Below are 62075 nucleotides of genomic sequence, written 5' to 3' on the forward strand. Positions count from 1 at the left end.
GATAGCCTTACGGGGATTGCCTTGTATGTGACTCTTTGTATTTCTCTTGCTGACTTTAGAATCTGCTTGATCTTTACCTTTTGCCATTTTAATTTTGATATGTATTGGATCTGTTTGGGTTCATCTTGTTTTGGACCCTCTGTGCTTCCTGTGCCTGGATGTCTGCTTCCTTCTTTAGATTGGGAAATTTTCAGCCATAATTTTGTCAAATATGTTTTCAATCTCTTCTCTCTCTCTTCTCCTTCTAGAACTCCTGTTATGGGTAGGTTGGCATTTTTTATATTATCCCATAGATCTCATATGTTGCTATGGGTGTCTTCATTTGTTTTCTGCTCTTCTGATTGAGCAATTCCCCTTATTCTACCTTTCAGGTCACTTATGCATTCTTCTGTGTCATTTAGTCTGCTATTCACAGCTTCTAGAGTGCTTTTTTATTTCAGAAATTGAATGACCTATTTTTTATTTTCTTTATAGTTTCTAGTTCCTTGTTAAAAGGATCTGTGCTTAGATCAGTTCTCTTAATTCACTTTTATTACCAACTTTTCAAATTCATTTTCCAGTAGACTGATTATTTCTGTTTCATTATTATTATTATTATTATTATTATTATTATTATTATTATTATTATTATTTTGGCCCATGGGCTTAGTTGCTCCGCGGCATGTGGGATCTTCCTGGAGCAGGGATCGAACCCATGTCCTCTGTATTGGCAGTCGGATTCTTAACCACTGCACTACCTAGGAAGCCCCTGTTTCATTATTTTATCAGGGGTTTTATCTTGTTCTTCCAATTGAGGGTAGTTCCTCTGCCTTTTTTTTTTAATTGGGGTATAGTCGTTTTACAATGTTGTGTTAGTTTCTACTGTACAGTGGAGTTCCCTGTGCTATACAGCAGGTTCTCATTAGTTATTTTATACATATTAGTGTATATATGTCATTTATTTTACTTAACTATTTCATGTAAATTCATAGAGAAAGTTATTTACTGTTGTGTTAAAGTGGTGTTTTTATTTGGGAGTGTCCTATGTAAACTGTGTGCCTAATGTCTTTGTAAGGGCTGAATTTGATGTGGGTGCTGGCCACACCTTTCCTCACGGTGAGCTAGTCACTATCACCTTGATAGGGGTGTGAGTTGTATTGGAGGAGCTAGAGCTTGCACAAGGTGTGAGGCAGAAATTCCTCTCTGTTCCATGGCTATGGCTGACCTCTCAGAGGTGGGTCTGCTTCCAAGTTGCTGGAGTGGAAGCCCTGAGAGTCACGTTCAAGCTGGCTCTGTTTCCTTTAAGCATGTGTTGTTTTTCCTTCCCCCCCACACTGGGGCCTTTTCCCCAAAGAAGAGCAGTGCTGAAGTAAGTGGGGATTGTGCTCTTAGAGGTCCAGTGTGCTGCCTGTGTAGGCATCTGCTGTTCTGCTCATGTGCAGCCCAAGTTCTCATCCTTCCCCCTGTCGTGGTCATCCCAGCTCTAGTGCAAAGTTCTGGTGTGGAGTGGGTAGAGCCCAAGCATTGGCCCAGCTGGGAGTGGGACGGTGGAATGGTGGTCTCTGGGGTTCCAGCACCTGTGCCGCTGTCAGAGTTCTGCGCTGCATATGTGGCACTGTTTGAGTAAGTGCCAACAGTGGCCACTGCTGCCTCACCTGGACCACTACCCAGGCCCCCAGGTTGCCTCTGCATCCCTAGCTCAAGTCTTTTCCCATGATCTGGTTACCCTAGATCCAGTGCCAAGCTGTGGCTTGAAGTTAGTGGGGCCAGGATGTTCACTCAGTTTGGATTTGGGAATGTGGCAAGGTGGCAGCCACTAGGGCAGACCTCTCTCTGCCCTGTCTGGTGACAAGACAGCACCTGTGCTCTCCTCATGAGTGGATTTTAGGCTTCTCCAGGTCTGTCCCAGGAATTCTCCAAGCAGCCAAAGGGGCTTGTCTTCTCCACGTAGAACCCCAGGACTGGGATGCCCAGTCTCTCTCTTGACCCACTCACTCCCCAGGGTGAGTGTTTGCCTGTGTGACCTTGGTTTTCCTCTTAATCCCATCCCAGGAGTACAGGTCCCAACCTGATGCTTTTCTTCCCATCCTACCTGATTATGTGGGAATCTTTCTTGCAGGCTTGGTTGTATAGGAGTTCTTTTGTCAGTTTCCAGTTAGTTTTTCATGAGAATTGTTCCACATATAGACGTATTTTTGATGTGCTTATGGGGGGGGGGGTGGGAGTTGAGCTCCACATTCTCTTACTCCACCACCTTGATTCCCATCTACAAAGAACAGTTAACAATAAGAAAACAAACAACCAAATTAAAAATGCCCAAAATATCTGGACACCTCACCAAAGATAAACAGATGGCAAATAAGCATATGAAAATGCCCGATATCATATATCATTAGGGAATTGCAAGTTAAAACGCTAATGAGATAACCTATTAGAGTGACTTAAACTGGCAGTGCCAAATGCTAGCAAGGATGTAGAACATAAGGAGCATTTATTCATTATGAGTGGGGATGCAAAATGGTATAGCCACTTTGGAAGACAGTTTGGCAATTTCTGACAAAGCTAAACATAGTATATGATCCAGCAATCAAACTCCTAGGTATTTATGCCAGTGGAAAATGTATGTCCCTGAAAAACTGCACATGAATGTTTATAGAGGCTTTATTCATAATTGTCAAAAACTGGAAACAACCAAGATGTCCTCTAGTAGATAAATGAATAAACTGTAGTATATCCATACAATGAAATATTATTCAGCAATTCAGGAATGGATAATTACCATGAATTATCAGGCCATGAAAAGACACGGGGTAACCTTAAATGCCTTGCTTGTGAAAGAAGTCTGTCTGTGAAGGGTACTTATTGAATCATGCCAACCATATGACATTCTGGAAAAAGGCAAAACTATAGAGATGGTAAAAAAATGATCAGTAGTTGCCAGGGGTTGGGGAGAGGGAGGGGGAGAGATAAGTGGCCCACAAGGAATGTTTAGTGCAGTGAAACTGTCTTGTGTGATATTGTAATGGGTACGTGATATTACGCATTTGTCAAAACTCAGACAATACAACACAGAGTGAATCCTAAGGCAACTTAGTAGTTAATAACAATGTACCAATATTGCTTCATCAGTTATAACAAGTGTACCACACTAATGCGATATAAAATAATAGGAGAAACTTTTAGGGGGTGGGTGAAGGACACATGGGAACTCTGTGCTATCTGCTCAATTATCTGTAAACCTAAAACTGCTCTGAGAAATCTACTAAAAAAAAGTGTCCAGTTTGGTTACAATGGAATGAATGTTTCCTGAAGAGAGCTTAGTGAACACAGTGGCCTTGGATCCTGCTGGCCAATCCCCGAAATTGGCTGTAAAAATGACGTCTCACTTCATTGTTCTTTGCAAAATTCAGCTTTGTCAGGGACCTCCTGTCTAGTTTCTGGAAGAAGGTACAATAACTCTTAAATAATAATAGTATATAAGTGAGTGATAGGAAGAAATGCTTAGACACTAAAGCTGGATGAAAAAAGAGAAGGTGAAAAATTGTCTGAACATCTAAGCCTATGCGACTATAAACAGGAAAGCCGTAAAGCTGCAGATGCTGACCTAAGGAGGCCCCAAGGCATAGCCATCAACCAGGATAGGAGCAGCTGCAGAATGCGTGGACAGGGTGGTCTTGTCTATGTAACCTGCCTTCTACCTCAGCCTCTAAGTGAGTACAGGTTTGCAGACACAGGAACACACAACCCTGTTCTCAGTGGCTGGAGTGTAAGCCCACAGGTAGGAGGTGTGTTTTATACAGCTGTAATATAAAACACTTTTTCAGGAGTAAGCGTAGATTACTTCTGAAATTGAACAACAAAAGTATTTCTAGAGAGCAGACTGGTGGTTGCCAGAGGTGGTGAGTGGGGTAGGAGGCGAAATGAGTGAAGGTGGTCAAAAGGTACAAACTTCTAGGTATAAAATAAGCCCTGGGGGATATAATGTAAAGCATGGAGACTATAGTTGATAAGAATATATTGTATATTTGACAGTTGCTATGAGAACATCTTTAAAGTTCTCACCACAAGAAAAAAATGTATACCTGGGTATGGTGATGGATATTAACTAGACTTATTACAGAGGTCATTTTGTAATATATGCAATTTCCAAAGTATTATGTTGTACACCTAAACCAATTAACATGTCAGTTATCTCAAATAAAATTTTAAAAAAGGGAAAACAAAACACAAATGTATTGTTTAAACTGCATGGTGGATACACAGGTGTTCACCTTATTATTCTGTTGAATGAACAATGAAGAAAAATGAAACATTAAATGGTAGAAAGGTGGGCGTGACCCCCCAAGACCCCCCAAGCCCCACAGTCAACTGTGCCAAGACTGGCCATACCCACTGGCATACTGGCACCAGCCCTGGAACCCTGCTGGACCATGCAGCTAGCTGTGCTAGGACCTGGTCCTGCCCACTAGTGGGCTGCCAGCCACCACTCAAGTCAGAGCCTAGAAGCCAAATAGGTCAGCACACCTACAGTAGTCAGCCCCACCATGACAGAGGGCACACACAGCCCATGTAGGAAGCAGCCCTAGAGCATTTAGCTCTGGTGACCAGCAGGGAGTGTGCATAGGATGTTTTTTCCAAGACTGGGAAATGTAATCAACCTACCTAATCTAATACATAGAAATAAGCACAAAGAACTAGGCAAAATGAGACAGAGGAGTATGTTCCAAGTGAAGGATCAGGAGAAAACCCCAGAAGAACGAAGTGAAGTGTAAATAAGCAATCCACCTGAAAAAGAGATCAAGGTAGTGATCATAGAGATACTCAATAAAATCAGGAGGAGAATGGATGAACACTGAGAAGTTTAATGGTGTTAGAAAATATAAAGAAGAATCAAAACAAGCTAAAGAATATAATCAGTGAAATAAAAAAACACACTAGAAGGAATCATCAGTAGATTAGGACTTCCTAGGTGGCGCAGTGGTTAAGAATCCGCCTGCCAATGCAGGGGACATGGGTTCGATCCCTGCTCCATGAAGATCCCACATGCCACGGAGCAACTAAGCCCATGTGCCACAGCTTTTGAGCCTGTGCTCTAGAGCCCATGAGCCACAACTACTGAGCCTGTGTGCTGCAACTACTGAAGCCCAAGCGCTACAGCCCGTGCTCTGCAACAAGAGACGCCACCACAATGAGAAGCCTGTGCACCACAGTGAAGAGTAGCCCCCACTTGCCACAACTAGAGAAAGCCTGTGTGCAGCAGTGAAGACCCAACGCAGCCAATAAAGAAAGAAATTTTTTTTAAAAAATAGCATTATAAAAAAACAAACAGAAAACAGTAGATTCGATGATCCCCTAATCTGACAGAGTAGTGGATATTACCCCAGCTGAAGAAAAAATAGTGAAAAAAAAATTTTTGAGTATAGTTTAAGAGACCTCTGGGACAACATCAAGCCTAACATGTGCATCATAGGGGTTCCAGAAGGAGAAAAAAGAGAAAGTGGCATAGAATGTATGTGAAGAAAAAATAACTGAAATCTTAACTAACCTGGGAAAGGAAACAGACAGACATCCAGGTCCAGGAAGCAGAAATCACATTCTTCTCAAGTGTACGTGAAACATTCTCCAGGATAGATCATATGCTAGCCTCTATCAATGTCCCAGTAAATTTAAGAAAATTGAAATCCTATCAAGCATCTTTTCTGCCCACAACAGTATGATACTGGAAATCAACTACAAGGGAAAAAACTGCAAAAAACACATAAACATCTGTGGGACACAGTGAAAGCGATTCTGAAAGAAAAGTTTGGTTTTTCTAATTGAAGTACAGTTGATTTATAATGCTGTGTTAGTTTCTGGCGTACAGCAAAGTGATTCAGTTATACATGTGCATATATTCTTTTTCATATTCTTTTCCATTATGGTTATTATAGGGTATTGAATATAGTTCCCTGTGCCATACAGTAGAACCAGTAGAATTGTTTATTTTATATATAGTAGATTGTATCTGCTAATCCCCAACTCCTAATTTATCCCTCCCCCACTTTGGCAGCCAGAAGTTTGTTTTCTATGTCTGTGAGTTTATTTCTGTTTCATAAACAAGTTCTTTTGTGTCATATTTTAGATTCCACTTCTAAGTGATATCATATGGCGTTTGTCTTTTTCTTTCTGACTTACTGCCCTTAGTATGATAATCTCTAGGTCCATCCATGTTGCTGCAAATGGCATTATTTCATTCTTTTTTATGGCTGAGAAGTGTTCCATTGTGTTTATATACCACATCTTCCTTATCCATTCATCTGTCAATGGACATGTATGTTGCTTCCATATCTTGGCAATTATAAATAGTGCCGCTATTAACACTGGGGTGCATGTATCTTTTTGCATTATAGTTTTCTCTGGATATATGCCCAGGAGTGGGATTACTGGATCATATGGCAACTCTATTTTTAGTTTTTTAGGGAACATCCATACTGTTTTCCATAGTGGCCGCACCAATTTACATTCCCACCAACAGTGTAGAAGGGCTACCTTTTCTAAGAGGAAAGTTTATAGCAATACAAGCCTACCTCAGAAAACAAAACTCAAATAATCTAACCTTACACTTAAATGAACTAGAAAAATAACAAATGTACAAGCTTTTGCACAGCAAAGGAAACCGTAAACAAAACGAAAAGACATTCTATGGACTGGGAGAAAATATTTATAAATGATGTATCCAATAAAGGATATATACAAACAACTTGCACAGCTTAATTTAAAAAAAATTTAAAAATAGGCAGAAGGCCTAAATAGGCATTTGTCCAAAGAAGACACACAGATGGCCAACAGGCACATAAAAAAGATGTCCAACATCACTAATTAGTATGGGAATGCATATCAAAACCACAATGAGATATCACCTCACATCTGTCAGAATGGCTGTTATCAAAAATACAATAAATAACAAGTTTTGGCAAAGAGGTGGAGAAAAGGGAACCCTTTCATATACTGTTGGAATATAAATTCCAAATATAAACTGGAAAACAGTATAGGGTTTTCTCAAAAAATTAAAAATAGAACTACCATAGGATCTGCCAATTCCACTCCTGGCTGTTTTTCCAAAGAAAGCAAAAACACTAACTCGGAAAGATATATGTATTCCTATGTTAATTGCTGCATTATTTACAATGGCCGAGATATGAAAGCACCCTAAGCGTCTTCCAATAGGTGAATGGATAAAGATGTCTTATACATACATACAATGGAATATTAGCCATAAAGAATGATATCTTGACATTTGCAACAACAAGGATTGACCCAAAGGGTATTATGCTGGGTGAAATAAGTCAGACACAGAAAGACAAACACCGTATGATTTTATTTACGTGTGGAATCTGAAAAACAGAGCCAACAAACAAACATAACAAAACAGAAACAGACTCATAGAAACAGAACAAACAGGTGTTGCCAGAGGGAAAGGTGGGTGGGGGATGAGTGAAATTGGTGGGACAGATTAAGAGGTAGAAACTTCCAGTTATGAAATAAATAAGTCATGGGAATGCAAGGTACAGCATAGGGAACATAGTCAATAATGTTGTAATAACTTTGTATTACAAAAGTCCAAATGATAACTAGACTTATCCTGATTATCATTTTATACTGTATAAAAATACTGCATCACTGTGTTACACTTTAAAAAAAAAAAGTGGGAGTGGGGCTTGGGAGAGACCACTACTTAACCAATTCCCTATATATAACAGAGGGTCCGTCTTCCAGAGACTTGGTGAGCTGCCTGTCATCCTGTAGCTAAACAGGCGTGGGGATGTTGGAACCGTGAATGGGTACTGTAACCCTGGAGGGTACCTGTAGAGACCTCGGAGCCAAGAAATGTTCTGAGAGTTTGGGACAGTGAATGATCACTATGTCGCCTAACTCCAGGGTCACTACCAACATTGAGCTCCAGGTGGCGCCATTTGAACAGAACATGAAAGATCCTGCTTTGTTCCAACTCCTGCTGGTGGGTAGCACTCCTCCACCCTCTGCACAGGGACCGCTGCTTCTCAGGTTCACAAACTGGTCAGTAAATAGGAGTGGACACCGGCTGAGACCCAACCACTTGCTTTCCACAGAGGTGTTCTATCCAAATTTCCTGCTGTGTTTCCAGCATTGTTGCTCAGGGCTTAAGACTCACCCCTTACCCTTGATGTCCAATCAGGATGAGGGCTGGATCCCTAGAGGCATTAGCTGGGCAAAGGATATTTTATACCAAAAACAAATAAATTTAAACAAAAATGGAATTTCTTCATGGAAGTATTAATTACAATAATTGATATGTGAAAAAGTAGAAAATCTCAATAGACCAATAACCAAAGAATAAGTTATAAAGGAAGTAAAAAGATCTACACTCTAAGAAATACATTAGATGCTCTATTAGCCAATTCATTATACATTCAAAGAAAGAATACCTAGGTAATAGAAAGTGATTCAGAGAACAGAAAAAGAAAGGACACTGCTCAAATCATTTTAATCATTGGCATAATTTTCTTTAAAAATCTAGAAAAATAAAATAGAATTAAAATCTAGGCCAATGGCACTCATAAATGGAAGGAACATTTCCAATAAAATATTAACACATTGAACTCAGCATTGTTTTAAGACAGTAATTCATAGTGAACCACAGAGGACATTGACTTGGAGTAACAATCCTGAGAGCGCATGACTGGCTACATGGCTGCAGGCAGTTCTGAAAGCAGAACTAGTCTCAAGGAAAACCGATTGAGATAAAGCAGTCATATAGCCCGATGGCTCCAGGCTCCAGCTCCGAGTTAAAGATTAACTATCTCCCCTAGTAGTCATAAAAAACAAGGTGTTGTGCTTTTTTCTCTATTTGAAGCATATACCTTGTGATGTCCATTATCGTGATTTATAATCTAGAATGCTAGAATGCTTTTTCTCAATAAATATGCTATGGGAATCAGAGCTCGGGACTCTTGACTGGCTTGGTCTTGAGTCCCCTGACCCCATGCTTTCCTATACTCTTGTGTGAATTTTCTTAATTCCGCCATGCCACTCACATTCAGGTTCGGTCGTGTGGATGAGATCTCCACAGTAATTCACAATAAATGATAGGGTTGCTTTCAGAAATACAGAAAAATTACTCAACATTAGAAAAATTGCCAGTACATTCCAGAACATTTACAAGTTAAAGATGGAATACCATTTGACCATCTCAAAAGATGTAGAAATGTTGCAAACTAAAGGGAGAGGCCTGAAATTCAGTCATCTCCTCCCTTTGCTATTCCTCCAGCTGTAGGGATAGGAAGCTGGAGCACAAATTCATCATTCCTTAATGATGTATAATATATCCTTGTAGCTTATTTATTTTATCTTTAACATTTTATTTATTTATCTTTGGCTGCATTGGGTCTTCACTGCTGTGCACAGGCTTTCTCTAGTTGCGGCAAGCAGGGGCTACTCTCCCCTAGTGCATGGGTTTCTCATTACAGTGGCTTCTCTTGTTGTGGAGAATGGGCTTTAGGTGTGCAGGCTTCAGTAGTTGCAGCACATGGGCTCAGTAGTTGTGGCTCACGGGCTTAGTTGCTCTGTGGCATGTAGGATCTTCCCAGACTAGGGATCGAACCCGTGTCCCCTGCATTGGCAGGCGGATTCTTAACCACTGTGCCACCAGGGAAGTCCTGCTTATTTATTTTATACATAGTAGTTTCTACATCTTAATTTCCTACCCCTAGTTTGTTTTATTTTTTAGATTCCATATATAAGTGGTATCACACTAAATCTAAGAATATTCTGCTACAGTCTATGTCCAAGAATGTTTTGCCTATGTTCTAGGAATTTTATGATGTCACGTCTTATGTTTAGGTCCTTAAACCATTTTGAGAGTTTATTTTTGTATATGGTATGAAAGAGTGTTCTAGTTTAATTGATATTACATGTAGCTGTTCAGCTTTCCCAACACAACTAGTTGAAGAGACTGGCTTTTCTCCATTGTGTATTCTAGCCTCCTTTGTTGAAGATTAATTGACCGTAGGTGTGTAGGTTTATTTCTGAGCTCTCTGTTCTGTTCCATTGATCTATGTGCCAATATCACAGTGTTTTGATTACTATAGCTTTGTAGTATAGTCTGAAGTCTGGAAGAGTTATATCTCCAGCTCTGTTCTTTTTCCTCAGGATTGCTTTGGCAATTCTGGGTCTTTTGTGTTTCCATATAAATCTTAGGATAATTTGTTCTAGTTCTGTAAAAAATGTCATGGCTATTTTTATAGGGATCTCTTTAAATCTGTGGATTGCTTTGGGTAGTATGGCCATTTTAACAATAGTAATTCTTCCAATCCAAGAGTATAGGATATCTTTCCATTTCTTTTAATCATCTTCAGTTCCCTTTATCAATGCTTTATAGTTTTCAGCATATAGGTCTTTCAACTCCTTGGTTAAGTTTATTCCTAGGTATATGTTTTATGTGATTTTAAATGGAATTTTTTTTAACTTTCTCTTTCTGATATTTCATTGTCAGTTGAAGAAATGCAACAGATTTCTGTATGTTAATTTTATATCCTGCAATCTTGCTGAATTAATTTATTAGTTCTAATAGTTTTTTTGTGGCATCTTTAGGGTTCTCTATAAAGAGTATCAAGTCATCTACAAATAATGACAATTTTACCCCTTCCCTTTCAATTTGGATAGCTTTTGTTTCTTTTTCTTGTCTAATTGCTATGGCTAGGACTTCCAATACCATGTTAAATAGAAGCAGTGAGAGTGGGCATCCTTGTCTTGTTCCTGAATTTAGTGGGAAGACTTTCTGCTTTTCACCATTGAGTATGATGTTAGCTGTAGGTTTGTCGTAAATGGCTTTTACTATGTTGAGATGTTCCCTCTTTACCCACTTTGGTGAGAGTTTTTATCATGCATGGTTGTTGAATTTTATCAAGTGCTTTTTCTGCATCTATTGAGATGATCACGTGGTTTTTGTCTTTTCTTTTGTTAATGTGGTGTATCACATTGATTTGCATATGTTGAACCATCTTTGCAACCCTGGAATGAATCCAACTTGATTGTAGTGTATGATCCTTTTTATGTATTGTTGGATTTGGTTTGTTAGTATTTTGTTAAGAATATTTGCATCTATATTCATCAAAGATATTGCCTTGTGGTATCCTCTTTTTTTTTTTTTTTTTTTGTAGTATCTTTGTCCAGTTTTGGTATCAGGATGATGGTGGCTTCATATAATGAATATGGGAATGTTCCTTCCTCTTCAATTTTTTGGAATAATTTGAGGAGAATAAGTATAAGTTCTTCTTTGTATGTTTGGTAGATTTCCCCAGTGAAGACATTTGGTCTTGGACTTTTGTTTGCAAGGAGTTGTTGTTTGGTTGGTTGGTTGTTTTTACAGATTCTGTTTCACTTCTAGTCTGTTCAAATTATCTGTTTCTTCTTGACTCAGTTTTGGCAGGCTGTGTGTTTCTAGAAACTTGCCCATTTCCAATTTTTTGGCAGATAACTGTTCTTAGTATTCTTTCATGGTTTTGTGTGTGTGTGTGTGTGTGTGTGTGTGTGTGTGTGTGTATTTCTGTGGTATTGGTTGTTATTTCTTCTTATTTTGTTTATTTGAGTTGTTTCTCTTTTCTTCTTAGTGTGCTTGGCTAGAGACTTGTTGATTTTTGTTTATCTTTTCAAAAAATCAGCTCTTGGTTTTATTGATCTTTTTTTCTTAAAAGAATTTTTTTTTCACTCTGTTGGGTCTTCGTTGCTGCACAGAGCCTTTCTCTAGTTGCAGCAAGTGGGGACTACTCTTCATTGTGGTGTGTGGGCTTCTCATTGCAGTGGCTTCTCTTATTGTGGAGCACAGGCTCTAGGCATGTGGGCTTCAGTAGTTGTGGCACATGGGCTCAGTGGTTGCAGTGCGCAGGCTATAGAGTACGGGCTCAGTAGTTGTGGCCCACAGGCTAAGTTGCTCTGCAGCATGTGGGAACTTCCTGGACCAGGGTTGGAACCCGTGTGCCCTGCATTGGCAGGCAGATTCTTAACCACTGCGCCACCAGGGAGGTCCAAACTTTTCTATTGTTTTTGATCTTTATTTTATTTATTTCCTCTCTGATCTTTATTTCCTTCCTTCTGCTAACTTTGGATTTTGTTTGTTCTTCTTTTTCTAATTCTTTTATGGCAGGTTAGTTTGTTTATTTGGGATTTTTCCTGTTTCTTGAGGAAGGCCTGTTATCGCTATGAGCTTCTTTCTTAGAACTCCTTTTGCTGCATCCCATAGATTTTTGTAAGGTTGTGTTTTCATTGTTGTTTGTCTTGAGGTATTTTCTGATTTCTTCTTTGATTGCATTGTTGATCCATTGGTTTTTTTAAATAGCATATTGTTTAGTCTCCATGTGTGTTTTTTTTTTTTCCATTTTTCTTCTGTGGCTAATTTCTGGTTTTATATTATTGTGATCAGAAAAGATGCTTGAAATAATTTCAAAACTCTTAAATTTGTCGAGATTTGCTTTGTGACCTAGAAACGTGTCCATTTCCAACTTTTTGGCAGATAACTGTTCATATGTATGTGGTCTATCCTAGAGAACGTTCCATGACATTTTTGTGGTGGTGGTTGTTTTTTGACTGAGCCATTTGGCTTGTGGAATCTTAGTTTCCCGACCAGGGATTGAACCCAGGCCCAAGTAGTGAAAGCACTGAGTCCTAACCACTGGACTGCTAGGGAATTCCCCACCCCCACCCCCCACCACCTTTTTTTCTTCATTCATGCTTGAAAAGAATGTGTATTCTGTTTTTTGTTTTTTGATGTAGTGTCCTATAGATATCAACTAAGTCTAACTGGTCTATTGTGTCATTTAGGACCTCTGTTGCCTTATTTTTCTGTCTGGGTGATTTGTCCATTGATGTCAATGGGGTGTTAAAATCTCCTACTATTAATGTATTCCCATCAATTTCTCCCTTTATGTCTGTGTTTGCTTTATGTATTTAGGTGCTTCTGTATTGAATGTATATATGTTAATGAGTGTAATATCCTCTTGTATTGATCCCTATATCGTTATATAATGCCCCTCTTTGCCTTTTGTTATAGCCTTAGTTTTAAAGCCAATTTGGCTAACATGAGTATTGCTACCCTGCTTTATCATTTTTGCTTGCATAGAATACCTGTTTCCATCCCCTCACCTGTTTTCCTCCTGTATGTATCTTTCATCCTGAAGTGAGTCTCTTGTAGGCAGCATATTGAAGGGTCTTTTTAAAAAATCCAATCTGCCACTCTGTGTCTTTTGATCACAGTATTTAGTCCACTGACCTTTAAATTATTTACTGGTAGGTATGAACTTATTGCCACTTTAAACCTTGTTTTCCAGTGTTTTTGTAATTCTTCTTTGTTCATTTCTTCTTTTTGTTTTTCCTTTTGTAGTTTGAGGGTTTTCTTTTGTAGTATGCTTGAGATCCCTTCTTTTCATTTTTTGTTAATCTTTTATATGTTTCTGATTTGTTGTTACCCTGGATTTCAAGTATGTTGACTCATAACTATATCTACTTGCTTTAAACTGATGTCATAGAAGTTCAAACACATTCTAAAAGATCTACATTTTTATAGTCCCCTCCTCCACATTTTGTGACTTTTTCTTATTTTACATCTTCATGCTTATCCTTTTGCTGTCAGTTCTAGGTATAATCACTTTTACAATTTTTAAAAAAATTTTTAAATCCATGTACTGGCTTATTTAAGTGATCTTCAATCCTTTTATACATTTGCCTTTCCTATTGTGATTTTTCCTTTCCTATAGATCCTTGCTTCTTTTCTATTTAGAGAAGAACTTTCAATATTTCTTTCAAGGTAGGTTTAGTATTGCCAAATTCTTTCAGTTTTTGCTTGTCTGAGAAATTCTTTCTCTCCTGTTCTAAATAATAATCTTGCTGGGAGGAATATCTGAGATTGCAGGTTTTCCCCTTTCAGGACTTTGAATATATCATACCACTCCCTTCTGGTCTGCAAAGTTTCTGCAGAGGAATAAGCTGATAGCCTTATGGGGGTTCCCTTATAACTGGCTTTGTTTCTTCTCTTGCTGCCTTTAGAATTCTCTCTTTATCTTTAACTTTTCCATTTTAATTATAATACATCTTGATGTAGATCTGTTTGGATTCATCTTGTTTGGAACCCTTTGTGCTTCCTGTATGATATCTGTTTCTTTTTTTTTAGGTTTGGGAAGTTTTCAGGCACAAGTTCTTCAAATACATTTTCTATCCCCCTTTCTCTCTCTCCTCCTTCTAGAACCCCTATTATGTGTAGATTTGCACACTTTACATTATCCCATAGATTTTGTGTTTTTTTTTTAATTTGTCTTTGTGTCTACTGTTCTGATTTGGTGATTTCCATTATTCTATCTTCCAGATCACTTATTTGTTCTTTTGTTTCATTTAGTCTGCTATTCATTGCTTCTAGATTGATTTTTACCTTGGCAGTTGAATTGTCTAATTTTGATTGGTTCATCTTTATAGTTTTTACTTCCTTGTTACAGTGATCTGCATTTCTCTTGATAATCTTTATTAATTCCTTTAGCATTTTTATTACCTTCCTTTTGAACTTGGGGTCTAGTGGACTGGTGAGGTCTCTTTCATGATTCTTTCAGGGGATTTCTTGTTTTCTAATTATTAGTTCCTCCTCTTTTTCATTTTACTTAACTTTTTCTGTCTCTATGAATTTAGATGAAACAGTTATCTGCTGTGGTGTTGAAGGGGTGTTTTTATGTGGGAGCATCCCTGTTTAGACTGTGTGAATCCAATATTTTTGGTGTGAGGGCTGGTTTTGATTTGACTGCCAGCCACATCTTTTCTCAGACTGTGCTGGCTGTTATCCCCTTGATTGGAGTGTGATTTGGTGTTCCGGTGTCCAGAGCCTGTGCCGGATGTTGGGCAGGACCATCTCTTTCCTCCATAGTTGTCACCACCACTGGGGCCAGAATCTACTCCCCAGTTGTTGGAGTAGTAGACCTGAGAGTTGGTTCTGTCTGGCTCCATTGCTCTTGAGTGCCTGCCATGCCCCAAAGGAGGTGGCCACTGTAGCAAGTGAGTCCCATGTGGTCACAGTGAACCTGTGTACCACCTGTACAAGTGTCCTGCAGTTCTCCTCAGAAGCAGCCCAAGTTCATATACCTTTATCCACTGTGTTCATCCCAGACCTAGTGCTAGGCGATGGTAGGGAATAGGCTGGGGCTCAGAGCTGGGGCACTGTGGCTGCAGGAATCAAGGTGGCTGTGCTGCCACCTGAGACCTGGGCTGCTTCTGTGGTAGACCTCTTCCAGGACCTGTCTTCCCCAGATCTGGCTTCAAGCTGTGGTGTGGAGTGGGTGGAGTCAGAGAGTTCCTGCCTGGAAACCACTGCATACTCCCGCCCAGAGCCTATCTGCCAGAGGCTCAGCATCCAGCTGTTGTGCATTTCTATGGCATTACCCAGTGTGTGTGCCGAAAATGACTGCCAGGGCCAGACCCACTTCCACTCTGTGTGTGCTGACAATAGGCTCCACAGTTCCGCACCATCACCACATCCCATGCTCTCCAGGCTGTCTCCATGCAGCTAAGATATAGTCGTCTCCCAGGGCCTGTCTGCCTGAGATTCAGCTTTTAGCCACTGTGCCTGTTTGTGGCTCTGCCTGGTGCTTACCTTGACAACGTCTGCCTGGTTTGATCCACCGCCCCGTGCGTGTGCTGACAATGGTTTCCATGGTTCAGTCTGGGTCACACTCCAGGTATCCCAGTCTGTCTCTGCACAGCTAGACTGAATCTCAGGTCTGATATCGTGCCAGACTGTGGTGTGGAGTGAGCAGGGCCAGGGCATTTGCCCCTTTGGGTTGGGAAGTGCGGTAAGGTGCAGGTCTTTCTCTGCCCTGACTGGTGTGCAAGCCAGTACACGTGCACTGCTCGTAAGTAAAATATAGACTTCTCCAGCCCCTCTATCTGTCCCAGCAGATCTTCCAGCATGCAAGGGAGCTCCCCAGGGTGAGGGTCTGCCCATGTGGACCTTCTTTCCCTTACAGATTCCTCCTAGGTTCAGCAGTCCTGTTCTGATGGCTTTCCCCCCACCATCCTACCTGGTTACATGGAGATCTTCCTTGCAGCTTTGGTTGTATAGGTGATCTGTTAGTTTTCAGTTGGTTTTCTGTGAGAATGGTTCTACATGTAGACATATTTTTTATGTGTTTGTCGGGGGAGGTGAGCTCCACATCCTTCTACTACTCCATCTTGATCTCCCTCCCGCCACATCTTCTTTATCCATTCATCTGTTGATGGACACTTAGGTTGCTTCCATATCTTGGGTGCTCTGAACATGGGGGTGCATGTATCTTTTTAAGTTGTTTTCATTTTCCTCAGATGTATACCCAGGAGTGGAACTGCTGGATCATGTTATTTCTATTTTCAGTTTTTGAGGAACCTCCATACTGTTTTCCAGAGTGGCTGCACGAATTTACATTCCCACTGACAGTGTACAGGGTTCTGTTTTCTACACATCCTCCCCCAGATTTGTTATTTGTGGTCTTTTTTGTGATAGCCATTCTGACAGGTGTTCAGTAATATCACATTTTGTTTCACTTTTGAAAACAGATTCATTGAGATAGAATTCATAGGCCATAAAATTCATGCATTTAAAGTGTGCAATTCAGTAGTTTTTAGTATATTCATAGATATGTGAAACATTCATGGTAGTCAATTTTAGAACATTTTCATCACCTCAAGAAGAAACCCCATACCTTTAGTTATCACCCGCTAGCCCATCCTTCCCAGTCCTAATGAACCACAAACTCCCTTTCTGTCTCTGTCTCTGTCTGTCTGTCTGTCTCTCTCTATACACACACACACACACACACACACACACACACACACAATTTGGCTGTTATGTACATTTCATATAAATGGAATCATACAGTATTACAATATGTGGCCTTTTACATTTGGCTTTTTTTTTTAACCTTAGTCTAATGTCTTCAAGGGGCATTCGTGTAGCAGCATGTGCCAGCCCTTCATTCCTTTTCATTAATAGTCCATTGTATGGATATACCACATTTAGTTTATCCATTCATCAGTTAGTGGACATTTGGGTTGTTTCCAGCTTTTGCTACTATGAATAATGCCCCTATAAACATTTGGGGTTTGTGTAGACATTGTTTTCTTTTCTCTTGGGTATATCCCTAGGAGTGGAATCATTGGGTCATATGATAACTCTATGTTTAATCATTTGAGAAACTCTCAAACTATTTTCCAAAGTGGCTGCACCATTCTACATTGCCTCTGGCAGTGTACGAGTGTTCTGATTTCTTCACATTCTCACGAACACTCCTCTGACTTTTTAATTATAGTTACTCTAGTGGGTGTGAAGTGGTACTTTATTGCAGTTTTCATTTGTATTTCCCTGATGACTAATGATGCTGAGCATCTTTTCATGTACCTATTGGTCTTCTGTATGTCTTCCTTGAAAAGATGTCTATTCAGATCCTTTGCCCATTTTTAATTGGGTTTGTCTTTTTTTTATTATTGAGTTGTATAAGTTCTTTATATAATATATTCAAGATACAAGTCCCTTTTTAGATATATAATTTGCAAATATTTTCTCCAATTTTGTGGGTTGTCCTCACTTTCTTGATAATGTCCATTGAAGCATAAAAAATTTAATTTTGATGATGCAATTTTTTGTTGCTTGCGTTTTTGGTGTCATATCTGAGTTTCATGGTTTTTGCTCTTACATTTAGGTCTTTGATCCATTTGGAGTTAATTTTTTAATATGGGGTATGAGGTAAGGGGCCAATTTTAATATTTTGTATGTGACCATGCAGTTGTCCCAGCTCCATTTGTTGATGAGACAGTTCTTCCCCCATTGAATGTTCTTGGTAACCCCTGGAAGATTAGTCAACCATAGACACAGCCTTGTCTCTAGGTGTGTCCAGACACTACACTATGAACCCACAATATCTCCAAAGTATGCCTGTACAAGATCATGTCATCTGCAAAGAGTTTACTTCTTTCTTTTAACCTTGATTCCTTTTTTTTTTCTTCCCTAATTGCTCCAACTAGAACTTCCAGTACCATGTCAAATAGAAGTGGTGAAAGCAGACACCCTTGCCTTGTTCTTGATCTTCAGAGGAAACCATCCAGTCTTTCCCCGTTAAGCATAATGTTAGCTTAAGTGTTTCATAGATGACTTTATCATGTTAAGGAAGTCCCCTTCTATCCCTAACTTGCTGAGAGTTTTTATCGTGAATGAGATTTGGCAAATATTTTCTTTATATCTATTGAGATAATCATGTGGTTTTTGCTTCATATTCTATTGATGTGGTATATTACATTAATTGATTTGGGGACGTGAAACCAATCTTGCCTTCCTCAAATAAATCACTTGTTCTTTGTGTGTGTGTGTGTGTGTGTGTGTCCAAATGCAAATTTTATTCAGAAAAATTAGGGTTTGCCTATAAGCTGATGGATGTAATACATAGTAGCAAACAGCAGAGAGTTCATGGTCTGCTTCCTACAAATGCTGAAATGAAAAGTGGTTTGAGTGTTCGTTGATTCTAATTTTATGTCAGAAAATTTGTAATCAGCTATAGGCCAGATATTGACACAATTCCCAGGTCTACCCAGGAACACTCCTAACCCTCAATCCTGGGTGTAGATCACACCTCTGCTCTTGGCCCAGATAATGGTCCTAAAGCAGCAAAGTTTTGGGCATTATCAACTTCTCTTTGTGCAGAGAAGGGAAGCCCACATGAGGCCACTTTTTCCAGCCAGAGCTAGAAGGCAGAGGAAAATCTCACTTATTCTTTTTTTTTAATTAATTAATTTATCTTATTTATTTTATTTTTGGCTACATTGGGTCTTTGTTGCTGTGCGCGGGTTTTCTCTGGTTGTGGTGAGTGGGGGCTACTCTTCGTTGTGGTGCGTGGGCTTCTCATTGCGGTGGCTTCTCTTGTGGAGCACGGGATCTAGGCGTGCGGGCTTCAATAGTTGTGGCATGTGGGCTCAGTAGTTGTGGCTCGCGGGCTCTAGAGTGCAGGCTCAGTAGTTGTGGAGCACAGGCTAAGTGGCTCTGCAGCATGTGGGATCTTCCTGGACCAGGGCTCGAACCCAAACCCATGTGCCTTGCATTGGCAGGCAGATTCTTAACCACTGCACCACCAGGGAAGCCCTCACTTGTTCTTGATGTATAGTTATTTTTATATGTTGCTAGATTTGGGTTGTTAGTATTTGAAGATTTTTTGCATCTGTATCAGTATTCGTAAGAGATACTGGCCTGTAGTTTTCTTGTGATCTCTTTGTCTAATTTAGGTAGCAGGGTAATACTGGCCTCATAGAATGAGTTGGGAAGTAGTCCCTCCTATTCATTGGAAACATCTGTGAAGAATTGGTATTATTTAAATGTTTGGTAGAATTCAGTGAAGCCATTTGAGTCTATGCTTTTCTTTGTGGATAGTTTTTAGATTATGACAAATATTTTACTTGCTTTGGGTCTCTTCAGATGGCCCATTTCTTCTTGATTCAATTTCAGTAGTTTGTGTCTTTCTAGGAATTTGCTTTTCATCTAAATTATCTAATATATTGGCATACAGTTGTTCATAAATTCCTTTTTATTTCTGTAATGTTTGTATAATGTCCCCTCTTTTGTTTCTAATTCTAATCATTTCAGTCTACTTGCTTTTTTTTCTTCATATATCTAGCTAATGTTATGTTACTATTTTGGTCTTTAAAAGAACCAACTTTTGGTTTTTCTGGTTTTCAGTATTTTTCTATTATCTATTTCACATATTTCTGCTCTAACCTTTATTATTTTCTTCCTTCTACTGCTATAAATGTAGTTTATTCTTTTTCAGTGTCTGGAGGTAGAAGTTTATTTGCAATAATTATTTTTTAGTATAGATATTCACAAGTATAAATTTCCCTTTAAGCACTGCTTTTGCTACATCCCATGAATTTTGGTATGTGATGTCTTCATTTTCATTTATTTCAAAGTATTTTCTAATTTCCCTTTAATTCCTTTTGGTTATTGAAGAGAATATTGTTTAATTTCCACATACTTGTGAGTTTCCCAAATTTCTTTCTGTTATTGATACCTAATTTCATCCCATTGTCATCAGAAAATTCTCTCTTTAAATTTGTCAAGGTTTGTTTTATGGCCTAGCATATGGTTTATACTGGAGAATGTTCCATGTGCACCTGAGAAGAATGTATATTCTGCTTTTCTATAAATATCTGTTAGGTCTAGTTGGTTTACAGTGTTGTTCAAATCTTCTATTTCCTTGTTGATCTTTTACCCAATTGTTCTATTTATTATTGAAAGTGGTGTCCTTAAGTCTCCAAATATTATCATTGATTTGTATATTTCTCCTTTCATTTCTGTATTCACAGCTCTGTTATGTGCCTATGTGTTCATAACTGTTATATCTTCATGATAGATTTACCTGATTATCACTATAAAATGTCCCTCTTTATGTTTATTTAGGAATATTTTAAAAGGTCAGTTTCATCTGATATTAGTATAGCTACTCCAGCTTTCTTATGGTTGCTGTTTACATGATATACCTTTTTCATTCTATCACTTTTAGTCTCTTTATATCTTTGAATCTAAAGTGTGTTTCCTACAGATCACATATCATTGGATCTTGGTGGGTTTTTTTTTTTTTTCTGACAATCTCTGCCTTTTGATTGGATAGTTTTAATCTATTAACTTTTAATGTTATTATTGTTATAGTTAGATTTATATCTGCCATTTCACTTTTTATTTTCTCTGTCTCTCATGCCTATTTTGCTTCTTTATTCTTCCCTTACTGTTTCTTTTACACTAAGTGAATATTCTCTAATGTAGCATCTAAATTTCTTTACTGATTTTTTTTCATTAATTTCTTGAGTGATTTTCTTAGTGGTTGCTTAGGGCTTATCATATACATCTTAACTAATCAAAATGAGCTTTAGATGTATACTAACTTAATTCCAGTGAGCTATAGCAGCATTGCTCCTATATATTTACAGCTTTTGTTGTGTTCACCTTCTTACTTACCATTTCTGGTTCTCTTCATTTGTTCTTTTTCATTTCAAATTACCATCTGGAGTCCTCTCCTTAGCCCAATACAACTTTGCTTTAATGTACTTCCTTTGTGCTGTTGTTGGCAGTTATATTACCACTGTATATGTTATAGGCCCAACAATACTTCGAGGGTGAGTCAAAAATTATCTGCACTCTGGCTGTAGAATTTATTTTAATTAACTTTTAGAAAAGACAGATACATCATTTTTCAACATAATCTCCTTGCTTTTCAACACACTTTGTCCATCTGTCAACAAGTTTTTGTATTCCCTCAAAATGAAGTAATCCACAACAAACTTAGGTTCCAAAAAGTTTGTGTGAGATGCGTACTGAAACAACTCACGGAAGAACATAAACAGAAGCATTTGGATATCTACAAACAAAATTTGGACTGATACTCTAAGGAAGGTGAAAGTTTCTTAAAGAGAATCATTACTGGTGACAAGACATGGATTCATCACTATGAGCCTGAGAGTAAACAGCAGAGTATAGAATGCAAACATCCTCAATTGCCAAGAAAAATTCCAAAGTCAACCATCAGCTGGAAAATTGATGCTTACAGTTTCCTGGGATTCTCAAGGGCCAGGATTGGAACATTATCAGGAAAAAGGTTCAACGATCAGTAGTGTTCATTACAGTGAGATGTTTATTGAAGACCTGAAGCCTAAACTTCAGATTAAATGCAGAGGACTGCTGTCCAAGGGCGTTGTGCAGACGTGCATTGTCATGCAAGATCACACTTCTGCCCACACTGCTGACACTCTACAAAAACTTCATTTTGAGGTGTTAAAGCATAGTCCTGATCTTGCTCCATCAGACTTTCACCTGTTTGGTTCCCTGAAAGCAGCCCTATGAGGACAAAGATTCACTTCTGATGAATAAGTGAAGACAGTGGTGCATTCATGGCTCACAGCTCAGCCTAAAACATTTTTTTAATGAGAGACTACGAAAGCTTGATGGACAAAGTGTATTGAAAATCAAGGAGAGTATGTTGAAAAATGATGTATTTGCCTTTTCTAAAGGTTAATTAAAATAAATTCTACAGCCAGAGTGCAGATAATTTTTGACTCGTCCTCGTATATGTACATGTATGTATGCATGCGTGTATGTGTATATACACCATTATTTCTTAGAATAATTTTTCTTCTCTCTCTCTTTCTCCTCTCCTTTTGGCACTCTGTTAAGTGTATGCTGTTTTGCTAAATGGTGTCCCACATTTCTATGGACTCTGTTTAATTTTTTTCTTTCTCTCTTTTTTTTAAAATTTTGGTTGTGTTGGCATGTGTTCATTGCAGCACATGAGATCTTTCATTGCAACGGGTGAGCTCTTTGCTACAGTGCATGGGCTTCTCTCTAGTTGTGGTGTGCGGGTTTTGTCTTCTCTAGTTGTGGCACACAGACCCCAGGGTGCATGTGCTCTGTAGTTTGTGGTACGCGGGCTCTCTAGTTGAAGCGTGTGGGGCTCATGGGCTTAGTTGCCCCACAGCATGTGGGATCTTAGTTCCATGACCAGGGATGGAGCCCATGTCCCCTGCATTGCAGGATGGATTCTTTACCACTGGACCACCAGGGAAGTCCTTCTCTTTGTTCTTGAGAATACATAATATCTCTCTTCAAGTTCGTTATTTTTCCTGTCAGTTCAGATCTACTGTTGAGCCCCTCTAGTGACTTTTTTCATTTCAGTTATTGCACTTCTCAGCTCCAAACTTCCCTTAGGTTCTATTTTATAATGTCAGACTCTTTATTGATCTTTCAAATTTGGTAAGTCATTATCATCATACCTACCTTTTACTTTTTAAGTCATGATTCCTTTTAGTTATTGGAACACATTATATAATGGCTACTTTGAAGATATGTCTGTTAAATCTAACGTCTGGTTATTCTCACAGGCAGTTTCTGCTGCCTGGCTTTTTTCCAGTGGTGGGGTGGGGGTGGGGTGTCATACTTTTCCTGTCTTATAGAACCCAAACCACTCCTCCTTCCCAACCAGCACTGTCCAATAGGTCATTCTGCAATTATAGATATTCTATTTCTGCACTGTCCAGTACAATAGATACTACTAGCCAAGTGTGGCTACTGAGCACTTAAAATGTGGCTAGTGTAACTAAGGAACTCAATTTTAAATTTTATTTCATTTTTATTAATTTACATTTAAGTAGACATATATGACTAGTGGCTACCTTCTTGGATAATGCAGTTCCAGGCCATGCTCAGAGGACCCAGTTCTAGGGAATCCTCTACCCAAGTGTTCCTGAACCTGCTTCCAGCACCTGTGTGGGCTTTGTCCCAGTGCATCTTGCCCCCTACACCCAGGGCAGGTCATGTTGGTGTGCACACCTCTAGATCCAAGGGGTGGGCATGAGGTGATTTGGGGAGATGGACCAAGCTCCACCATGCAGATGAGGGTGTCCTCACACATGCCTGGGTGACCCCTCAAGGGTTCAGGATGTAGCCAGGAATGGGAAGAGAGGGTGGGAACTATAGATAGGGAGCCTCCATTTGTACTGTTGGTCCACGATCCACAAATGTTAGGGATGGTTTTGACTGGCAGTTTCTTACCTATGTGGTGGCTACAAGTGTGTTCAGTGTATAATTTATTTTCAACTGGATACACATGTATAAATGTGTGTGTGTATATACATAGATATACTATGTCACATTTTTTTAAATGATTGAAAAATTTTACCACTATTAGGATAGAGCCCATGTTCTTCTCATGACATATAAAGCCTTGTGCAACCTATATTCTGCCTATATGCCTGACCTAATCTCCTGCCATCCTCCTCCCTCAGCTCCAGCCATGCTGACCTTCTTGCTCTAGCTAATAGGTCAAGTTACAGAGGAGCTTGTTGGAAGAAGCTTAATTGGCGCTGCATTTAAAGCCATTTGTATTAGCAAAGCAAAGAAATGCCTGTGATGGAGGTTGGACAGCCAGTGTCAGGAATGATGTGGTAACTGCAGCCTCCCAGAGGTTGGGAGGAAAGGTGTCTGCTTATATAAGAAAGCTGGAGACAGTTCTGAAGGCTGCCAAAAAAGGAACAGTTGTGGTTGAAGGAACCATCAATCAGGTTCCCTGAACAGGTGGAGGCCAGGGCTACTCTCAGCGGAAAGCTGTGCTCAGAGCTCCGATTACCAGCATAGAGAATCCAACTATCAACACTGATGCCAGAGGGGAGGGAGAGGAGGAGAAAAAAGCCCGAGTCAGTGGAAAGAGTGATTCCAGAGCACCTGAGGTGACTGCAGAACCACCAGAAAGGGAGCTGGAGACCAGTGACAATAACATCTGACTCAGTGGTTCTCAAAGTTGGGTCCCCTGGACCAGCAGCATCAGCTTGACTTGGGAACTAGTTTAAAATGCAAATTTCCAGGCTCCTCTTAGTGAGAATCATAAATTCTGAGGGGAGGGGCGGGCCCAGCAATGTTTTGACAAGCCCTCCAAGGTGATTCTAATGTCCAACAAAGTCTGAGAACCAGGGATCTAACTTATTGAGTGTGCACTATGTGCCAGGCAGTATTCTGAACGATTTGTCCCTATTAAACTCATTGGTCTACATAACAGCACTAGCAAATAGAATTGCACCATTTTCCAGGTAGAAAATGTGAAACAGGGTGATTTATGTAACTCACTTGAAATCAGAGGGCCAGACAGGAAGAGACACAACTTGAACCTCAAGCCTGTGCTGTTTCTCTCCCACCATGCTCACGTGTGGTGATGCTCTGACTTTAGCACGCAGCCCTTGGAGGGCTTCTCAGAACACTCTTGTGGGAACCCATTCCAAGTTCGTGATTTGCTGAAGTTGAACCCAAGAATTTGCATTTCTTGCAAGGTCCCAGGTGATGCTGATGGTTGTGGTCCAGATTCCAATGTGAGAACTTCTGTACTGTTACACAGCCTTTCCCACAAGAGAACTGAGTCTGGCTAATGGAAATGTTGACTGGGTGTTGTGTATTGTTGTTGTTGTTTTAACTCCATGTGCATAGCCCCCTGCAGGGACTCTTTGGGCTACAAATGACAGAATACCCAAATTCAAACTGGCTTAAGCAGAAAAGATATTTATAGCTGCATCCAATTGAAACAGACTGTCTTCAGGTACAGGTGAACCCAGGGCCAAGGAGGTAGTTAGGATTCTCTTTCCCTCTCCACCTCTCAGCTCTGTCTTCCTTTCTGTGTTGTCTTCATTCCCAGGCAAGCTGTCCTTTCACAATGGGCCCCTAGCAGCTCTGGCCTTAGAGTCTACCAGCTGGGAAACCACATCTTAAAAGGAGTTCCCCTTCCCTGCTAGCTCAGCAGCCCACCCTGGCTCTCATCGGCCCAGTTCTGAACAGTCATTGTGGTCGGGAACATGGAAGAGTCTCATTAGCCAGGCCTAGGTTATGGGCTCACCCCTAGAGAACCAGCAGGTGGACTCTGCTGCACCCAAAGCACACAGATGACAAATGAGGGATAATTTGGGGGTACTGCAACCAGAAAAATGAATGGATATTTGACAGGCCAATATAACCAATGTCTACTACACCACCTTCAAAGGAAAAGACACCAGGAAACCAAAGTGTGTGCCTATTCATTAAACTCTCATAAGATGGGTCCAAGCACAGAGATCATGGTAAAAGAGGAAACCCGGAGGTTGATATATTTTTTCCCCAATTCTTTACTTTGTATAAATGAAATAATAGTCTGTGGCATTAGAAGTCAGCACAGTGGTTATCCTTGGGGAGAGGAGGTGTATCAGTTATCTATTGCTGCTTTAGCAAACCTCCCTAACCTTAGTGACACAAAACAGTGGTAACTGGTTACTATTATCACTCATGTTTCTGGTAGTTGACTGAGCTCTTAAACATGTGATTGCAGTGTTGGAATTCCTTGAAGGTGATGGGCAGACACAGCAGTGTGTCTAGACCCAGGAGGAATCCAATGGGTGATGAGAGCAAGCATGACAATCTGTAGTCTCTCTGAGGGCCCACTCAGTTAAAGGGAGGACCTGAAACCAACCTCACAGGGGTGTTGTGAAGATTCAAAGAAATAATGCAGGACTTCCTAGGTGGTGCAGTGGGTAAGAATCTGCCTGCCAATGCAGGGGACATGGGTTCGATTCCTGCTCCAGGAAGATACCACATGCCACGGAGCAACTAAGCCCGTGTGCCACAACTATTGAGCCTGCGCTCTAGAGCCCGTGAGCCACAACTATTGAGCCCATGTGCCACAACTACTGAAGCCCATGCGCCTAGAGCCCGTGCTCTGCAACAGGAGGGGCCACCCCAATGAGAAGCCCGCGCACCACAAGGAAGAGTAGCCCCTGCTCGCCACAACTACAGAAAGCCCATGTGCAGCAACGAAGACCCAACACAGCCAATTAAATTAATTAATTAAAAAGAAAAAAAAGAAATAATGCAGGTAAAGCCCTCACACAGGGCCTGACACACAGTAGGTGTCCCCTGTGAAAATTAATAAAAAGGAAACCACTAAAATTGTAATCAGAGAGCTTGTAGAGGGAGGTCTCATGCCCTGCCACCCATTGTCAATCACCCCAAACAGGAGGACGATCAATTACCTCAACAGGAAGATGTCAGTTACTGACCCCAGCAGGAAGAGAGGTACCTTGCACTCCCAAACCGGAAGGGTAACTACTTTACTACCCCAACAAGGGGAAGGAAGACTTCCTTTTTGCCTTGCAATAGGCGCAGCCAATGGAAAACACTGCAGCTCAGCCAGTGAGAAGCCAGTGTCACCTGAACTTTTGTTTTCCTCCAATGAACTTTCATTGTTTATTTGCTGCGAACTTCCTTTCCTTGTCTCATGCTCCTTACTGTAAAAAGCCTTGTGTCATGTAGCTTCTCGGAGTATCTCTCTCTGTTTGCCACATAGAATGTGGCCCCATTCATGAATTTTTTTTTAAATTTTAAATTTATTTATTTAATTGGCTGTGTTGGGTCTTCGTTGCTGCACACGGGCCTTCTCTAGTTGCGGTAAGTGGGGGCTACTCTTCGTTGTGGTGTGTGGGCTTCTCATTGGGGTGGCCCCTCCTGTTGCAGAGCACGGGCTCTAGGCACGTGGGCTTCAGTAGTTGTGGCACATGGGCTCAATAGTTGTGGCTCACGGGCTCTAGAGCACAGGCTCAATAGTTGTGGCTCACAGGCTCTAGAGCGCAGGCTCAATAGTTGTGGCGCACGGGCTTAGCTGCTCCACGGCATGTAGGATCTTCCTGGGGCATCGAACCCATGTCCCCTGCATTGGCAGGCAGATTCTTACCCACTGTGCCACTAGAAGTCCCCATTCATGAATTTTTAAACAATGCCAATTAGATCATTTACTCAGTTAAATTTTGTTTTTGTAACACCCCTAAAACATTTAGCAGTAACTCCCTTACCATGCACCATGCGGTCACCAGTTAGGATGTGTTTGGCTGCAGACAAGAGGACCCAAGTCAAAAGGGCTTGAATCAGAAGAAAATACATTACTTCACACAGCAAGAAATCCAGCGGCAGGGTGTTTGGGTGTTGTTAAATTCAAACAGTTAAGAAAATTTAATTATATTTTACTTCCAAAACAATTTTACTTAAAAATACATATATTTATCGAGTGCCAACTAATCACCAGGCACAGGACTGGAAATGGAGACACAGCAAAGAAAGCAAAGTCCCTCAACTGGCTCAGCGACTAAGTGGCTCAGGTACCTTCTTCTGCCCTGACCTCCTCAGCATGACAGCTGAGTCACCAGATGGTGGCATCTGCCCCCAGAATCACCTCCTTACACAGTATATCCGGAGGCAGAACAAGGAGTCTGTTCTGCCCCTTCTCCTTTCTAATTCAGCTTTGAGGTATAATTTACAATCAATAAAACATACCCATTTTAAGTGCACAGTGCAACAAACCCCAAAGGTTCCCTCTCCCCCTTGCTATTTAAGGTACAGTTTTATCACATATTTTCATATGCCTAAACAACGTTTCCATGTGCTTGGTTTTGAGCTTTATACAAAACAGTATTGTCATCCTATATGGAATCTTCTGAATTTTGCTCCGTTCACAGAACATTATTTTTCTTGTGCACCTGTAATTCCTCCCTTTTCACTGCTGCATACCATTCCATTCTGTGAATATACAATTTATCTACTCTCTTTTTAGTGGACATCAGGTTTGTTTCTGATTTTTTGCTGTCTGTGCTATTACAAACTTTCTTGGACATCTCACCTGGTGCATGTGCTCCAGTTTCCTCTCTAGTACCTAGGAATAGAGATGCTAAGTAATAAGGGACTCAAATCTTCAATTTGATTGAACTTTTCCAAATAATACACTGTTTTTCAGAGGGTTGTATTAATTTGTCCTCACGCCAACAGTGCATAAGATGTCCTGCTAATCACATCCTCACCTAGAGTTACCTGTCAATTTGAAGGTATAAAATAGAATCTCATTGTGGCCTTTTATTTTTCCCTTTAGATGTTTATATAATTAAGGGCTGGCATATAGTCAGATGGATGGGACCAAAAGATAGAGGAGAAAGGGAATTTAGAGAGTGATTGTAATTATGAATCTCTATGATAGGTGGGACGGTGGCCAGGATGAGGATGAAAAAGGAGGGATGGGACAGAGTGTGGGAACCAAGGTGATGATCTTGCTGAAAGCAGAGATACCGCGGTGGGGGCACTTGGGCAAGCAAGTTAGAATGAGAGTAAGCTGACCTCAGTGTCATCTTAATTTGTCTTTCCCTGATTACTGATGAGGTTGACTGTCTTTTTTTATCAAGTTAATTACAAAACTACTGAAGCAATAGGATAATCTCAAAGGAAAAGGCCACCAGACTATTACTTAATTACTACTTCTTAAAGGCAATGTTTCTATGCAATTTAAAAAAGAAAGAAAAAGATAAGGGAAATCTCAGGCTGGGAAAAGTCTTTATCAAAGTCTGTGTTATACCAACAACAGCTGATAAAAATTAATAAAGAAAAGGTAAGTCCTCATTCAGAAATGTGCCACTGGCGGAGGACAGATCCCAGAAGAGCTCCAGGGTTGCTCAAGGATAGAAGCAGAATAATTCTACAGAGAGACTTATGAGATTCACAACATGTCTACTGTACACCCAATAAAAGTTACGGCAGTCCACCTGCTGGTATCAGCACAAACAAAAATAAGACCTCAAAAGCTGATTTTATGGTCCAGTTCAAGAGTTGAAAATGTGCATGACCCCTGTCTTACTTGTCATTTCTTAATTCAGTTAACAGATACTGACTCTGTGCCAGATTCTTGAGATAAAAGTGGTGACCAGAACAAACTCTGTCCCCATCCTCATGGGTTTATCTGTCTAAAGGAGACATTTATACCACGACAGTGTCCCACCTAGTGTCTTGTTGTGGCTTCTTCTTTGTCTTTGGATGCAGAATATCTTTTTTGGTGGTTCCAGTCTTTTTTTGTCAATGGTTGTTCAGCAGTTAGTTGTGATTTTGGTGTTTTCATGACAGGAGGTGAGCTCAAGTCCTTCTACTCTGCCATCCTGTCTCCAATCTCCAGGAGACAGATGTTTAGACATCACAGATGGTCAGGGCTAGGATGGGGAAAACCCAGAGAGCAGAAGCCCAAAATGGACACCCAACCCACCCTGGGGCATCAAGGGGGCTTCCCGGAGGAGATATCTTAATTGAGACCTGAAAGATGTATGTGGTTAGTTGTGAGGAGGAGGTAGGAAGAACAGAGGGGTGCTTCGAAAAGAGGGAAAAGCATGTACAAATGCTTAGAGGTGAGGAGTCTGGAATGTTCTAGACCAGCACGATCCAAGAGAAACATAAGGAGAACCACAAATGTAATTTAAAATTTTCTAGTAGCCCCATAAAAAAAAGAAAAAACAGGTAAAATTAATTTTAATAATATATTTTATTTAACCCGATATATCCAAAATATTACCATATTAACATGTGATCAATATAAAAACTATTAATGAGATATTTTACATTCTCTTTTCTGTACTAAGTCTGAAATCTGGTTGGTATTTTACACTTAGCGTACATCTCAGGTCACACTAGCCACATTTCAAATCCTCAACAGCCACATGTGGCTGCCGGCTGCCTTACTCAACAGCACAGCAAGACCCTCGTTACTCAAAGCATTGGCATCACTTGGGAGCTTGTTAGAAATGCAGAATCTCAAGCCCCTCCCCAGACCCACTGACTCAGAATCTGCATTTTAAAAAGATCTCATGGGATTTAAATGCACATTAGTTTGAGAAAAATGGGTCCAGTTCTGCCTGCAACACTTCTGTGGCTTCCTACTGCCCTCATGATAAGTGCCCAGATATTGACCATGGCAATCATTCATTCATTCATTCCTGTTACTGAGCACCTACTGTGTGCCAGGCCCTGTGCTGGGCGATGCTGGGGACACAGCAGGGATAAAGACAGACCTGAGTCACGGAGCTCTCAGGCAATTGATAGGTAAGTACCCAAATCCCTGTTTCATTTTGACCATGTTAAACATACTGTGCTTGAAGTGAAGTTACAGTGTGCAAGGAGTGTTACAGGAGGCCTGACCTGGCTCGAGTGGAGCGGCATCCAGAAAATAACCCAAATAAGGAAGAGGCCACTATCATGGCAGAAAGCCACACGCAGAGCAGATTACATATCCCACTGCAGGGGAAGCACCTGCCAGACAACACCAGCCCGACCACGATCACTAAGAGGGATCATCTTCAGGCTTCGGGGCAACGTGGAGAAACGCCTGGGGAGACAGGGTTTCGGGAAACGAGCCAGGGACGGAGCCGGTGATAGGATCACACGCTGCACAGATCTGTCTGAGTTTGGAAAATGAGGGGAGAGGGGACAGAGAATGAGGAAAGTGGTCAGACTGCCAGCAGGGGGAGGACTTGGGGCAAGGAACTTAGGTCCCCTTTCCTTTAGAGGCAAAGTCTTTTAATAAAACATATCTGGATTTACTTTAAAATAACTGAGCAGAGGAGGAAAATGTGCAGAATATGGATGGAACAAGAATGGCCACATGCTGGTAACTGCAGAAGCTGGGTGATGGGGACATGGGTGTTCATTAGACTTTTCTCTCCACTTCTTGTGCATGTTTGAAATTTTCCTTAGAAAAAAAAAGCTGTGTTTTTCATTGAGGATGTTGAAAAAGATTTCTGGCAACCAGAAAAGAAAGTTGTTTAAGCCCCTCTTCTGAAAAGAAATTGCAGTATTAGAAGTGCGAGCATCTCCTTTAATAATGGAGTCCAGGAGGAAGGGGGCTGAAGGCACAGACAACACAACCAACCATATTCCTGGGTTCAGATCCCAGTGCTGCCACTCACTAGCCATGCAACCTGAAGCAACTGATGTGAACTCTAAACGCCTCACTGAAAAACTGGGATACTAACAGCAGCTGCCTCCTAAGGGCCGTGTGAGGTTATTACTGAGGTAATAATGCATGCGAAGGGCTTAGAGCTGGCCTGGCGTGAAGTGGCACCACGTAAAGGCTGGCAGTGATTATTAAAGCACATGCCAGCCAGATGTAAAACCGCAAACGGCCTCAAAGCGGATGCATCCGTAGTCCCTCTGCACAGAATTCACTGTCCCAACAATCACTGATATCAGAGGAGAAGACAAGAATTCTCCCAACACCAGTGTACTTTAGTAACCTTCCTTTACACATACAAAATCCTTTGATACAAGTCAGTTGTTCCAAATGCTTGTGAACACGGTCTGAATTACACACACCGTGTTTATAATGACAGCTCTGAAAATTAACGGTACAAAGTTCCCTAAGTTGATGTGATTTCTAAATGAATCTTACAAGCACTCCTCTGAAGTCCATTCTGGGGTGACTTAACAGTGTACAGAGAAATATACCTCAGTTTTCCTGTCGCAGTAGGATATTTTAGGTAATACCAATGATTTTTTCCTCTTAAACACAATGTGATTTCTCTTGTTCAGTTTACACACCAATAGCTGTTGTGGGAGAAAGAGTTATGTTAGTATTCAGTGAAAACGTGTTGAATATGACCGCTGGTTACATGCTGTTCATCCTCCTTACAGATGATGTCTGGGGGTGTTTTAAAACAATATGAGTGGGAAGAAAATGGGTGGTGTGTGGATTGGGCAGGACTGGCTGGGCTGAGGGTTGCTGAGGCTTGAGCGAGGGTCTGTGCTGAGGCCAAGGTGAGAGCACTGGCCACATTCAAGGAAAGAGAAGTTCAGTGTGTGTGCAGCTCAGGTAGTCAGGGAGACAAGCTGAGCAACGGTCAGGGACCAGATCATACCGAGTCTTCAGTATCAGTCTAAGGAGTTAGCACTTGGTCCTAAGGACACTGGGGAAACATGGAAAGGCTTCTAGCAGGAGGGCTTGATCAGATCTGTGTTTCACAAAAATCCCTCAGCTGTCAAGTGGAGGAGGGTTTAAAGGGTGAGATGGGAGGCCAGGCACAGACAGGGTGGGAGAGGACAGGCTTGGACCTAGGCAGGGCCATGAAAGGCGAGAAGGGGCAGGTGGGAGAGCTGTCCAGGAGTCCTAGTGGTCAAGGCCTGGAGGCTGATGGGGAGGATGCACGGCAAGGAGGGGAGGGAGGCAGGCATCAAAGATGAAGCCCGGGGCTCTCTCTGGGAGCCTGGGGTGTGGAGAAGCCCCCGCTGAGGCAGGCACCAAGAGGAGGAGCAGGTTTGCAATTTGGGATGAGGTGAGTATTAGGGGCCCAGGGATCACCCAGGACTGAGGGCAGGATGGGGAGGGGGCTTCTTGAGGCCTCAGGACCCCCAGGTCTGGGGCCCAGGGAGGAGTCGGAGCTGAGAGCAGAGAGTGGGCATCGTGAGCACAGAGACAGGAAACAGACCACGAGAGAGGGTGAGACGGCCAAGGGTGGGAGGAGAGAAAACCCCCCCAGATTCAAGGGGGCGGCAAAAACGGGAACTTCTTGCAAACAAGCAAGACACAGGAGAAAAACTAGGGGATAGCACTGTCACAGAAACCAAGGAGAGAGTGTCCTTACAGAAAGTGGGAATGGCCAACACTGCCAATTTTTGCCAAGACAGCCCATTACCTGAACACCAAGAAGTGCCCACTGAGTTAGGTTTCTCATTGCCAGAGAAAGAAGTTACAAAGAAAACGGGGGGGGGGGGGGGGGGGGGAGAGCCAGGTGGGGAGAATGAACCTTCTAGAAATGGATTAGAGTCCGAGGTACCAGTATGGACTCAGGGTTTTCTTATACAGATATCTGTATCTATATATACACATACACACAGAAATAGATATGTGTGTATACACGGGTTTGTACACATACATTTCCCCCAGCTCTGTCAGCTGAGAGGGACTAGAAAAAGTGACACCTCAGCAGCAATGACCACACTCAGTGCCCAGACCTTGGTTTCTATACCATTCTCCATCAAAGGAACCAGGGCTCCCTGCATAAGTGGTGACTCTACGGCTGGGGCAAGGAAAATGCAACATAAGCCTGGAGCATCTTACAGTACCGAAAAGTAAGGAAGTACTCGAGAAAAACAAGAATAAAGCATACAGAGCCAACCTGAAAGAGCCCTTATGGCCCAAACCAGGACAACCTGAGTGAAAAAGTTAATTATAATAATACTGGTTACACCCAAAGAATAAAACAAATATCCACGAGTCCATACTGATATAAATTAATGACTGTACAAATAAAATGGGTGGAAGGGACAAATCTTCCTACAGAAGAATCGCCAAGAATAAGTGTAGGAGAAATGAGGACAATAGAAAAGCATCATTAGAATACCACAGTGATGATTTCTGCAGGCAAGGTCCGCTGATGAATGCCAAAATTAGTGGGTGGAACTTTGAGGAGAAACAGGACATTTGCACACCCTCAAAGGATCCTCCCATATTTATCAATTACTGTGGTGGTTTTGACATATGAAGACAAATTCTTTGATATTTCCCCCTCAACTGGAGTTTACAGGCTGGATTTTGTGACCTGCTTCTAGACAGCGTAAGGGAAGGGAAAACCCGTAAGATCACAGTTGAGAAACCTGGCAGACACCACTGTAATGAAGTGATCGGGGTTACCATCACCTGAGTGGCATTCTTCCCCAAACCTACAATCCCGGTCTAACTGTAAGAAAAACAGACAATCCCAGACTGAGGGACATTCTACAAAATACCTGACCGGTACTCTTCAAAACTGTCAAGGTTATGGAAAACAGACTGAGAAACGTCACAGACTGGAGGAGACCAAGTAGACGGGATGAATACATGCAACATGGTATCCTGGACTGGATCCTGGAACAAAGAAAGAACATTAGTGCAAAAATGGGTGGAAGACAAATAAAACAGGGAGTTTTGTTAGAATACTAATCAACGTTCAGTTCTTAGTTTTGACAAATGTACTACAATTAAGTAAGATGCTAACATTAAGAGAAGCTGAGTGTAAGGTATATGGGACGTCTCTGTACTACCTTTGCAACTTTTCTGTAAATCTAAAGTTATTAAAAAAAAAAATTCTAAGTATCTACAGACTTGGCTATAAGTAGTCACCAGCAGAGTCCCTAACTCCCTTCCTCTGACTCTTCAGATCTCATCTCATGCGGTCTCTACCCAGGAAGTCCTCCCCCTTTAGCTAGGTCAGGTGCTTCCTCTGGGCTCCCACAGCCCCCATGCCTCCCCCTTCCCGCCCTGACCCCGTCTGCTAGGGGGCTGTCTCCCTGCTGGATGTGTGCTCTGTGAGGGTAGCATGGAGGCTGCCTTTCTCTGGGAACACCCACAGCAAGTAGAAGCTGTGCTGGATTCTCCTCCCCCACCACCGTCCTGCCCCCAAATCACCTCTCCCAACCCGACCCTAACCCTTCTGAGCCCAGAGCCTGCCAGATCCCACCTTCCTGGTCTCCCCTGCCCTGTCACCCAACCCAGGATGAATCTGAGGCTATATAAATGGTCTGTCCCACCCACCTACCAAAACAGAGTCAAATCACACACCCCCACGCCTGCCCCCAGTACACCATCAGGAACACTTTGTGAGTATCTGAGGTGACTGCCCAGTCCACAGCCCTTCCCAGCAGACAGACGTCACTGTAGGAATCCTCTGGCTACAGTGGGTTGAGCAGGGTTGGACCCTGCACCCCAGCAATCCAATTTCTGTCTGGGGAATTTGGAAGGGGGACAGAAGGGCGGTGGGGCACTGCACTGGAAGGTTACATGGAGTCAGGGCAAGAGCCCACCCAGGGCCAGCCCAGCTGCCCGCAAAGAGAGGAAGCAGCAGGTGCGAAGAGCAGCAGAGACCACAGGGCCCGGGGGAGGGAGGGAAGCGGAATGGCTGACCCATGTTGACTCTGTTCTTTTCTCAGGAGGCCCTGGTACATTTCTTTGTCACCACCCATTGTGGGTTTGCCTTCAAAATGCATCCAGATGACTGCTCACACCTGCCTACACCACCATCCAGGCCACTGTGATCTCTTCCCTAGATGACTGCAGTCACCTCCTCACAGGCCTCCCTGCTCCCATTCCCAGATGTCATTTCCATCCACACCTCCTTCCTTAGTGATCTCATCCTGGGCCTTACTACCATGAAAATGCCAACGACTCCCAAATTTATATCTCCAGCCCAGAACTCGCCCGTGGACGCCAGACTCCCGTATCCCGCTGCCTGCTCATCCTGCGGGGATGCTAACCACATCCACGGGCTCCCTCAGCCTCCCCCACAGCAACAGGAACTCCGCTTAGGCTACATACCTCACAGTCACGGACTCCGCTTTATCACCCCACACCCAAATCGTGCCTACTCCTCCCTTCAAATTACATTCCAAATCCAACCACGTCTCCCCAGTTCCACTGCCATCACGCTGGCCAAGCCACCATCATCTCTTGGCTGAACTAGTGTGGCAGCCTCCTCACTGGAGCCCTGCTTCCATCCTGGTGCCCACGTGGCAGCCAGAGGAATCCCATTAGGATGTGAGGTTAGGATTAGGATTCAGATTAGCATGTGACACATGACTCTTCAGCTCAGTATGCTATAACTGCTTCCCATCTCACTGTGAATCAAATTCAAGTCCCTCCCATGGCCCATCCAGCCCTGTGTGCCCCCTGCCCTCATCTCCTTCCCATCCAATGGGCTCAGCCTGGTCCAGTTCACTCCTTTCTGCTCCTCCAACATGCCGAGCACACCTCTGGGCCTTTGAACTTGCTGCTTCTTTTTCACCTGTCCTTCCCAAAATATGCACACAGCTGGCTCCCCCTCTTTTTGTCAGGTCCCTCCTCCAATAACATTTCCTCAAGGAGAGCTTATTCAACCCCTCCACCTAAAATAGCAGCTCTTGTCACTCTCTGTCCCCTCTACCCTCAGCCTGCATAGCTCACATCACCAATTTTTTAAAATCATCCACCTTCCCCACTGGCATGTAAGTTCCACAAGGACAGGGCTTTTGAGGATCTTACCATTATTGTAAGGGTTTCTATTATAATACCAGCACCTAAAACAGTGCATGACAACAGTATTTCATCACTGATGTCAACAAGTAACAAAAACCAGGAGTCAGTTAGGATGCTGGCTCCAAGTAACAGAAGGCCCAGTTCGACTTGACTTACATGATTTAAAAAAAAAAAAAAAAAAAAAGACTTATTGGATTCCCTAATAAAAAAAAGCCCTGAAGTAACTTATTTCAGGTGAGGCCTGATCCAGCACTTCAGCAACATCACCAAGGACCTGATGCCTTTCTGTCTCTCCACTAGGCCTTTCAAGAAAACGGCTTCATCCTTGTGACCACACCTGGATGCATGCTTTGTAATAATTAACATCCCTGCCGTATACTAGGTGTTTGCCCTCTGTCAGACCCTGTGCTCCTCATAATAACCCTCTAAAATGAAAAGCATTATAATTCCCATTTCATAATGAAGAAACTGAGCCTCAGAAGGTGAAGTCACTTATCTAAAATCATAGCACAAGTAACTGGGTTAATAATGCTTTAATTCCTCTTACTACCACTTCTTTATCAGGGAAATTTTAATGCTGATGAACAGGATGCTGATAATAGCTATAGCACATGCTCAGCACTTACTATGTGTCAAGCATCTTGCTAGCACTCCACTAACTTCCCTGTGCCCTGGTTTCCTCATACATATAAAGGCAATAATAATATTACCACACAGAGTGACTATGAGGATGAAATGAGCTAATATATAAAATCTCAAAAAACATGTGTTTGTTTTAGCTAGCTATTGCTCAGTAACAAGTCATCCCAAAACACAGTGGCTTAAAAGAGCAGCCATTTATTTGCTTCCGATTCTGTAGTTTGGACAAGGTTCTGAGGGCAAGGTGACTCAGGATGGCTTGTTTCCACGCCACATGGTGTCATCTGGGAAGTGGGCTAGACTATCCAAGATGGCATCACTCATGTCTGATTTGGCACATCAGCTAAAACAGTGGAAGAGCTGGGGGCTGACAGGGCTTTCTCTTTCCACATCTCTCTCCAGTGGGGTGGCTGGACTTTATACAACAGCCCAGGGCTCCAAGACAGTAAAAAGCACAAGCTGCCAGGCCTCTTAAGGCCCAGGACCCCCAACCAGCACAGCGTCACTTCCACTGCATTCTGTTGGTCAGAACAACTCCCAGGACAGCCCAGACTTAAAGGGAAAAGGAGGAACTTCCCTGGTGGCACAGTGGTTAACAATCCACCTGCCACTGTAGGGCACAAGGGTTCAATCCCTGGTCCGGGAAGATCCCACATGCCAAGGAGCAACTAAGCCCATGCGCCACAACTACTGAGCCCGTGCTCCACAACAAGAGAAGCAACTGCAATGAAAAGCCCATGCACCGCAGCCAGGGAAAGCCCGCACATAGCAACCAAGACCCAATGCAGCCAAAAATAAATAAACAAATTTATTTAAAAAATAAAGGGAAGAGGAGACTCCACCTCTTCATGGGAGATACAGGAAAGAACGGTGGGCTTCTCCAGCAGCAGCCATTTTAATCTCATGGTAACATCCTCCTCACTGGTCTCTCTACTTCAATCCTAATCCCCTACAGCCAATTCCTCACACACCCAACAGCCTGAGGGAGCTTTTAACACACGAAACTGACCATGCCTCCTTCCACTGTTTAAAATTCTTCTACAACTTCTCAGGAATTCCCTGGCGGTCCAGTGGTTAGGAATCCGCGCTTTCACTGCCCAGGGCACAGGTTCAACCCCTGGCTGAGGAACTAAGATAACGCAAGGTATGCATCGAGGCCAAAAAAAAAATTCTTCTACAACTTCCCACTGCACGTGGGGTAAGAATACAAACTCCTTACAGGATCCACATGGTCTGGCCTCTTGCTCCCCCTCAGCCTCCAGGTTCCAAGCACCACACGCACACTTACCTCTTAATCAAATTAATGGCTACCCCATCACTTCAAACCTCACTTCCTAGGATCCAGATTAGACTTCCAGTCGAGTGCTCTTACGACACTCTTTCTTTATAATTTCATATTTGCATGATAAGTTGACAATCTGAACCTCCACCCCTGAGACTGTGAGCTCTGGGAACAGGGAAACTCTTTTGTTCTCTGATGTGTTCTCAATTCTGAGCACAAAGCAGAGGCAAGATGAAATGACTGCTCAATGTCTGAGACCTCAGAAAACTTTAAGACAGCCCCTTAAAGTTCTGTGCATAGGGGATCAACAGAGTCCCTAAGATGCTGGAGATCAGGAATTGTACTGTTGAAATCATCCATTCATTCACTCATTCAGTAAATAGTTATTGAGCCTCTACTACATGTCAAGAGCTCTTCTAGGTATCAGACATAAAGCACGGAGTAGACAAAAGCTCCTGCCTTCATGAAGCTCATGGTCTGCTATGGGGGGAGACAGACGATAAACAAGATAAGTTACACAGCGTGTTAAGCAGTAATATGATTAATGCTGAGGAAAAAGTTAAAGGGAAGACAGGTGTGAATATTAGTGGTACAATTCCAGAAGGGTGGTCAGGAAAGATCTCAAGGAGAAAGTAACATCTGAATAAAGATCTAAAGGAGTTGAAGGTGAGCCTTGACTATTTGGGAGAACAGTGTTCAAAGTAAAGAGAACAGCAAGTGCAGAGCCCTTAAGGCCAGCGTGGCTGGAGCAGAGGGAACAAGGAGAGGGGAATAGATGATGTCAGACAAGTAACAGGGACAGATCATGCAGGGCCTTGCAGGCCACGGAGAGGAATGTGGCATTTACTGTCTGTAAGATGGAGCCACAGGGTACCGAGCAGGGGAGAGATGTGACCAGATGCAGGTGTTCACTGTGTCCCTTTGGCTGCATGTGAGGAACACACTGTGGGGAGCAAGGAGACCATTGATGGTCTAGGCAGGAAATGAGGGTGGACAAGGCCAGGGTGACAGGAATGGAGGTGGGGAAAAATGGTAGGATTCTAAATATGCTTTGAAGGTATCTGCTGACGGACCAAACATGGGTAAAAGACAAAGAGGGGAGTCAAGGACAACTCCAAAGCTTTTGGTCTGAACAACTACAAAGATGCAGGTGGCATTTAGCAAGGAGGTGGGAGGAACATGTTTTGGGAAATAACCAGGAGTTCCACTTCGCAAAGCTTACTCTCAATATCTCTAGATATCCAGAAGGAGATATCATGTCTGCAGTCAGTCAACAGGCCAGGGGAGAGGTTCTGGGCTAGAAATAGAAATTGAAGATATATATTTCCATGCTCATCACAAATTCCTCACAGGACCTACATGATTTGACTCCTGCTGATGTCCTGAGGCTCATCTTGCATCTTGCTAAGTCAATGGTTCGCACACAAATCCTGAGCCCTCCACTTCCTTGCCATATGATCTTGGGCAAGTTACTTAATTTTCTCTACCGTCAGCAACCTCATTTGCAAAAGGGAGATCACAGCAGTACCTGCTTTCTACGACTATTCATTCAAAAATATTTTTTTTATTAATTAAGCATGTTTGATAGGCTAAGCACTGTTCTACAGTGCTGGAGAGATCCCTTTCTCGCTTGTCTTCGCCTCCCTCTCCCATACAGCCTGTCAGCCTGTCAACTCAGCCTTCTGGAAGTCTCCCCCCGCCCCAAGGTCCCTACCCTGGTCCATCCCCGACATTTCCTACCTAGGATACCACAGCCGCCATCCTGGGCTCCCAGACCCTAGTCTCTTTCCCGTCAATCTATTTCCACCTGGCAGCAAATTGGGCCCCTTCCCTTACGGAAATCTCCCCGTGGCTCCTCGCTGCCCTAAAGACAAAGTCCAAGCTCCCTAAATAGCCAACAAAATCTTCCACGATCTAATTAACACAGCACTTTCAATAAGATTTCGAGCAACACCTATCGCCTGCAGTTCATTCACACACCAGGCTGTTTCTCATCGTTGCCTTTGCGCAAGCCATTCCACCGCACCACTGCCAACCCCCAAAATCCCACCATCTTCAGGTCTCAGACGCACCTCCTCCCCCGGGAAGGTTTCCCTACAGGTGCCGGGCCCGAGCTCTCTCCGCGTTCCACGCTGTCTCCGTTACCGAACACATGCAGGTCCGTAACGGGGCCTTTGCCCGTCTCTCCTACCGACTGGGGCTTCCCGCGAGCCAGGCCCAACACAGCAGCTAGTGACGCCCCGCGTGGTGCGGCCGCTCCAGGCCGCCGCGCTTACCTCCTGCTCGGTAACTATGAACGCCTAACCTCCACGCTCTCCCGGCGCAGCGCAGTGACCCACCTTCCACAAGCCTCAACGCTCCCGCAGACTCTGGCCAGAACCACCCAATCACGGCCATCTCCTCCTCTACAGCCAGCCTTAAGCATCCGGGCACTGGCTGCCTCTTACTGCCGATTGGCCGTCTGAGAAACCGACCCTAAACACGTGAGCGAAAAGAACTCTGGTCTTTGTAGTTCCGCAACGAAAAGGGGGGAAAAGAGATTGCCAAACAGAACTCCATTTCCCAGGAAGCGCCGCGCCCCGGTGGCGTAGGCCAGTACCCTTTGAACCTGGCGGCTCTTGATTGGCCGGTTGGGAGACAAGTCTCCAAATTTACGTTGGAAACAGGCCCACTTACCTGGAACCCCAGGAATTTCTTTTTTGTCTGAGAACCTTAACACACTTTGCTCCGCAGTGGTTTCAAAGAGTGAGACAAGAAGTGTGTGGGCTAAATTCTGTACCCATTGCCTACCTGCCATTCCCCAGATGGCACCAAGGCCTGCTACATGCACTCAGCACCTACTGGTTGCCTGGCAAAATGAGCCATGCCTGTGCAGACTCTCTGGCAGCCCTGGCTTATTGGGCAGAACCTGGTGTTTCCCAGAGACAGGCCAGAGCTGGGCCTTTACCTTTCAAGGTCTCAGTTTACCCTACAAAAGGGAAGTGTGGGTCAGGATCTTATCCAGGATCTCTGTCTAGGATTCCACAACCCCAGACCTCCTAAGTCCCATGTCTGCACCAAGAGCCATAACTTCCCCAGGGACCAGGGACTCATCCCACATGACAAAGCTCTTCCAGCAACCCTTCCCCAAACACCGTTCCCCACCATGCCTCTGAGGGCTGGTGAGGGGCGCCAAGGGCCTGCAAACGCTCAGGCGGGCATGTGAGAAAGCTCTTTACTGGGGGGTACAGCAAGGAGGAGCAAGGCCATCTCCCCCTACCTGCCCCCACCCCCTCCCAGGGCCCTGGGGTGAGGGGGAATCCCCCTCCCCCACTGGGCCACCACTGTCTTTGGTACAATAAATAGAAAACAAGGGGAGAGAAGGGGCCAAGGGTCCAGTCCTTAGTGGGGAGGTGAGCCTAAACCCCTCTCCTTGAACCTCTGCCCCAGGCCCCAATCAGTGCAGGCCTCACCCACCCCGGCTGGGTAGCAGCAATTCCAGTCAAGGGGAGAGATGAGGGTGGGAGCCCAGGGCCCCCAGGTGGGGGGGTGGGGTATGGCTTCAGGAGGGCCCCAGGAAGGGGGCAGGGTCATGAGCTGGCTGCGGTGCTCTGGGGTAGACCACGGAGGCCCAAGCGAGGCCCCAGGGTGGCGGGGTCATCAGGGGGTGGGAGGGGTGGACGACCTCCTGTCATCCGAGTCCGGAGGGCTGAGGCAGCCGGGTGCTGGGGGGCAGGTGCTGGGTGAGGTGGGGAGCAGTCCGGAGGGCCGCCCACCAGGCTCACATCCATCAGCTCCGGGGGTGGTGGCGAGGTTGGTGATGGGGGACGACCAAGGCATCGGGGTTGGGGGGGTAACTGGGCCCCGGCCCCTGGCAGTGATGAGGCGGAGGCCGGGGCCTGATGCGACTTGTGGGGCACATCACCCCCTGCCCAGGGGCGCAGCGGCTGGGAGGGCGGGACCTAAGGAGCAAAGGAACAGTGGATGATGGAGACCTAGGTCCTGAAGCCCCAGACACTCCACCACCCACCTCCAAAGTCCCCAAGGCCCCATTACCTGGGGGCTGTTCATCTCACAGTCAGTGATGGGGGGCCCAGGGCCCCCACAATATCGGTTGCTATAGCGGTAGGTCCGGTTGTCACTGGAGGAGCCACTGGAGCCTCCTGGAAGTGCCAAGGGAAGAGAGGAGAGGCCTTAAGCAAGGAAAGGTGGGGCTGGGTTTTCAGGTGGCTGAGTCTGGTTCATGGCCCAGGCCCAGATCTGGGATTTGGGGCCAGCACCCATTCAAAGGATCAGGCCCAATTTTGAGATTGGGGTCAGAGTTCCGTTTGGGGTGTCAAAGAGTGAGAACCAGTTTTAGAGATCTGAGCCCAAGCTCAGTCTCAGAGACCAAATCAGGGCCCTTCTGAGCTTGCCTGCCCCACCCATTCTGGAGGTCAGGATCACGCACTTTCAAAGCTCCAGGGGAAGGCCGGTGACAAGGCCCCCCCCACCCCCAGGTGAGGTCAAACCAGAGCTGCCCTGACCCCTGTTCTACCCCACCTGGCACTGAGCACCCACCAGAACTGGAGATGGAGCTGGCGGTGCTGGAGGAGGGGCAGGTGTCGAGGGGCGCGGGCGAGGTGGAGGCACTGCTGCCTGCCGGGCCCGTGTTGGTGGCCTCATCAGCCGTGCGGCGGAAGAAGCCATGCTGCAGAGCCCCCAGTGGGCTGATGCGGGCGGCAGGCTCATACTCCAGCATGCGCAGCACCAGGTCCTGGAAGCGGAGGTAGTCGGCGGGGCTGTGGCCCGGCTCCCCCGCCCGCCGGCCCCCGGGCCCGCCCGTCTGCACGCCCAGCACCTCCTGCAGCCGCCGTGTCCCGGGGCCCTGGTAATCCTGGCAGGGGGAGGTGGGAGGGGGGGCAAGAGAGTGGCCGTCAGTGGGCAGGAGGGGCAGGGAGACACACACGGGGAAACAGAGGCACAAGAGAGAAAGTGGAAAGAGAGAAGCTAAGAAGAGTTGTGGAGTGGGTAGTAGGAGAGATGGGGTGGGTGGGGGAGGAAGGAAAGGACAGACGGGGGGAAGAGCAAGGAAGGGAAAGACACAAGGGAGAGGAAGCAGGGAGAGAGGGAGGAGGGAGCCCCAAGTGTGAGAGAGTGAGGGGCCACCAGGGAAAGAGGAGCGGCGTAGGGCGGGGGCCGCACCTTCCTGAGTTCCTTTGTCCTTCGCAGGGTCCAGCCACCCCCAGGCAGCCGCTCAAAGTACTTTCGAGCCTTGGGTGCCTGGTCCAGCATGGGGGCTGGTGGGATGCCCAGCACCTCCACAATCCGATTCATCTGGTCCACCTGAGAGCAGGTGGGCAGTCAGGATCAGCGGGCCGGCCAGGCCTCCACCCCCTCCAGCACACCCCCTCCTCGGGATCACACCTCATTGGAGCCGCTGAAGAGGGGCTCTCCAGTGTGCATCTCCACCAGGATGCAGCCCAGGGACCACATGTCAATGGCCAAGTCGTAGGGAGTGCCCAGGAGCACCTCGGGCGAACGGTAGAAACGGCTCTGGATGTACTGGTAAATCTGGGAGAGGGGAGAGGATAACGGTCAGAGGTCCCAGCCTCCTCTACTGCTACCACTGACAACCCCAAAGCTAAGAGAACCCACTGAGGACATGCCTCCTGCCCCCAAAACTGGGGATAGGGGTCTCCAAACCCTGATGTTATCAGCACCAGCTCTCCAGGAGTCACTGCCACTATCTTATTCATCGGATTCAGAAATCTCTGCTGGCCTACTCTGATCCTGATCTCTATTCCCGCCGGGCTGATCCTGAGCCCCTCTTGGTCACCAGAGGCTGGCAATCAGCAAACTTAGGCCCTTCCCACCTTCCCAAACTAGACCCCTTTCAGCATCATCCTGAACGCCAGCTCACAAGAAGCTGCAAAACTGAAGAGCCCCGCCCCCTTCCACCCCCAGCTTTGAGAGGACAAGGGTAAACAAAACTCTGCAAAGTGCCACGCCAGGCTCAAAGCCACCCAACTCCCCCTCTGCCCCCCTCCAATCTGGCAGCCTCAAAACTTGTCCCCTCAGGATCCACTCTTCCCTTTCCTTCAGGCAGTATACCGTGGCCCTCTCCTTTACCCGCTTCACCCACTGGCCTCACCCTCTGTACCCGCAGACACCCCATCCCAAGCACCATCCCTCGGGTATCAGCCACTTCAGGCTGCAGGTGACAATCCTATCCCCTTCTAGCCTCGCCCCTTGGACCCAGCCAACCAGTTGGCCCCGCCCACAGTCTGGCCACACCCACATCACTAGCCCCGCCCCAGGGCCGCACCCGCTGGCCGAGCTGGCAGGAGCTGCCAAAGTCCACGATCTTGATGGCGCTCCGCTTGGGGTTGCAGAGCAGGATGTTCTCCGGCTTGAGGTCGCAGTGAATGATGCTGAGCTCAGGTGTGGCCAAGAAGAGCAGCGCCGTGCAGAGCTGCTGCGCCAGCTTCCGCGTCAGGTTCAGCGAGACGCCGCGGAAGTGCGTGTTGCGCAGGAGGTCGTAGAGGTTGTAGGAAAGCAGCTCAAACACCAGGCACAGGTGGTTCCGGAACATGAAGTGCCGCTTCAGGTGCACTGCCGGGAAGAGGACGGAAATGGGCCGAGGAAGAAACTGAGGCTCTGAGAGGGCCAGCGGCGACATGTGGCCCACAGTCATAAGGAGAGAGGCTGGAACCAGGTCTGTGTCTCTGCTTCTGGGGCACAGGCCAAACTGTGGTGTGCCCACACCAGCTGCTAATCAGGATGTTTTTATATGTCTATAACTTGATTCACACAGGAAGTTAATTCTCTTTTCAAGTCTCTGTCAAACTTCCTGATTAAACCAAAGAGAAAGTTTCCATTTGGTATTGATGGGTTTTTTAACACCATCCTACACTTCCTCATTTAATTTTATAATATTATTTTCGTGTCTCAGTTCTGTTTATTTTTGTGACAAGGGATACTTGCTTTCCATCTACTGTAAGGATGTATATTTTCCTTTTAAAAGAAACACACTCCTTAAATCCACTTGCTTTTTCTAAGAGGAATCAGCAGAGGAAAGAGGAAAAAAGACTGGCATAGATGTTTAAGAGTAAAGGCTCTGGAGTCCACTGCCTGGCCAAATTATAGCTCTACTGAGTGCAAACACTGTGACCTTCTGCAAGTGACAGCCCACGAGTGCCTGTTTTTTCATCTCCAAGCTGTGGGCAATGATAATGGGGCTGTGGTGAGGGTTAAACAACTTAATTTACGTAAAGCTCTTAAAACAGAGCCTGACCCTTAGTGAGCACCCGATAAACTCAGACCAGCATTCTCATGTGAATAGGGTAGACATCATGAAAGTGGCAGGAGAAATGACTGATGTCAGGGAATTACAGACCAAACCCTGCCCTGAAGACACCAGCCCCCTCCTGTACTGAGGGTGACCCCTCCCCCAGCAGCTCTGCCCCAGGCCTCACCTATGTAGTACTTCATCTCTGTGTCATGCTGGTTCATCAGCTCCAGCAGCCGCAGCTCAATCTGGGCCTGGTTCAGGAAGGCCTTTTTGTTCTTGATGATCTTGATGGCCACCAGCTCCTGGGTCTGATGATCATAGGCTTTCACGACCTGTGACCACAGGCATGTCACAAAGTGAGGGAATGGGGGCGTGGGGAACAGGGCCAGGCACCACCACTCTTCTGCCTCCAGCAAGGAGATCCACCAATCTCACCACCGACAACACTAATAATTCAAAATCTGAGTGCTTGTAAACACTGGACAGGAGATAACATGACAACCTTATGTGCAGAGTCCTGTTATTTGCACTATTTTACACAAAAGGAAACTGAGGCACGGGTAACCAAGTGATGGTGCTGGGGTGGGTGGCCCGGTGTGGAACTTGAAGCCACACAGCCACTGGCTGTGCGGGTCGCTATCGGTGGGAGCCCGTACCTCCCAACCCCTGGGTCAGGGCCGGGGGCGGCGGGGCCTCCGCACCTGCCCGAAGGAGCCTTTGCCGATGAGTGAGTCGATCTCGTAGCGCTCCAGCCAGCGCTCGCCGCTGCGCACGATGTAGTCGTGGTTGTCGTCGTCGTAGCCGTGGTTCAGGACCTTCTTCTCCTTCTTGGTGCTCGAGTCCTGAGGTGGCGCCTGCTGGGCCCGCCGCTTCTTCTTCGCGTAGTATACCTGCCCGACCGGCCGGGAGAGGATGGCTGGTGAGTGACCGGCGCCAGGACCCCTCAGCGCCCAGCCCAGGTCCCCCACCCCCTGCCCACCTCATTGATGTGCTTGTAGGTCTTGATGAGGTCCACGGAGAGCTTGCGCAGCGGGGCCGACGCTGAGTCTCGGAAGGCCAGGGGCAGCCTCCGTGGCAGTAGCCGCACATCAGGCAATACCTGGGGGGCGGGGTGACGGGTGGGCACTGAGGACAGGCCTTCACCTCCGACCTCAAAGGGAAGAACTGTATGGGCAGCTGGCTCATTGTTCCCACACACGTTATTTATTTGGTCACTGTCTAACAACCCCACTAGAATAGAAACTCCCCAAGGGCAGAGACTTATCTTGTTCTTCCTTTATCTCCTGTGCCTGGAGCAGGGCCTGGCACATAGTGGGTACTCATTACAAATCTGCTGAGTGAATGAAGTGGGCTGTTTACCCCGACCTTTCATCACATACCTTTACTCTTCTCTAAACCTCAGTGGGAGAGACTGGATAGAAAACCTGGGCTCTGACCCTCCCAATCCTTCACCTGAGACCATCCATCCATTCTGGGTATCCCATCAGGAGGCTCCCTATCTTGCTTTATCCTCATCTCTTGGGGCCTTCCCAACACTGTGCATCTTTGCCCAGTTTTTTCATCCTAAGGATGCTGGATCTGGGTCCAGCACCCTAGACCTCCCACTCCATCCTGCTTCAAGCTCTACAGTTTAAAGCCTTAATAGTCTACCCTTGAAGGTCTTTACCCTGCACCCCAGGCCCTGCTGGCTCCAAGACCCTTCAGGCTCAAACTTCTTTCCTTTCAACCCCTCCAAATCTTTCACTCTGGACATTTTTTGTTCTTAATGAACATTTATTGAGTGTTTACTATGTGCCAGACACTGTTCTCGGCATTTCCAATTGAATTTCATTAACTAGTTTAATCCTTACAACAACCCTGTGAGGTAGGTATCATTATAGGCCCCATTTGACAAAACAAGAAAATGAAACACGGAGAACCCAACATAACCGTGGGGACAGGATTTGAACCCAGGCTTTCCAAACCCTGATTCCACCAGCAACAACTCTATATCTTCCACTCCCATGATGCCCTTCATGCTTCTGGGAGACTCTTCTGGGCAACCACATCACCACCAAGACCCATCTATCCCAGCCTCCCCATACCCAAGGCAGGTGAGGAGCCAGCTGAACGCGTACCTGCGTGTGCTCCTGGGGCCCCGGGAAGCCAGAGAAGGGACCATGGCCCGGTGGGACGGCCATGGTGGGCTCAGAGGGCCGCAGGGGAGCGAGGCCTGGAGCGGGAGCCCGGCCGGGGGGCGCCTTCTCGCATCCTGCACCTCGGCTGCCACCGCCGCTGAGACCTGAGAGCAGGCGGGAGGCGGGGGAACAACATGGAACAAGGGGATGTGTTGGACAGTGCCAAGCGGGAAAGAGGTGGACAACAGAGAGGGCAGGGCACAGAGTGGAGAGGAAAAGCAGCAACACAACAACAGGTGGCAATGGAGAGAGGGGACAGAAGGGGGGGCACAGCAGAGTCCCCCAACAAATGATTACCGAATAGATGAAGCAGACAGCACAAACAGAGGAGCACGGGAAAGGGAATGATTCGGAGCCAGGCGGGGATGTGGGCCATGACAAGAAAGGACAGAAAGACATGAATAATTGGGCGGGAGGAAGAGGAGAGAAACCACAGACAGTATAGGGAGTAGGGTTCACTCTTTTCTCCCCGTTTCTATTCACGGCCCTCCCCAGGGCCCCTCACACAAGATCCTGCCCTCCTGTAGTCTTCCCTGAACGTCAGGACCTCACCGTACCACAGCAAGGTCCTTCCACTTCAAGATCTACCCTTCCCAGTAGATCCCCCAATCCAGAGAACTCTAGGATACCCCCCAAACCACATGAGAGTCTTCTGGGCCCCCTCCAAACCGCAGCAGAGTCCTCTGCAGGCCCCTAAAGCCGCATCAGGGTCCTCGGGGACCTCCTGACCACACCAAGGTTATCTGAGGACCCCTTTATAACACAATCCTAACCCTATGGCATTCTCACCCACCACGGGACATACACCTTTCCCAAGGGACCCTCCACATATGGTGCCAAGACCTCTCCCCTATCATTTCCTCCCACTGGGGACCACCCTCCGTAATTTCCCAAACCATATTCCAGTTCCCCCATGCCACATCAGCACCCTTCCCCACATTACTCCAAGACGCCTCTCCGCCCCCAATCAAGGCCCAGTCCTGATGGAAACTAGGGGGAGGCGATTCTTCTCACGGTTCAGAGTGGGGTTGAGAGTGGATCGTCCTTCTCTCCCCTACCCTGGCTCCTACCGCCCCCATCCCCAGGGCTCTTTCTCCAGTCACTCCTCTACACCAGGGTCAATCCACAACTGTGCCCATTCCTAGAAGGCCCCCAGAGCCAAATTCCCTGAATATCACAGAGTTCTCCCTTCCAGAGTATCTACCACACCGAAATCCTCTCCCCACGGGCCGCCTCCCATGTCAATCCTTGCCACTCCACGACCCCTCCTCTCTCCTGGAGCCCCCCAACAAAACAGTCTTCCTCGGGGCCCTCCCACACCAGGACCCTCTCTCCCAGCCCCCACCCCCTACCCGGGTCAGGGCTGGCGCGCCCACGGGGGGCTGGGGCGCGGCGGGGCCCCCAGTGGGGTGGGCGAGCGGCCAGCATGGCGGCGGTGGCTGTGCTGAGGAGACGGCCGCCTGTCCCGGCCCGGCCGGCCCGGCAAGCCCCGCGGCGGGGAGGGCAAGCGGGACAGGCAGCCCGGTGGGTGACAACAGCAGCCGCCGCCGCCAGGGGCGGGGAGAGGAGGGGACGAGGGTCAGCCCGGGGCACGCGGGGGAAGGGGAAAGCAGGTGGATGGGGGAGGGGCGGGTTAACCCTCGCCCCGCCGGCCCCGCCCCCCACCCTGGAGGGCCGCCCGGGCCCGCGGAGCCCGGGCGGGCGGGGCCAGACCGAGCTTGGCAGTCCACACCTACGATGGCAACAACCGTGCCATTGGCCGCTGCTGCCAAGCGCTCAACCAATCACAGCCCAGGACAGCTGTTGCTAGGCGACGACGATGCGGCCGGCAGAGCCAAGCCCCAAACAAAGGGCGGGAGCGAGGCCCCGCTACCCCCTCCCAGCCTCCCTCCCAGGGCTGTTCCCTCGGGCTCGGCCCCTGCCAGGAATTCGACTATGAATAGCCAGGCAAAGGTCTGCACCTGCCCGCCGCCCCCCTCCTCTCCTCCCTCGGCCTCGCGCTAAATCTCGCAGCGACAGGGCAGGGCGGGTCCCGCACTACCCCTTCCGAGAGCGCATGCTGCCCCGCCCGTGGCCGCGTCGTTACCTGAGGGCGCGGGCAAGTGAACTCAAACTGCTCGGGAAGCCCGAGCTCAGTCCTGCCCACTGGCTGAAGATATCCGGCGGACGCGGCGAGCCAGGGCCCCGATTACCCAGTAATGCAACCAGCAAAATGGCGACCACAACAAACCGGCCCCCCCGCCCCGGACTCCGCCCCCCGCCCCCCAGCTGTTTTCTCCTCACGTGACCCAGGCTAACACTCCGCGCCTGCGCTCAGAGGCGCTTACCGGGCTCCATGCGCCGTGAGCTACGAACCCCGCCCAAACGCCGAAATCCAAGTTACGGCTGCGCAGGAGGCAGCTAAGATACGAGCATGCGCTGTATGACCGGATGAGAACGCCTGCCCCCACCAACCGCACCACCCCCCAAGTTGACGGAGGGTGCATGCGCCCTATTAACAGAGGTCGCCAAAGCAATCAGGAGCAAACGGAGTGACTGATGAGTCTTTTTTAATAGAAAAACACGTGTAACAGTAGCAACACAAGCTCTCTCGCCATCCAGATGGCGCTGGGCTTCAGTTCTTCACCTTGGGGGGTGGCCTGTGAGAGGAGAGAGATGAAGGGACTCAGAGCTCGTCACCACTTTGGGGCACTCCCAGCATGTGCTGACTGGGTCCCCTGCTCACCTGTACACACCCACGACCACGGCGTGGTCTCTTTCGTATGGCTCTAGGGTCAACTGCTCCTGGGGCTTCATGTTCTCCTGCTGCATCTTTTTCACTTCAGAGGCAAACACGGCCTCAGCAGAGGCTGTGGAGTCAATGCAGTTGGCCTGCAAAAGAGAGGATTTTAAGTCTGCAGCAAGGCTTTGGGCTACTTTCCCTCTTTTGTGTTTCTTTAAATCAGTAGAATTTGTTTTTGTTGGAGACTAGGCTTTGGAAATGTAGGGAAAGCCTTCATTTGAGAAGTTTTCAGTTTGATTTGGATTTGGAACAGGAAGCCAAATGTTTAAATTTTACACTGTTTTTTTTTTTTTTTTTTTTTACTTCCTCTTCTTTAACAGTAGCAATAATGCAGCTGAGAATACTCACACAAACATAGCACAGGCTCCAAAAAAGAATGGTGAATCTCACCGAAGGGTACACTGGAGAGGTCTCTATTTCAAAATAAAATGTTTTTAAAATGCACCTGGTATTTATCTGGGATTTATTTCATACCAGGTTCTGTTCTAAACACTCCATATATATTGAGAAATTTAGTCCTTACCTCAACACTAAAAGAGAGAGGACTAATGTTGCTATTTTACAAGTGAAGAAACAGGCATATAGATTAGGTAACTTGCTCAGACACACAGCAAGCTGGAATTCAAACTCAGATACTCAGACTGAGCAATCACGTGCTTAATCACTACAGTCTTTTGCCTCTTTAAATTCTAAGCTTATTAGTTTTGTAGACATTTTTCATTATGTGCTATTTGAGTGGCTTGTAGGGAGCTGGAAGAGACTGACTGGATTAGGGGGAATGGAGGCCCCCTTGTTCTGACTGACTGCTTGGCAGTTACAGATAGAGAAGATACTGCCACCCCATCTTAGACTCCTCCAAGCCCCGCACCTTAATGGAAATCACAAAGTGTCCTCCATTACGTAGGAAGGTATGGGCATTCAGGGCTACAATCCGAGTCTGGTCTGGCTGGGCCACGTCCGCAAAGATCACATCCACCATTGCTAGGGAGAAAGAAGTAGTGGTTAAAAGCCGGATCCACCAGATCTTTCCAGCTCCTCCCATGGGGCCTATGCCCCAACACCAGCAGGTTCCTGGCAGTCTTCCCTGCCTCCAGTCCCACTGCCCCCCAGTGACCCCCCTCCCTCCACAGTGCCCCCAAGACGGGTCCAAAACCCACAGTCACGCCATTCACTCATTCATTCCTCTTGTAAACCATGGTGCCACCTACTCTGTGGCCAGCCCCGGGCCGGGCGTGGGGGACACAGAGACGAGTCAGACCCGGACCCTGCCCTCGAGACGCTCCCAGGTCTGGGGGGGAGACAGACACGTCATCAAAAAGGCAAGTAAAGATGAGCACTTACAGGCAAGAGCGTCTGCAGGAGTGTCAGATGAAAACAAGTTGCAGGACAGAGTAAGGTATGAATGCACAGGGGGAAAAACTCACAGAAAGGAAAACCGAGGAATGCAAAGTAGTATTTTTTAAGGCAGTGTGATTAAAACAAAAACAAAATTAAAAACTTAAAAAAATGAAAGGATCGTGCAATGAAAACTGACTTTTTTTAAATCAGGAAAAGCAGACATCAAAGTTCGTACTGGTTACCTCTGGGGGTAGTTTCTAAGGCGCTCCATTTTTACACTATGCTTCTGCATGTTTTTTTTAAAACAGACATTAATACTCACAATGGGCCCCTCTGGACCAGGCTGTACTCAGTTTGTGCTTTTGGGGTTACGATCTCACCAGATGATGCTGATGAGGACCTCTAAAGGAGGCTTTTACGCCTAAGTCAGCAGTAGTATAAAAGGTACCATGTTTTGGAGAGAGGCAGGAAGTACTGCGGGGCGGGGGGGGGGGGGGGGGTCAGGGGAATGGGCAGGAGACTGGAGGAAAGGAGGTTGGCCCTCTAAGGGTGCCAGACATCCGAGACCCTGAAGCAGGACCGCCACTTCCACAACCTCACCTGATTCCCCCGACCTTTTTCATTTCTGCAGACTCAAGAGGCCTGTTCATCCACTCCAATTCCATCCAAATCAGGGCTCTGGAGGCCTCTTCCAGGAAACCTGGAGTGGCCTGTCCTACCCCACCTGAGCCAACCCCAGACCCCTCACCGATGAGCATGCGGTATTTGTGCGGGTGCCGAGCATCTTCAATGACAGGAATAATGTTGGTCCTCTTCTTGGCCAAGTTAATGAGGTCACGGCCAGAACGGTGTGAGAACTCAACTGCATAGACCAGACCATCCTAAAATAAATCACAATCAAACAAAAATAACAATGATACTAGTTCTCATGCATGGAGTGCCTACTTTGGCCCACATACTGCATGCACCTCTTCAAATCCCCAAATCAAAACTCTACGATTTAACCAGTTTGCAAGGCAGAAACAGAGACACAGAGGCAGAGAACAAACATATGGACACCAAGTGGGGAAAGCGAGGAGAGTGGGGGGGCGGGAATGAATTGGAAGATTGGGATACCAAATTGTACACGCTAAATATATGCAGTTTGTTGTATGTTAACTATCTCAATAAAAGTTCTAAAAAACAAACAAAAAAAAAACCTCTACCATTTAATGACCTGTTATCATTTTACACATAAACTGAGGTCCAAGGGCTATTCAATCCTGCTTTGTCTGATCTGAGAGCCCAGGCCCCCAATTCAGGTTTAAAATGAGGAAGCTAGGGCACAGAGATGACATCATAACAGCTAAGAATATTTGCAATGGGCCAGGCACTGCGCTAGGCATTTTACAGGATTCAACTCATTTACCTTCACAATGACCCCATTTTCCAGAGGGGTAAACTGAGGCTCAGAGAGGGAAAATAACTTGCTGAAAGCCTCTTCACTGTTAAGAGCCCACACCAGAGCCTGGGTTTTTAACCACTAAATTATACAGCCTATACTCTCGTAGCTGAGTGAGGGATCATGAAGTGAGATGCGTGGGTGCCCTCTCCACAGGGAGCCTGTCCAGCCACACAGAAACACAGGCCCAGAAACTGACTTCTCCTGTTCCCTTAAGAGAAACCAGAAGACCAGATTTGAGTGGTATCAATTTTTAAAGAGGGCAACCAAACCATATGTACTCTCAGCTTTGGGCCCCTTTAACACTGGTCACTCGATTCCCACGCCCCTTTCCTCCAGGCCGAGAACTCAGCAGTGAGGCTGCATGAGGCTTTGGAGACCAGGTGGTTCAAGCTGCTCCTTTCACTCACAGGCACCGTGACTAGGAAAGGCCTGGCTCCAAGCGGCCAGGGCCTCTGACTCCAGGCTCCAGAGGACGTGGCCTTTCCCTCCCTCTCACCTCTTCCCACACCCCTCTGTCTACTCACCGGGCCTACGATATCAGAGACGTGGGAAACAGTGGTGCCGGAGGCAGCCCCAAGGTAGAGCACCTTGGCCCCTGGCTTGATGTGGATCTGGTCCACGCCGCCCAGGATCGCTGCCGCCAGCTTGGAACGGAAGGGGTTCCAGGCGCGGTACTCAATTTTGTCATCTCCTTCCTGGGCCAGGAGAGATGGGGACAGAGGTCAGTGCCAGGCTCTTCTGCAAGACCCCACTGCTCTTAACTCTAGGGCCCTCAAAAGGGATTGGGCGTCCAGTCATCATACAAAAAACAATGCAGGTACACATCCGTGACCATGGCAGAGGCAGGGCCTCCCCTCTCGTGGAGGTTCCTGACTCAGGGAGAAGGGGCAGCGACGGGGACAATAAACAGATGAAATGATCCCAGATATAAGAGCAAGGCAAGACCTACGCAGTCATTCTACACTGACTGTGCCAGCACACGCTGTGCACCAGCCCCTATGCTTCAGCACTGGGGAAACAGTGAGCAAGACAAAGGCCTCGCCCTCGAGGTGTGAGGATACCCTGAACTGACTGACACGTGGCACAGTAGCCAGGGATGGGGGCTAAGGAGAAAAGATCAAGCCAGGAAGGAAGATCTGAAGTATGGGGAGCAGGGCAAGGGCAGGTGACAATGAGAAAGGGTAGCCAAGGAGACACCTAAGCAGAGCTGAAGCTGAGGGGCCGCCCGGGTTATCTGGGGAAGTGCATTCCAGGCAGCAGGAAAGCCAGCAGAAAGGTGGTGATGGCTGCTTTCGATAGACAGGGTGGTGCCGGGGGCCTTGTGAGAGACACAATGCAACGCCTGACCGGAGACGCTGGTGATGAAAAGGGACCAGCCGGGCACAGAGCTGGGAGGAGAGGGCTCCAGGTGGAGGGAACAGCAAGGTTGTCGGTGTGGCTGGAAGACACTTGGTTAGGGGGACAGTGGGGAGGGGGAGCTAGAATGTGCAGGGCCTTCCAGGACACACTGAGGACTCGGGACTTTAACCTGAAGCCAGCGGGACATCACGGAAGGTGTCGGAGGAGGGGATGCGTGATCTGACTTATAGGTTAGGATGACCCCCGGCTGTCACGTGGAGGATGAACAGTGGGGGCTGGTTACACCATCAGCTGGGGCCCTGGTGGCTTCGCCAGGGGCCCAGGCCTCACCGAAATCGAGACTCTCTTCTCTCCATAAACCGACTCTCCAGGGACCAGGTTCTTGGTGACCAGTGCATCTTCCTTTCCTCGACAAATGAAGACACCTGGGCAAGGGCATCAGCGCAGCGGTGAGCACCCCGCCGGGCCCCACCCACCCCGACCCCAGCGGGCTCCCTGCCTTCCTCACTGACCCTCGTGCCGATGAGGTTCGACCATCACATTCTTCCCTGACTGGTTTCCTTTTTTTCCTCCCCGACCACGACCCCGGCTGCCGCCAGACTGGAACCCGCCACCTACAAGGCAGAGATGCAGTGAGAGGGAGACCCCACGGCACTTCCCGCCCTGCTCCCCAAGCCCAGGGAAAGCCTCCTCCATCACCTCTTCCTCCTCCTCCTCCTCGTCCACGGCCCCTAAAGCCTCCGCCTCGACCTCGGCCCCCGCCAAAGCCTCCGCGGCCTCCGCCAAAGCCTCCACGGCCTCCGCCACGACCACCACGGTCACCAAAGCCACCTCGGCCACCGAAGCCACCCCCACGGGGGCTGAAACCTGTGGTGGAAACAGAAACAGAAATCATCAACAGAGCCATGGATCTTGAGAAGTTACTCCTACACCGAGGCGCTCCACTCAGGAGAGAAAGTGGAGAAATGTGCGCATGTGTGAGCCAGGAGAGGTGCCCACGCGTGTCCACAGCAGCAGAACAACCAGGACTGAGCCGAATGTCCGTTGGCAGAAGGGCCAAAGGAAACAGGGACTATTCACCACCAACAGTGAAAAGGATCAACAGCTACACAGAACAGACGGATGAATCTCAGAATCAAAGTAAGTGAAAAAGCTAGCCCGAGAAAACCACATCTAACACAATATCCTTTTTACAAAGTCCAAAAACAACTAAGACTGAATGGCGCTATGCTGTGTGGATACACACTATGTGGTAACTCATGCACTACCGCCCGCCCCCCAAAAAGAGGTAAGAGAAAGATAAATGCGAAACTTATGAGATTAGGCTTTGGGAGGGAGGAATTATGGGGTTAGGACAGAGGAGGAAAACACAGGTAGAGGCAGATGACTGTCAACATTCTGCTTTTCTCGGCTCATAGTAAATTCACAGAACGTGTTCTATTTTCAGCGTTAAGTAGTCTGAAGAAGAGTGTGCACTGTGTGTGTACGCGCACTGTGGCAGTAGGGTCCCTCAGGCCCTGGAAACATCTTCATGCCCTCCCACTCCTGGTGGAAAAGCGCCGGCCCCAGAACCGAGAGGAGGTATCCGACTTCACGTCTTCCCTGCTAACTGACCCCTCTGTTTCCAAACACGCGCAAGTCTCTCCCAGCCCGGCGAGGTGGGTGGGACAGGCAAAAACCAAAACTGTCCTTTATGGATGGGCAACAGATCATAAGCAGTTTCGGCCTTGTCAACAAGATGTAAAGTTTAAGGGAAAAAAAAAAAAAAAACTCAGAGAGACTTTATTTTCATCACTTCAGGAGAGAGCAAACATTGTTCATTGAGCACAAAACAATGTCTCTGAAGCAGACAGAATTCTCCTGGTGCTAACAGATTCAGCATCTGACCCTTCCGTGACGGCTTCAAAAGCTCTGCAGTACTTTCAGAAAATGAGTTTTCACACAACCGTTCATGTGAAAATTAAGGATGGTTTAAAATGATCTCATTTGCTGTAAACTCTACAATAACGAACTTGCTAAAGTTTTTGCAAAGGTGCACTATATTCCCACCCTATGAAGGCTTCATCCATCTTAATGGTGTTAAAGATGAAAATGTAGAACTTTGAATAGCCCTTCCTAATTTAGTTGTTAAAAATGAACGGTTACAAACTCCTACACCAAGAGTTGTTGACCTCTGGTCTCCTGCTCCCTCTGCGATCTACTGCCCACATAGCAGCAGGTGACTGACCTTTTCAAAACAGGAAATCAGCTCTCGCCATTCCCCTGCCCAAATCCCTGCAAAGCTTTTCCCATCACACTCTAAATGAAATCAAAATTCCTTTCTCTGGCTTCCAAAGCCCTAAATCGGTGGGTCTCACCCTTGCCCGATGCTGTTACATAGAGATTCTTTTTTTTTTTTTAATTAATTTATTTATTTTTTATTGGCTGTGTTGGGTCTTCGTTGCTGCTCACAGGCTTTCCCTAGTTGCAGCTACGGGGGCTACTCTCTGCTGTGGTGCGCGGGGCTCCTCATTGTGGTAGCGTCTCTTGTTGCAGAGCACGGGCTCTAGGCGCATGGGCTTCAGTAGTTGCAGCACACGGGCTCAATAGTTGTGGCTCACAGGCTCTAGAGCGCAGGCTCAGTAGTTGTGGCACACAGGCTTAGTTGCTCTGCGGCATGTGGTATCTTCTTGGGGCAGGGATCGAACCCATGTCCCCTGCATTGGCAGGCGGATTCTTAACCACTGTGCCACCTAGGAAGTCCCTAGAGATTCTGATGTAACTGTCTGGGGTGGGGGCCTGGGCATGGGCTTTCTAAAGTTCCCCAGGTGACTATAATGTGCAGCCCAAACTGAGAATCACCACCACTGGGCTTGGCTTTGCCTGACTTTTCTGACCTCACTCTATGTTGGGTCCCATGCTCTTCCTCTCCAAGAACAAACTCGCTTTCCAGCTTCTACACCTTGAACACCTCCTGCTCCCACTGCCTGGGTCCGGAGGACATTGCTTGACGCACCCACTCCACTGCACTCAGGTTCTCTGATCAACTGTTCCTTCCTCGGAAGGGCCTTCTCTGGGTACCTGATCTTTACTCTGCTTTCTTTTTCCTCCTATCAGTTATCACACGTGGCATTTAAAAAATTATCACTGCCTGCCTCCCCCACTAGAATCAAGCTCCAAACAGACAGGGATGCTTGTTTTGGTCATCACTGCATCCTGCACAACACCTGGAGCACAGTATGGGCTCAATAAATATTAAATGAGCCGTCTGCTGATAACTCTTAACCCCTGGATTCTGCCTCGTGAAGAAAGCACCCTCTCTGTTCATTCAGGAAGCAGGTGATCAGATGGTGACCAGGGCCCCAGTCCCTCCCTCAAGCAGCTCAGGTACTGAATACAGGGAGATGGCCACGCCATTCATGACCCTAGAGAGTAGGGAAGGTTCATGGGTGTCTTGAAAAGTTCACCTATGAGAAGGGGATATGGAAATAACACAGTAACCACCTCGCAGAGTTGTAAAGATTAAATGACCACACATACAAAGCACTTAATATACTGCCTCTCACACAGTCTCAACATATCATTCAAACTCAGGCAAATGAATCCCTCTTCCTTCCTACTTAGGGGAGAAACCACTAGGCCTAAGAGACGCTCAACACAGGCCTGATAGAACAGAGACCCAGAAAGTGTGGGCATGGCATGGGGTGCAGGGGACACAACACTCAAAACATATCTTAATCCACTTCAGGTCCTCGGGCTCTTAGCAAAATGTACTAAAAGTACCCACTCCTCAGAAAAACACACATTCACATAACTTTTTCTGTAAGTTCTGGACACGCCCCTCCACCCTGGTTTAAAACTGCTCTCCTGCCACCGCCTTCCCCATCTCAAAAGTGGCAACTCCACCCTTCCAGTTACACACGCCAAAACCCTTCATTGTCCTTGACCAGCCCCCCCGCCCCACACACACACCCAGATACAAGCTGTTGGCTCTATCTTCAAAGTATATCCCCAAATCGTGAAAATTTGTTGGCCAGGTCCACTGCTACCACCCTGGTCCAAGCCACATCATCTCCTAGTAGATGACAACAGCAAACTTCCCACTATGTGTCTGCTTTCACTCTTGTTCCCCTAACGTCTTTTGCAAACAGAAGCCAGAAAGATCCTCTTAAAGGTCTCAGCCAAGTCTGACTGACATCATGTCCTTGCTCAAAATCTCCCAAAGGCTTCCTCTCTCAACCAGACTAAAATCCTTGCTAAACAGCAGACTCTTGACAACTTCTTATCCTAACTCAGTGAGGGAAGGGTTGGGAAGAAGGTGTATCCTCCATTCCTGGGACATTCAGACCACAGGATGCCTGCAGGCTTGCCGGGGTCTCAGTGGGAGACACACCCCCTGGCACTTCTCACTCCACCAGTAGATCCCCAAACAATAAAGAGAAAGGGAACTTGGGAGGGAGCGTGGACCCACAAATTCCACCCCCACCCCCCCTCACCATGACCCCATCTCTCCACAGGCTGTGGAGGGGGGGAAAAGGAAGGGAAAAAGAAAACCTGTACTAGGAAACTGACACTTTCGGTCATGGTGGAAGATTTCCCCAACTCCAGGGGAGCAAGTTGTGGGGAAGTGGAGAGGGGCTTGGCCTGACTCAGGAAGAGCTGAGACCCGGGGGAGAATGACCCTAATTTTGCTCCCCTTGAGAAGAAAGACAAAGATAACAGTTAGAGCCAATATTATTAGATGTCAAGCCTTGTGCTATGTGAGATATAATGAACAAAATGTAACATCGTTTAAGGCATACAACCTGTTGATATGATAAACATATACTGCAAAACGATTACCACCGTGTGCTATTTTTTCTAACATGCTCTCACTAAATTAGAACTAGGCGCCATTTTATTGACGAGATCACTGAGGCTCAGAGACATAAAGCCACTTGCCCAAGGTCGCACAGTAAGTGAAGCATAGTTAGGACTGAAACTTTGAACTGAGGCCCTTCTGCTGTCAAAGCCAGGACTCTCATCATTCCACTAGAAGGGAGGTGCGTAGGGTTCATCAAAATCTCGAGTAAAATCGGAATGAATAAAACCACTCAAGCCCTGAGATTACCTCCCTCCCCCACTCCACGATAATTCTATACTGGGCGTGTGAAGTTTCATCTCGCCTCTCACCGCGAGTTGAGAATCACTAGGCCCAGGATCTCCACTCCATTCTCAGGGACCCGCCCCCCTCGGGAGAGTACAGAGAGCGGGAAAGTGGGCCAGAGAGGGCCACAGGCTATCAAGCTGGGAATACTCATCTATGCCGGCCCTCTCCGAGAAGCTGGGTTTGGAGCCAAGGGTACTGTAGCTGCGGCAGCGACAGGGGAGCATATGGGGTCCTAGAAGACCCAGACCCAGACCCAAGATCAGGGACTCTCCGCCTCCCAATCAGGACAAATCCCCAAATCCCACGTCCAGAGATCCAAGACCCCAGATGCCTGGATGTAGAAGCTGGGTCAGTACCTTCGACAGCCGCCCGTGGCCCAATATCTAAGACCCCTAATGACGGCCTCAATGAAAAGAGCCCCAGTTCAGGACACCCCCAATTCTACGCCCAAAACCCTCGACTCAAGACTGTGACCTCTGAGAAGTCAGTCACAAACCTCTAGACCAGGAATCCGAACCCCAACCTCAGGTTCGATCATAGGGCGGAACCAAGCCCTCCCATCCCCACCAGAGACTGGAACAAGACCCCTTCCCCACGAGAGACCGTATCCGGGGCTCAGAACGCCTGCCGCCAGGCCAAGAGCCCGCCCCTCCGTTCCGGCCTAGCACCCCGATCCCCGCCTGGCCCCAGTCGTGAGCCCCGACCCCAACCCCGGCCTGCACCTGGCTTCATAGCGAGCGTGGAGCTCCGCGGCTCAGTAATCCGCTGCTTCCCCGGCTCCACGCGTCTGGGGCTTACGCACGTGGAGAGGAGCGCATGCGCGCGGCCACGTACAGTGCGCGATGCAATCACGCAGCCCCGCCCCCCAGAGCCTCTGCCCCGCCCGGAGCCTGGTGCGAGCGCTGTGGGCGGGGGTTTCTGAGCCTCTCAGAGCACCGCCCCCTCGACCGCTCTTGGAGCTGCCTTGACCTGTGCAGCGATCGCTGATCGCTGCCCAAAACACGCTTCCCGCTTGCCTTTCACCGGTGCGAGCACCCAAGTAATCACGGCTCATCCCCAAACTTTCGCACCGGCTGTGCCCTGTGCTTCTCTTCTCTATTCCTAGTTAGCTCCCTAAAGCCTTCCCTGATCCATTTCCATCCCCAAGGACGGGGGCCGACTCTGGATTCCCATTCATACACTAGAAAAGCATTTGCTGTGCGCCTGAAGGTACCAGGCACTGTTCTAGGCACTGGGAATACAGCAAGGAACAAGACACAGATCCTGGAGCTCATCTTCCATTGGGGTAACAGACACAAAACATGTTAGTAAAAGCACGCTGAATGATAGACGGCAATAAGTGCTTTGGAGAAAATAATAAGCAGGGAAGGGGGTGCTGGTGGGGGGCGGGGGTGAAATGTCTTACAGGGTGGTCAGGGAACGCATCCGGTGACTTTTGAGCAAAGACCTGAAGAAGTTAAGCAGTGGGGCATGCTCCTATCTGGAGGAAGAGAGTTCCAGGCAAATAAAAATAATTTTTTTCTAAAGGATGAAAATCTTTTAGAAAGAGGATTTTCTTGAGAAGAGTCCCAGGAGTCAAATGGCTGAGTCATGTGATCAGAGTATGTTTACCTTTTTAAGAAACTGACATACTGTTTTCCAAAGCAGTTGAACCCATTTTCTTTCTTTCTTTCTTTTTTTTTTTTTTTGAAGTACAGTGCAGACTGTATTCTGGAATCCTGGCACCATCTCCTGGCTCTGAGGTATTTCATCTGCCAACTTGCTCTGTAGACCAGAAATGGGCACTACCAGTGAGTAATTACGGGGTGCCTGCTGGTCTTATGCTGGGGACACAATGGTGACTGAAAGAGTCCAGCCTTCCTGGAGCTGCCAATCCCCTGGTCCCCGGACAGTGGCAGCCCAGAGGGCTCAGGACCAGAATGGGGGAAGTACAGACAGAATGGTCAGGGCTGGGATGGAGGAGGCATTGAGGGCTTTTCCAGATGTCCCCCGTATCCTCTGAACCTTCCTTTTACCTTCCTACTCTGACCACAACCTAGCCCTCCCATGAAGACACGCCTTTCTGTGCAGAGGCTGTTTTCTCTCCCCCAGTCTTCATGCCCACTGGGCCTGTAGATGGGATAAGCTCCTCTGTGCTCCTCATAGTCACTTCTAAACCATTCCCTGCCTCCTTTCTAAACCCCTAACTTTGAAGTTTATACACAGCACCTGCTCCTATTCTTGTTGCCAGCTTTATCATCTCCCAAGTCACTGCAGCTCATCGCACCTTTTTTTAAAATTAATTTGGTTGCACCAGG

General features: G+C 46.5%; 2 protein-coding genes across 6 annotated transcripts; both read right to left on the minus strand.

Annotated features, from left to right (window-relative positions):
* Nucleotides 1-41498: 41498 nt before the first annotated feature.
* On the minus strand, nucleotides 41499-49947 carry DYRK1B (dual specificity tyrosine phosphorylation regulated kinase 1B). 4 transcript variants are annotated; one of them, XM_057711868.1, is made up of 11 exons: nucleotides 49814-49947; nucleotides 47668-47831; nucleotides 46530-46649; nucleotides 46252-46440; nucleotides 45735-45882; nucleotides 44585-44871; nucleotides 43684-43830; nucleotides 43462-43602; nucleotides 42838-43153; nucleotides 42334-42440; nucleotides 41499-42239 (listed from the first exon to the last, which is right to left on the minus strand). In XM_057711868.1, the coding sequence occupies exons 2-11, from the start codon at nucleotides 47728-47730 to the stop codon at nucleotides 41868-41870; spliced, it is 1890 nt and encodes a 629-aa protein (XP_057567851.1). In that variant the 5' UTR covers nucleotides 47731-47831; nucleotides 49814-49947; the 3' UTR covers nucleotides 41499-41867. The 4 variants fall into 4 exon arrangements, with proteins under 4 accessions (XP_057567851.1, XP_057567850.1, XP_057567849.1 ...); XM_057711867.1 differs by lacking the exon at nucleotides 49814-49947 and adding an exon at nucleotides 49080-49378; XM_057711866.1 differs by lacking the exon at nucleotides 49814-49947 and having other exon boundaries at nucleotides 42838-43033; nucleotides 47668-49070.
* Nucleotides 49948-50259: 312 nt separating this feature from the next.
* On the minus strand, nucleotides 50260-60624 carry FBL (fibrillarin). 2 transcript variants are annotated; one of them, XM_057713178.1, is made up of 9 exons: nucleotides 60501-60624; nucleotides 55350-55517; nucleotides 55163-55264; nucleotides 54981-55075; nucleotides 53816-53986; nucleotides 52596-52728; nucleotides 51378-51490; nucleotides 50453-50598; nucleotides 50260-50366 (listed from the first exon to the last, which is right to left on the minus strand). In XM_057713178.1, exons 1-9 carry the CDS (start codon nucleotides 60508-60510, stop codon nucleotides 50342-50344), a joined length of 963 nt encoding a protein of 320 aa, XP_057569161.1. In that variant the 5' UTR covers nucleotides 60511-60624; the 3' UTR covers nucleotides 50260-50341. The 2 variants fall into 2 exon arrangements, with proteins under 2 accessions (XP_057569161.1, XP_057569162.1); XM_057713179.1 differs by lacking the exon at nucleotides 53816-53986 and having other exon boundaries at nucleotides 60501-60622.
* Between the last annotated feature and the right edge of the window lie 1451 nt (nucleotides 60625-62075).

Source organism: Hippopotamus amphibius, chromosome 16 (genome assembly GCF_030028045.1).
Source record: "Hippopotamus amphibius kiboko isolate mHipAmp2 chromosome 16, mHipAmp2.hap2, whole genome shotgun sequence".
NCBI classification, from domain to species: Eukaryota; Metazoa; Chordata; class Mammalia; order Artiodactyla; family Hippopotamidae; genus Hippopotamus; species Hippopotamus amphibius.

Bases quoted from the DNA above. Each gene is read 5' to 3' on its own strand.
- DYRK1B (XM_057711865.1), bottom strand. From the start codon at position 48,126: ATGTCTTTCTGTCCTTTCTTGTCATGGCCCACATCCCCGCCTGGCTCC. The intron at 43,154-43,461 runs GTGCGGCCCCCG...TCCCCCTGCCAG, and splicing joins GGACAAAGGAACTCAGGAAG to GATTACCAGGGCCCCGGGAC. The intron at 42,240-42,333 runs GTAATGGGGCCT...TTTGCTCCTTAG, and splicing joins GTGAGATGAACAGCCCCCAG to GTCCCGCCCTCCCAGCCGCT.
- FBL (XM_057713178.1), bottom strand. The intron at 52,729-53,815 runs GTGAGTAGACAG...GATTTATTTTAG, and splicing joins TCTCTGATATCGTAGGCCCG to GATGGTCTGGTCTATGCAGT. The intron at 50,367-50,452 runs GTGAGCAGGGGA...CTCCTCTCACAG, and splicing joins GTGGTCGTGGGTGTGTACAG to GCCACCCCCCAAGGTGAAGA.